The sequence below is a fragment of the Anguilla rostrata genome, chromosome 12, assembly GCF_018555375.3.
Source record: "Anguilla rostrata isolate EN2019 chromosome 12, ASM1855537v3, whole genome shotgun sequence".
NCBI classification, from domain to species: Eukaryota; Metazoa; Chordata; class Actinopteri; order Anguilliformes; family Anguillidae; genus Anguilla; species Anguilla rostrata.
The window spans coordinates 2329816-2401224 of NC_057944.1; the positions used below are offsets into that span (position 1 = coordinate 2329816).

At 44.1% G+C, this 71409-nt stretch overlaps 4 protein-coding genes across 57 annotated transcripts in view; all 4 read left to right on the plus strand.

Moving 5' to 3' along the window:
• The first annotated feature begins 1131 nt into the window (after positions 1–1131).
• LOC135235854 (elongation factor 1-gamma-like) lies at positions 1132–14258 on the plus strand. Of its 50 annotated transcripts, none has more exons than XM_064301784.1 (14): positions 1132–1239; positions 2435–2593; positions 2800–2860; positions 5601–5743; positions 8640–8783; positions 8983–9103; positions 9354–9679; positions 9710–9742; positions 9776–9808; positions 9908–9939; positions 9997–10074; positions 10426–10598; positions 12976–13100; positions 13642–14258. In XM_064301784.1, the coding sequence occupies exons 1-14, from the start codon at positions 1234–1236 to the stop codon at positions 13798–13800; spliced, it is 1593 nt and encodes a 530-aa protein (XP_064157854.1). In that variant the 5' UTR covers positions 1132–1233; the 3' UTR covers positions 13801–14258. The 50 variants fall into 50 exon arrangements, with proteins under 50 accessions (XP_064157854.1, XP_064157859.1, XP_064157863.1 ...); XM_064301789.1 differs by having other exon boundaries at positions 9914–9939; XM_064301793.1 differs by having other exon boundaries at positions 9354–9649.
• Positions 14259–16142: 1884 nt separating this feature from the next.
• Positions 16143–59954, plus strand: prx (periaxin). 5 transcript variants are annotated; one of them, XM_064303804.1, is made up of 8 exons: positions 16144–16287; positions 40753–40808; positions 41404–41505; positions 45869–45985; positions 47448–47592; positions 48135–48328; positions 49021–51106; positions 51293–59954. In XM_064303804.1, exons 1-8 carry the CDS (start codon positions 16230–16232, stop codon positions 58024–58026), a joined length of 9492 nt encoding a protein of 3163 aa, XP_064159874.1. In that variant the 5' UTR covers positions 16144–16229; the 3' UTR covers positions 58027–59954. The 5 variants fall into 5 exon arrangements, with proteins under 5 accessions (XP_064159873.1, XP_064159874.1, XP_064159872.1 ...); XM_064303806.1 differs by having other exon boundaries at positions 16145–16287; positions 49021–50548; XM_064303803.1 differs by having other exon boundaries at positions 16143–16287; positions 47451–47592; positions 49021–59954.
• A 4087-nt stretch (positions 59955–64041) lies between these two features.
• On the plus strand, positions 64042–67667 carry LOC135236717 (uncharacterized). The gene is made up of 4 exons (XM_064303214.1): positions 64042–64428; positions 65373–65436; positions 65530–67565; positions 67643–67667. Exons 3-4 carry the CDS (start codon positions 65779–65781, stop codon positions 67665–67667), a joined length of 1812 nt encoding a protein of 603 aa, XP_064159284.1. The 5' UTR covers positions 64042–64428; positions 65373–65436; positions 65530–65778.
• Positions 67591–71409, plus strand: part of LOC135236203 (uncharacterized) — a 10177-nt gene continuing 6358 nt past the window's right edge. The window contains exon 1 of the mRNA XM_064302440.1: positions 67591–67927. Coding sequence (XP_064158510.1) covers positions 67687–67927 — 241 coding nt within the window. The 5' untranslated portion in view covers positions 67591–67686. The remainder of the gene's footprint in view (positions 67928–71409) is intronic.

Genomic DNA, 71409 nt, shown 5'->3' on the forward strand with positions numbered 1-71409 from the left:
ATGTGACATAAAGTTTAAATGATCATATTCTCTTAATATGGTAAGATGAAAAATCACAGGGCAAAGTTACATTAAATAATTTAGGAAACATTGGGTAACATTGCTTTGGAATAGAGCTTGTTTGATTTGTTTGAACTAAGATAGCCAATATTGTTTATTGTGACTTTTTGCTATCAATATCTTAAATGGCAGGCCTGTGGTTTTAATTAATTACTTATACACAGTGCTTTGTATGCTTGAGTAACTAGGTACGTAGAAAATGTATTTTTGTTGAGATCTATATTACTGGCATTGGAGCGACGCTTTCATCCAGAACAACTTAAACAGATTTACGTTTGTACATTTATACATTCGTGAATACAGTATAGTTAATTTTAGGTTAAATAACTTGCTCAAGGTTACAGCGACACCGTCTTACATGGAAATCGAACTGGAAAACTTTGTGCATGTCTGTGTGCGTATATATTTTCACAGTTGGCATGGTTTGGGTGTTTATATTAGAGTAACTATAAAGGTATTAACTGGAGAACACCTATTTTGATAGCGATCCTCCTTAAGCGTGCGCCCGGAGTTAACGGAGGTAGCCATCTGAAAAGGGGCGTGTGTGTAGGCTGGGGTCGCTGACAAGCTTGCGTTGGCCAGTGATAGGAGGGAGGGAAAGTTGCAGAAATCGAGAGACACTTTTGCTTTTGGCATCTGTGAGGGGGAGTGAAATAAACATTCAAAGGTGGAAAGTCATGTCGTGTTTCCTCCGTCCAGAGTTTGCTTCGTTCCTCCAATTCAACCATCTGATTAATTAGTTCTACCTCCTGGCTGAAGAATTGTGCCAATTAGCAAATCCAGTTGCTTGGAACAAAATACTGGGGAGGACTTCCACTTTCTGAACCTGGATTTTCCACCTCTAGGCTAAAACCACGGCTACTAAAACAAGTTCGTTTAGAAACATAGTAATGTAGCTTATATATTTTTCCCCAAAAAATTTATTTATTTATGTATTTATTTATTTATTTATTTATTTATTATTTATTTATTTATTTATTTATGTATTTATTTATTTTTGTGCACAATTATTTTGTTTAATTGTCTTGGGGGGCAATTGCATGTTTGAATTAAAACCACGCCCTGAATCTCGCCACCTCTTTATTACTAGTGGTCCCTATCCATCATTAGGCCTGCTATACCCCTAAAACGAAGGAGCAGTGTTGGGCGTCTGCAGTTGTGCAAGTAGTAAAGATGGCGGTAGGCTGCTTCGGCATTTCATTTCAGGACCGTACATTTTCTTTTTCTTTTAGCCTAATTAATATGAATTTAAGGTAGGTCTGCATCTTTAGTAGACGTACTAAGGAAATGTAGTCGGGTAAATACTTTCTGAAATCAGTTTTACGGCGATATTCTGGAGTATTATACATTGCTCACTGATTCAGATGTAACTTGAACTTCAACTTTTTCGATCAGACTTAAAAGCATCTTAAGTTATTGGTATTTAAGGGAATTCAGTTGCGGCGACTCGGATGCGGGTAAAAATGTGGTAAATAACGGAAAAACCTCACTACTGCTCGCATTTTAATGATGATAAATATAAGAAATATGCTTATTACAATGCGCGTTTGAAATCTGTGCATTTCCATTTAGCAGCTTAAATCTCTGTATTTCCATGTATTTCACTGTGGTTAAATGTAGCTAGTGGGTTGAAAAATGAAAGCTTGTAGCAAAATGTCGGCCTTTCAGTCGTGTGAATAGTAGAGTGATTGCACTATTGTTGCCTTGTCCAGTGCATGTGTCCCGACATTTTTATTTCTTAAACGCTTAATCTTTAAAAAACCTCCGACAATAGAATGCGCGTGTTTCACGCTCCGCTTAATTTTTTAAAATCGATATTATTGTCAACCCGCCATGTCTCGTTAAGGTGACATTGCACTGGTGGGGGTTTGGATTCAACGCACTTGCGGTGCGCTTTTGGAATTCGAGAAATGTAACGCTGGAGTTGTTTATAAGAGCCAGTGCAGACACGTCAGCACGTAACTTAACTTTTTTCACAGCGTTGACTATGAAGACTACTCAAACCTGTTCGCCCGTGGATTTTTTTCCCTTTCTGCATAGCACGCCTAACTCGCTGTTCTAAACGCACAAAGGTCATTGTTTTTGCACATTTTCCCCTCGTTACCGCATGTTGCAGCCTATAACCGTTCTAAACGTGGCGGTGCCTTTCTTCTATACCCACTTCCAACTTTGCGTATCTGGATCTAAGGTCTAAACTTTGGAACTCTTTTGAATTGTTCAAAACAAGTTTTTTGCTGTGCTATAAAAGGGGAGAAACTAACTATGTATTGGGTGCTCCATCGCCTTGTATCGACGTAGTTTGGAAAAACATTGCTATTTCTTGTGAAATTCACACCTGTTCTGGTCTAATGTCTGTCTGTTGTCTGCCATATAGACTCTGTACACTCCCCGTGATTTCTGGAGGTCTTACCCAATCCTCATCTCGGCTCAGTATAGCGGGGCCCGGATAACGGTGGACCCTTCCTTCCCTGGCTTTAAAGGGGAGGACAGCAGGGAGACGGACTGCTTCCTGTCTGACTTCCCTCTAAGAAAGGTTAGCTTTCCATGCAATGAAAAGTTTCTAAGCATGAAATGCAATGGTGTGCTTGCATTGGGCAATTCCTCGAAGTGCAGTCTTTAAATGTTAAACTCAGCATTTTTTGTTATTGTTCAGTGTTTGATGCCAGGAAAGTATTGGACTACTGACCTGTTTGCTTCTGTAGTTGTCATGTAAAATGAGAGGTTTTTGTTTTCCTCTAGGTACCTGCTTTTGTGGAAAATGGCTTCTGGATCCAGGAGGCCAGTGCCATTGCTAATTATGGTAAATTTATCTGACATCAGAGCACGTTTAAAAGATCAGATGATAAAGAAACCATATAATCCTTCACAATCTTGTTGATTTCTTTACCGGTCTTTACTTGCCTGACAAGCCTCTGAGCACAATCTTGTAACTTGAATAACTTAATGATTTTGTTGGCATTGAGAAGCCGTGCAATTTCAGATACGCTGGTTTTCTGTATTGCAGTAGCCCATTTATAACACCAGTGGGCAGTGTTGATGCATTTAAAATCTTATTAAACTGGTTGTCCAAGCTGAGTTCTCTAGTCTGTTTTGTTTACCCAAATCAGTCCTGATCCCAAGAGCATCGAAATCAATTTTGCGTTTGTGTTTGCACACTATCTTCAGGATTTCTCAATCCATACACTTATTTCTAAAATCCTGGAAAATATAAAAAGTATATAGCTAACTTTGTGCAGCATAGGTCCATAGTTTGTTTTCCACTTCATTGGTTGTGGGAATTACACATTATGTGGTTCCCTTGGTCATGTATTACTTGTTTACTTTGTGTTGCAGACCGTCAGTATGTACTCATTTGCCTGTGAAGAGCATATAAACTGAAATTTGCCTCCTGTTGGGGACCGCGCAATTCTAATGCGTTCAGATTTTCAGATGGTTTGTCTTTACATCATGATTTCTTTATATATTTAAGTGCTTTTCATAATTTATAAATACTGTTGGGCCAAATGGAAGCATTCATTTTTTCAAATTTGCAAGATGTAAAATTCTGTTCTGCAAATGCCTCTTCTGCTTTGGATTGGTCGATTTATTAATTTTTTATTCATTGATTATTTTTTTTTTAGTTTTGTCCACTTCCTGATACTGAAGTAGATGTGATAAAACACCCAAAATATGGCCAACAAGTGTTTATTATGCACATTGTTGCTGAACGAGTCCAGACAGTCATGGTATTCTCAGTACTCGGGCTGTGATGACACCAGTCTCCTTCCTGGTCCTTGGGTTTAATTTTAACCCCACTTCTGCCCGTTTGTTGCCCTTCGTGTCATTGGCTGAGCTGCTCTGCTTCCCCCTGTGATTGGCTGCATCGCAGGGATGAGCCTGCTCTGCTCTGACCCTGTAGATCCAGGGGTCAGTGTGGTGAGCTCTGGGGATTTGTGCTTTGTGGCATTGCTGTAGAAAGTGTCTGTGCCAGTTAAAACACAGGGGAATGCTAGCTAGCATGCAAAGCTTCTCTAGGTCCCCACTTTTTGTAATTTGTATTTGTCCTAATATTGTAGCTTGTTCTTCCTTGTTTGGCTCGGCTTAAGTTAGGTCAGAATAATGTTCACCGCGTGAACTGAACTGTGTTCTTGGCTATAAATAGCTGTACGAAATGAGTACTGTAGCTTATCAAACCTGTGTTTCGTAGTTGTCCATGCTATGCACTTTTGTACGTCGCTTTGGATAAAAGCATCTGCTAAATTAATGTAATGTAGGTCTGCGCAGTGTCTTGTTATGTCTTGTAACGTAGTGCAAATGCAAATCTGCACACACTGTCCTGTTCTGTGATTGGATCATTTAACCTATGCTTCCTAGGCATAAGGTGTGGTCTCATTTAATGCAAATGAGAATTTCACCGAATGGAGCGCCAGTCAAACCTGTGTGTCTGACAGTAAATTGATGAACATGGTAGAATTTATTTGTGGCACTTTTGGGTGCGATTAATTTTGGTTCCCCCACCCCCCCCCAGCTGTCGGTGGTGCTGTTGGACCTCCGGTGGCATTGTAAATCAGTGGGCCCGTGTTGGTTACGTGCCGGGCGGCAGGGTGGGTCCCGTTTCGGTCTGTCCCACGCCAGGAAACCCCCCGCCCTTGATGAGGATGTCCTGTGTTTACAGAGCGGCCACGGCACCCTATCCACCGCGAGAACCCGCCCGAATCGCTCAGGAAATGTTCGGCAAGGCCCCCCTCCTCTGTTCACCCAGAGGTGGAAAAGCCCAAGGCCTCACGGGAAGAGCAGCTGTTATTGGGGCAAAAATCTGCTAAAGTCTCCCCCCGCCGTCGGGCCTTCCTGTGCTGCTGCTCTCTGAGGCGACGAGCCGCTCGTGTGTCCGGCAGCCTTTCGGCTGCTAAGCACGCGATCTGTCTGCAGACGTTTGTGATGTTTTCTGAGTGACAGCTCGGTGTGAGCGGCTCTTGGTGCAGATTTTTTTTACTTTTTGCTGTCCGATTGTTGTGCGAAAACGCAGCAAGCCTCATTCTCCTTGTTTAGCCGAAGATCCGATACAATGCGCTCAGTATATGTTTGTTTGGCCGGGCTTGGCCGCCTCGTCCCGCTGGGTGTGGAATAATGGCTTTCTTTGTGGTGCTAAATTCCTGTCCCGTTTGAGCGATGGGATGTGCTGTCAGGACGGAGGGTGGGCTGGGGAGTGGGCACTGCAAAACTTTCCGTTCCACCTTTCAGTCAACCCCTTTGTCTAAACTGCTTCCACAGTGGCTTTTTATTTGGATTGTTCTGGAAGGGTATTGGCAACAGAAGTAGTCTTGATCAGCTGGGGGGGGGGGGGGGGGGGTTGAGGTGGCCTGCCTGTCTGCCCCAGGTCGGCATGCGTTTCACTCTACTGGCTCTATCTCCAGACTGATCCCTGGTCAGTGTAGTGTGTGATTGTACTGGCTCTGTGTGTATCTCCAGACTGATCCAGGGTCAGTGCAGTGTGGGATTGGACTGGCTCTGTATCTCCAGGCTGATCCCAGGTCAGTCTGATTGTACTGTGTTTGTTGCAGTGGCCAGTGATGTGCTTCGCGGAAGTGGCCCTCAGGACCAGGCCTTGGTGCAGCAGTGGGTGAATCTTGCCGAGGGGGAGATTGTTCCCTCCATGGCCTCCTGGGTCTACCCTGCAATGGGCAGGGCCGCCTACAGCGAGAAGGTAAGGGTGCTCACTGTCAGTGCAAATGTCCTGTGCTGAATTTCAACTGATTAGATCTGCGATTTGGGATGTTGCTGCTTTTCTTTGAATGCCAAAGCCATATTGTGTGTGCAGGAAGGTGGTACATAGGGGTTCATCTGGCTGTGTGCTTGCCTTGAATTCCAGAAATGCTGCACAACAATCTCTTCTATCTGTACTCCTGGTTGGTGGGCATTCCAGAACTGTACCCTGAAGCGTCAGCGCTAGTCCTGAAGCCTGAGAGCCACAGCAGTGTCCACTGGCCCTTAGTTTAAATTCCTGGGCAAATTAAGATGACTAAAATAACCAGATGAGGTGGCGTCACCATGTAATCAACTTTATTCATGGAGGTACTGAGTCATGACAAATCAGCACGCCCTGTCTTTCTCCAGGCCCGGGGTTGAAGAGTGTTCTGCAGTCACCCTCCCAACTGAAAACCGTACCGTGTCTCAGTTTACTAGCCTGCCGCATGATTCCCCTTTTTACCAGCCTGCTGTATGACTCTCCCCTGGAGCACAGTCCTAGGCCTGTACATTTAAAGAATCTCACCGAAGTGTTGATCCAGCATCAGTTCTGCCTTTTCGATCATATTTGGATCCACCCATGTGGATTTAAAATTGTACTTTTGTTATATTCCAGGGATTCCTTCAGGCAATCGCATGGCAGAATCAGTTATGAAATTGTACCACAGAGTGGCTATTTGTAATATTTTACAAAGCATTGAGTTGACCAAATACTGGGAGAGTGACAAGGGAAGTGGACATGGAATGTGTCCCGTACTAGCACTTGGAAAAAAATTTTTGAGCAGATTAGGGCAACCATATCTGCTTTACACTGCACACAATTCTGCATAACTTCTGCATAACCATTTTAATAGCAAGTCATGCAATGATGCACTGACAGCTGAAAACAAATTAGTTATGGCCCGCGATCTGTTGGCCCAGAATCCACCAGTGGATTGTGAGCAACATCACCACACCCTCAAAGACTCCAATGAGGACACGGTAATATTAAAGACAACAACAAAGGGGCGTTATCTATCTAAAGATGTGAAACGGTCTTATCAGCCTGCATACCAGCACAGTGCATGTTGCACAGTCTCCCTGGCAGCCAGTGTGCAGGTCCAGAACCCACGCCCATGTGAAGTGGTGTTTGATAGTCCAGTGACCAATCCCTCGCAGATGTTCCAAAATGGGAATTTGAGTAATTATTGACCTCTTGTTGTAACCTGTAACGTTTTCCCAAATCTTCTTTAACTAAGCATAATGCTTAAAAGCAGGCGGTTTTACCAAGCTCATGGTTGAGTTATCCATATCGTTAGAATCATCAGATGAATCAACCTGCACTGGCTCCTGACAGACTATCTAATTAGGCTGCTCCGCAAGGGTCCTCTGGCACTTATTTTATACTTATTATTATTATTTATCTATTTATTTTAAAAGTGTGGTTGCTATGCGATGGTTCATGTGTCTCCTGAAGAGGGTTGCCAGGCAAGTGTGTGTTTCTCCTGAGCACCTCCTGTCCTGGATGTTGGCAGCAGGACCATGTCATCATCTCTACCTGTAGGGGAGAGGGAAGAGCGAAACCCAATGACAAATTGCAAAAACACCTGAGAACTGTTGAAAAAGTAACATTGGCTGAGGTGTTTTCACTGGTGGGAAGGCCTTGCCCCTGAAGGCAAATTCATGCTAGTGACACCCATTCTGAGGATTTTTCAGTTTGGGCAGGCCCTTCGCTCCACTGAAGGCAAATCTTCATGCTACAGCTTACAATCACATTCTAGAGGATTCTGAGCTTCCCCAACAGTGCCCGACATCACTAATGCTCTTCTGGCTGAGTGGAAGCAAATCCCTGCAGCAATGCTCCAACATCTAGTTTAAAGCTTTCCCAAGAGTGGAGGTTGTTTTGGAAGCAAAGGGTGGACCAACTCCATATTAATGCCCATAATTTTGCATGAGATGTTTGATGTCAGGGGTTCACATACTTTTTGCCAGGTAGTGTATTTTGTGTATCACTTTTTAAATGTGCTGCTGCTCTAGTCTATTGAATATCTGCTCATTTTTCCCACGCGCTCAGGGCTGCCTGCCGCGGCAGGCTATGCATGGCAAATTGTGGTCGCTCACTCACTCATGGACAACCCAACGTTGTCACTATGTCCCAACGTTTAGTAGGACACATGCGCAGGTGCATCTCCCAAAATCACCACTTCGAACGGCACAAGATTTTTAAGCATAAGCACAGCTTTATTGCCTAACGTTACTTTAGTTAACCTAGTTAGCTCGTACCACCGATACAGATGTATGGACACACGGAAGACAACAAATAACGTTACAGAGGTGAGGAAATGCCATAGTTAGCTAGCTATATAGTTTTAAAGTTTTACTCATGACACTATGTGCAGGTGCACCATGGGTCTGGACGGTTTCGTGCTTGTTAATGCAATTCCCACTTCAAATAAAAACTAACATCCCCTATTCAACATCAACATACTACTGCATGTTTGTGGTATTAAAAAACCACGCTGAGTTTAACATGGGTGTTGCTTGTATATGCTGTCAGTTATCTGCATTTAAATTGGTGGTGGTTACTTTATCAAGGTAGATGAGTTGGTTGGTGCAATCAAGTGGTTAGATGTGGCTTCATTAAAAAGGTTGTTCTCTTGCTGGTGGAGGACTACGATTGGAGAGAGCCTCAGGCACTTGGTGGCCCTACCTATAATCCATGAGGTCATGATATGGACAGGAAACCTGGATCAGCGCTCATGTGATAAGGCGCTATAAATGCTTGGCTTGGTGGTCTTTGGTAAGGGCTTGGGTCATTCGGTACTCTAGAGATTTGGTTTGTGCCCCTTCGTGACATCTTGTTTGCTCTCTGATAGGCCAGCGAGAAGGCGAAGGAGGTGCTCCTGGGACTCCTTTCTGTGCTCAACCAGCACCTCCTCCCGCGGACCTACCTGGTTGGAGATGCGGTAACGCTGGCGGACATCTCTGTGGCCTGCGCCCTCCTCCTGCTCTTCACACAGGTGCGCTGGGGCGGCTTTTATACGAGCAACCGCTGGCGTTTACGTCAACCTGCGGGGAGTTTGGCCTCAACGTGTAACAACCCTTAAGGGCCCTCCTGAACTATTGCAGTGATACCGATCGTGCTCAAGGCAAACGGATATGCGTCTGGATTGGTACACACGCACACCTATTGAGTGTTGAAATTGTGTGCGTTTGCAGGCGATGGAACCCTCGATGCGGCAGGTGTACCTGAACGTGACGCGCTGGTTCTGCACCTGTGTCCACCAGCCCCAGTTCCGCACTGTGCTTGGGGACGTGGTGCTGTGTGAGACTGCAGCAGGTAAGCCCTGCACCACCCAGAGCCTGAGGTTCCGCCTGGGAGAACGGTCGCCCGTCGGCTCGAAGTCGGTGACCAGAGCCAGTGGCGCTCGGCAGTAAAATAACCTCTATCCAATAACAGTGGGTCAAACATAGGTGTTGAAACCCACTGAAGCCCTAGAGCACATGGGTTTTTGTATTCTACAAGCTACCTTACTTTGATGGTGCTGGTTGTTTTTATATTGTCCATTTTAATGTGGGGTTTCATGCAGTCCCAGGGAAGCTCAACGTTACCCCAGCAAGCTCTGAGGAGATCCTGAAGGCCCCCCAGCAGGAGGAAGTGAGTGTGAAGCAGCACCAGCACCAGCAGCAGCAGGAGGAGGTGCCGCAGCAGGCAGAGGAGCAGAAGCAGCAACAAGTGGAGGAGCAGGAGGAGCAGAAGCAGCCGCTGGTGGAGGAGGAGCAGAAGCAGCCGCTGGTGGAGGAGGAGCAGAAGCAGCCGCCGCAGGTGGAGGAGGAGCAGAAGGAGCAGCCGCAGGTGGAGGAGGAGCAGAAGGAGCAGCCGCAGGTGGAGGAGGAGCAGAAGGAGCAGCCGCAGGTGGAGGAGCAGAAGCAGCAGCCGCCGCAGGTGGAGGAGGAGCAGAAGCAGCAGCCGCCGCAGGTGGAGGAGGACCAGAAGGAGCAGCCGCCGCAGGTGGAGGAGGAGCAGAAGCAGCAGCCGCCGCAGGTGGAGGAGGACCAGAAGGAGCAGCCGCCGCAGGTGGAGGTGGAGCAGAATCAGGAGCAGCCGCAGGTAGAGGTGGAGCAGAAGCAGGAGCAGCCACAGCTGGAGGTGGAGCAGAAGCAGCCGCAGGTGGAGCAGAGGCAGGAGCAGCCGCAGGTGGAGGTGGAGCAGAAGCAGGAGAAGCCGCAGGTGGAGGGCCTGGATGCTACTGAAGAAGCTCTAGCAGCTGAACCCAAAGCCAAAGACCCCTTTGCCTCTCTGCCCAAGAGGTACAAACCAGCCTGAGCAAACTGCCATTTTGTCTCAAGTCACATGAGCCTTTTCTGTAGGGTTTTATTTAACCTTCAAAAGAACTGGGCACAGTGGTCCATGACTGATTCGTCTTGATGTGGAAGGAGGTAATTGGGCTGCGGAGCTTGACGCAGTGGACCTTGTTTGCATACAGATTAGTCACATGACATTAGTTATGGCCCATGCATTGGCCCATGCCGTTTAGTCCCGGGGGGCCGGGGCCGTTTAGTCCCGGGGGGCCGGGGCCGTTTAGTCCCGGGGGGGCCGGGGCCGTTTAGTCCCGGGGGGGCCGGGCTGTATCTAAGGGTTTGACTGCCTCTGCTCCACAGCTCCTTTGTGCTGGACGAGTTCAAGCGGACGTACTCGAACGAGGACACCCTGAAGGTGGCGCTGCCGTACCTGTGGGAGAAACTGGACCCCAATGGCTGGTCCCTCTGGTACTGCGAGTACAAGTACCCTAGTGAACTGAGTCGGGTGTTCATGAGCTGTAACCTCATCACAGGTGTGTGTCTCCTTCCCAGAAGAACCCACAGAACATCTGAGTGATTTATCCTTTACAATAACTAACTACTGAAGCTCTTTGGAGAGTTTGAATTTGAGGATCTCTAGGGTGGTTCAGTTTTGAATGTTGCGACTGGCTATATTTCCACATACCCAGAGTGCTATTGTTTTAAAACATTGTTTCAACATTGTTTTAATGTTGACACTGCATACTTGCTTGAGAGACATTGCTGTTGAGGCTTAAAAAAATGTATTAAATTAAATTTTCTGGCTCTTTGAGTGCCATATGCATTGGTCCTGTTGATGTTTGTTGCATTAGTGAGCTGTAGTGGATATCTAGAAAATTTATCAAATCTGTTAGGCTATCTGGATGGATAGATGGCACTCTGGTAATAGAGCCATTTAATGTTTGGATGAACTGCCCCTTTAATGAATGAGCACCTGCAGTGCTGCTGCATGGTCAGCCATTCACAAGTGAAACTGGAAAGTGATGTCACTTTATAATCCACTTGTAAGCCACTGGCATAATGGTATATTGCCCAGTTTTAGTTAATAGTTGTAATACTTCTCTGTTTTTAAATGGATGCTTTTAAAGATTAGGTCTTGTTAGTGGCTATGTGGTTAATGCTAGTTGCACACTCATTGGACTTAGACACTGAAGGCAAGCCCTGTTCTAACTATACTGCATATTTTAAGTTCAGTGCCATTACTGCATTAGAGCACTAAGTTTTATGGGTTATAGGCAACCTCACTGGCTCTGATGTAGTTCTGACTGTTGGCAGTGCTGGAAGGGGACAAACTGCAATGTAACATGGTGGAAGGTTTGCCCATCAAGCTCACTGTTTGGGTGTAGCTCTCCAGGGCAGGGGAGGGTCCCCAAAGGGAAGTTATGCTCGATGACCTTGATCTTTAATTGTTGGGTCAGCCTGTTCCCGTGAGGGGGTGGTGAGTGGCTCTGAGCCCGACTGTGTGCTCCTGAGCAAGTCTGCGCAGGGTCGCCCCAGGTCCCCTGATCGCTATCAGCTCAGGGCTCATAGCAGGCTCATAATTACATGGGGTGTGTGGTCTGTGTGTGCGTGTGTGTGTGTGTTGCACTTTAATTACCAGCCTGCCGGTGTACCCATGGGCAGGCATGGTGACGAGGGTGCAGACAGCAGTTAAGGTGGGCCCCCAGGAATCCCCCGGTTGGCCCCCATTCCGTGGCGGACCCTGGGGACCCCACCACAGGGGGTTGCTTGGTGTGGATGTTTGTGTTAGGGGTTTGCTTTTTCTAATTGGAATGGGAGGGCGTTGGGTGTACATACACAGGCCTACAAACTGCACCTTTATACACTCCATGGCCAAAAGTATGCAGACACCCAAACAGCATAACCATTTAACATCTCATTCCAAAACAATGGGCATTAATATGGAGTTTGTCTGCCCCTTTGCTGCTGTAACAACCACTCTTCTACGAAGGCTTTCCAGTAGATTTTGGAACATGGCTGCAGATGGGGGGCAGGTAGGTGCTGCAAGGTGCACACCATGTTGTGATTGGCTGTAGTGTTGGTGAGGAATGATAGGGGACTGGCTTCAGGACAGTGAAAGGGTCGAGCTGCCATGTAGCCCCTGATCAGTGATTCACCGCAGTTGTTGCAGTCTGCAGAAAAACATTTGATTCTCAAACCCAGGCAGTGACAGACCGCTCATTGTGGCCTCATCCAGTAAGAGGTTCATTGACCCCGCCCCCTCCCCTGTCCGAATTACTCAACTGCAGAAAGGGCATCGGGTGTGCCCCATGTGGGTGGAGCAACAATGTGATGTCATCATAACTGATATTAGGTATTCAAGCCATATTGATCTGAACAAATCCGTTGCTAATGGGAGTGTTACCCTGTGATGGCTCTCCCTGTTTCAGGGAGGTCTTGCTTCACAGCACCCAACCAGTAGAGGAGCAGCACTGTCTGGCTCCGCCCCCATGAGTCTCTTCTGCCCCCTCCCCTCAGGAGGCAGCAATGTGCTGGCTCCGCCCCATGAGTCTCCTTCTGCCCCCTCCCTTTCCCCAGGAGACAGCACTGTCTGGCTCGCCCCCATAAGTCTCTTCCGCCCCTCCTCCCCCTCAGGAGCAGCATCGGTGTCCCTGGCTCCGCACCCATGAGTCTCATTACGTTAGTTCGCCCCTCCTCTAGGAGAGCACCTGTCTGGCTCCGCCCCATGAATTCTTCTGCCCCCCACCTCAGGAGCAGCACTGTCTGGCTCCGCCCCCATGAGTCTCTTCTGCCCCCTCCCCCTCAGGAGCAGCACTGTCTGGCTCCGCCCCCATGAGTCTCTTCTGCCCCCTCCCCCTCAGGAGCAGCACTGTCTGGCTCCGCCCCCATGAGTCTCTTCTGCCCCCTCAGGAATGTTCCAGAGGCTGGACCGCCTGCGTAAGCATGCCTTTGCCAGCGTGGCCCTGCTGGGTGCGGACGGCGATAGCTCCATCTCCGGCGTCTGGCTCCTCCGCGGGCAGCGGCTGCCCTTCGAGGTGGGTGGCACAGTCTCGTGCCCGAGCCCCGGACCCTCCCCTGCAGCTCTCTAAAGGCCGTTCGTGCCGCTGCGCCGGGTTTGTCTGCGTACTGAAGGTCCTCCGTCGTGTCAGGCAGACATTGCCCTGGGGTTTCTGTGCAGACCGGTGTTTGGCTGGCTCTGGAGTTCTTCTCCCTGTGCTTCTACTGGATGAGGGGGGAAACGTGTGTTCTGTACAGGCATTATCGACCCTGGTCCTGATGCGTACCCCTGTGTATGCTGATCTTTGGTGTTGAAAGTTCCATAATATTTTGCCCCCTTGGCACCCCAGAGAAACGCTGACTGCTGGTAGTGGTGTGAATGCTATGTTTTGGGATGGTAATGAGGAAGGGCATGCATTTTGTAGGCTTATTTAATCTGATTTAATATGAGCTCCATAACTTTCTCCAGTCAGTATCCTCGGTTCGAGCTGTCCTGTACTTGGCTGAAACCTGTCAGTGTTGTAGGACATTCAGAAGGTGTCCCAGGTACTAATGCTCTCTTGCTCTGCGCTCACACAGCTGTGTGAGGACTGGAAGGCGGACTACGAGTCCTACTCCTGGAGGAAGCTGGACCCTGGCAGCGAGGAGACCCGCACCTTGGTCAGGGAATACCTGAGCTGGCAGGGAGACTTCAAGCATGTGGGCAAGACTTTCAACCAAGCCAAGATCTTCAAGTGAAGCTCCAACGATATGCATTTCCAACCACCTGCCTCCCCCCCCCCCCAAAAAAAGCACTTTAATAATGATAATAAAATGACTCCTCTGGCATTCCATTGAAGAGAAGCAGTGCCTTTGTGTGGCGTATTGTCCGGGATTACCCAGCCTGCCCTGCTGTAATGCTTGCCTGAGCAGAATATTACACAGGTCCTTGTCATGGTATGCCACAGTGTGTGATTTGTGTCATGGATTGTAGATCTAGTCAGTTGATTTTTGCTGCTGTGTTCTCTGGTCAAGGTCAGAGCATAAACGGCAAGTGAATTCCCCCCTGATGGTCACATGACCCTCAGATTTGACACTGATGTTTTGTATGTATTAAGTGCTGAAAGACCTGAAGCAACTTCTCAGCCCTGATCGTCATGTAACTGAATGTCCTCTACCACTGCTGTGTTAATAAAGTGAAACTGCATTGGGCTGTACCCTGCGCCTCTGTTTCTACATTTTGGTGTTTTCCCCCTGCCCCTGCCAGCCCTTCTGCTACAGTCTAATTGAATTGGCCATTAATCCAAATAAATACTTGTCAAGGTTTTGCATTCCATCTGATTAACTTTGGGGTCGTTGGCCAAAATGAATACAACTTAACAACGTGGATTTGGATAAATTAGATTTTGATTCCATTATGGCAGTAAGTTTTTGGCTCTAATGAAGTTAAACAACATTTTAAATTGTCAGGGCTAGTTTTGATCTGTATCTGAAGGATTTCATTGCTTCGTAGACGACAGTGGTTACAGCCATTGGGCCAAAAGCAACCCCCCCCCCCTCAATAAAAAAGGCACGTCTGCTCATTTGTCCTTAATTTGTAGCATTTTTTTTAATTCTTGGAATCTAACCTCCCCACCAGTCCCTCCATTTAAACTGCAATTTTCTCCTCTTCCGCCCTCGTATATCCTCAGGGACCCTACAAAAGTCAAAAGTGACTGCACATCGCACACACAGCAGACACAGGTCACGCACCCACACACCACGACATCACACAGCAGACACAGGTGCACTCGCGCACACACACACAGACAGGTGCACACGCACAGGTGCACACGCACACACACGCAGACACAGGTGCACACGCAGACACAGGTGCACACACACACACACGCAGACACAAGTGCACTCGCACACACACAGGTGCAGGCGCATTGAGATGCATGATGCATCCTCGAAGCTCATCTGGCTAATGCTGCAGGGACGTTTGTCACTTCCACACATTTATCTGTGACTTCATTAGCACAAGGCGGTTTGTTAATCGATGGAGAGCGTACCCTCAAGGCTTTCAAAGTGCTCTTCTGTGGAAACCAGCGTGTGCGGAATCGATTTTCACAGGCTTTTCTGCCTGGAGGAAACTGTTTTAGCCAGGCATTAATAGAGCTGCATTTAGTCAATTGTGAAAACCAAGTGTCAGCAGATTAAGCAAAAAACAAATCAATGGAATCTTTTTCTATTGAACAGAACATTCACCGTTGTGTAATGCAACAAGTCTTGTTATGAGGGGGAGGGACGGGGGAGTAATTCTGTAAAATGAGTGTGAAACTGGAGATGTCATACAACAGAAGTGTAAAACCACAGAGCATTTTCAGCAGAAAATACCTTGTGTGGGCAGCTTTGGACCCAGTCCTGCTTTGTTTGCAATTTTTAATGCCTACGATTACTGTTATTGTTTTGAGTCCGGTCATATAAGGGCTATAGGTTCTCTTGACCTCTCCCAAGAAATAAACGTTTTTAAATGATAAAGTCTCTGGTCCTTTTGTGTGTGGAAAACACCCTAAAACTGCAGTGAAGTGTTCTGCTTGTAGTTTCCCCTCCTCTCCTTTCCTGTAAAACACTGGAGAATGGCGATGAGGTTTAATTTGTAGGTTATCTGGACGCAGTTTCACGACGCGCGCATTTGTCGGAATTGTTAGAGACGTCTCTGGTTTCCATGGCACCAGCACATTCTGCTGTGTGTGTTTTTGCGTGAGCTGAAGACCCTTGCGCTAAACGTGACAGCCTGTTTACAGTGGCCGGGCAGGGGAATGTGTTTTCCTTTCCGTAACGCTGAAACTGATTCGGGAGTCCAGTCACATGGGTCCCTGGCTAGTTTTCACTAAGCCCAGTAACAAGGCCCTCCACAGCCAGAGCTAAACCCAGCCTGTCCCAGACAAAGGGTCAGGGCTTTGTCACTGGGGTCCAAAGTGCTGACTGTGGGCTTGAGCTAATGCAGTCCTTTCTGTCCAGTCTCTCTCGTCGCCCCTCTCTCTCCTCCCTCCCGTTCGGGGCTACGTGTGTCAGCCAGAGTACCTATGGTCCTGGGGCACGGTGGCCACGCTCCCTCTCCCTCACAAACTGCCCGTTTTCTTGCATCCATCTTGTTTTTTGTGTTTTTTTTTTCCTGTTTGTGACGCGTCTCTCCTTGGACGATGTGTGAGTGTCTTCGTGGGATATTCAGAGTCACCTGGACGCCCTCTTCCAATGCCGGTGGGTCAGTGGTGGCCGAGGGGGGATTGGGGGAGGCTGGTGGTTGCCAGAATGGATGTTTATGGAAAACGTGTGGAGTTTAATATCTGATTGGCAGATTTGAATGGTTATTGTTTATTTAACTAATTGTACAGTACCCCCTCTGCTGGTCAGCTTCGGTTGTGCTCAATATGGAGTTTCATTCCTCCACCATGAGCTGCTGTCACCATCTTCTCAGACCATGTTGTGGAATTTTTTTAATGCAGTTAAAACACATGACACCAAACACACCTACAATTGGCTTATAGCATGAGTAGTTTTCCTTATCGTTTTACCCTGGGCGTTTACACTTATACATACTCTTATCCACAGCAACTTCAGTGTATTGTGCATTGCAGATGGTTTAAAAGTAGCATAACCTCCTAACTTTTCCATTTGGAGCTCAGAGGTAATGGAATGAAAGAGTTTGTGTCAATAATTACCAGGCAATTAAAACCAGAATCAATTGCATCAGATGTACCAAGATGTCTTGTGCAGGCTTGCTTCATACATTTTCAACCAAGTGATTTCCTGTTTAGCTACAGCAAATTGGTCAATTTAAAAGCAGGGCCAATCCCAACACCCATAAAAAACTCCTGTAGTGATGGCTGTGTGCTTTAGGGATGGAGCAAGCTGAACTTCAAGTTACTGCAACGTACATTCAGTACAGGCTTAAGATTTGTGGTTCACTTCCTGCCTTGCTTTGCCGTCACTTCCTGTCCTTTCAACTTCCTGTCCAAATCACATCGCAGCCAAGGTTGTGCCCTCTCCTTATTTAGGTTCATGGGCAGTTTAGCTTCTGCTTCCTGTTCTATTAATAATCCCAAAGTTAACTGTCTCTCTGTGAAACTTGTGTAATGGAGAATTTGAGCCTAATATAATGGATGTGGTTATTATAAGAGAAAGTCATGGGACTATGCAAAGTGAATAAGCAAATAGTTTGATTTGCAATTAAGTTCAGGTAGCCATGAGCTTTGACATCCATTGGAGCAAATCCCCATGTCCGTGTTAAACCTGAGCATTTGCCAAAGAGCTAATATTTGGGGTCTACTTCTTCTGTGGACTTATTTTTAAAATCTGGTGTGCAGTACTGTGGTTGTTTTATGGTTGTTTGGTTGGCTCAAGGTTTTTTCAGCAAATACACATAAGGATGCTGGATGTGCTTGTTAGAAAATTATGTGTGGCCTTTGGAATCATTTATTGTTTTACTCCAACTTGAAGCATGATTAAGGTTGGATTTTGATTTCAGTTTTACCAGAGAAGTTCACATCCAGAGCAGTACTTTTATGCCCTGCAGTTCTTCACAAAATAAAGTGATCAGTCTATAATTTTCCCATTGTCAACCTAATCACATATTTTTGTGGTGGCCAAATTTTGTATTTTAGCAATCATGATTCATATCATGAATCATGATATGAAATTTGACAAACGGTTTCAAACAGATGGCTCATGCTACATCTGAGCAGCAACTCCCAATTTGTAAACATCAAGACTACTTTGAAACCATCAGCAGGAGCTTCTACATCAGAGCTGCCCAACTGTGTTCCTGAAGATCTACCATCCTTTAAGTTTTCATTTCAATCTTAGCTTGGCACACTTGATTCTACTAATTAGCAGCTCTCTGGTTGAATGAGGTGTACTTTGTTAGTGTTGTAGCGAACAAGGTTGAGTAAGCCTGTTCTACACATTAGAAAATCTTGAACTTTTCTTTCAAAAGAGAAATCACATTGGTCTTCACCAATTGTTCATCTTGGTATCTGAATGCAGAATGTTTATATCTTTGTTATTTCTTTTGATTCATTTGAATTGCTGATTCAATCGACTGCATGGTTTGCACAGTGATTTCAGTGAGGCTGGTTTGTTCTGTGATTGCAAAAAAGGCTGGTTTGTGCTGTGATTTCAGTGAGGCTGGTTTGCTCTGTGATTTCAGTGAGGCTGGTTTGCTCTGTGATTTCAGTGAGGCTGGATTGTTCTGTGATTGAAAAAAAGGCTGGTTTGCTCTGTGATTTCAGTGAGGCTGGATTGCTCTTTGATTTCAGTGAGGCTGGTTTGCAATGTGATTTCAGTGAGGCTGGTTTGCTCTGTGATTTCAGTGAGGCTGGTTTGCTTTGTAATTTCAGTGAGGCTGGTCTGCAATGTGATTCCAGTGAGGCTGGTTTGCAATGTGATTTCAGTGAGGCTGATTTGCTCTGTGATTTCAGTGAGGCTGGTTTGCAATGTGATTTCAGTGAGGCTGGTTTGCTCTGTGATTTCAGTGAGGCTGGTTTGCTTTGTAATTTCAGTGAGGCTGTTATGCTTTGTAATTTCAGTGAGGCTGGTATGCTCTGTGATTTCAGTGAGGCTGGTTTGCTTTGTAATTTCAGTGAGGCTGGTATGCTTTGTAATTTCAGTGAGGCTGGTATGCTTTGTGATTTCAGTGAGACTGGTTTGCAGTGTGATTTCAGTGAGGCTGGTTTGTGCTGTGATTTCAGTGTGGCTGGGTTGCTCTGCGATTTCAGTGAGGCTTGTTTGCAGTGTGATTTCAGTGAGGCTGGTTTGTGCTGTGATTTCAGTGAGGCTGGTTTGCAATGTGATTTCAGTGAGGCTGGTTTGCTCTGTGGTTTCAGTGAGACTGGTTTTCTCTATGAGTTCTGTGAGGCTGGTTTGCTCTGTGATTTCAGTGAAGCTTGTTTGCTTTGTGATTTCAGTGAGACTGGTTTGTGCTGTGATTTCAGTGGGGCTGGGTTGCTCTGTAATTTCAGTGAGGCTGGTTTTCTGTGTGATTTCAGTGAGGCTGGATTGCTCTGTAATTTCAGTGAGGTTGGTATGCTTTGTAATTTCAGTGAGGCTGGTTTGTTCTGTGATTGCAAGAAATGCTGGTTTGTGCTGTGATTTCAGTGAGGCTGGTTTGCTCTGTGATTTCAGTGAGGCTGGTTTGTGCTGTGATTTTAGTGAGGCTGGTTTGCAGTGTGATTTCAGTGAGGCTGGATTGCTCTGTGATTTCAGTGAGGCTGGTTTGCTCTGTGATTTCAGTGAGGCTGGTTTGTGCTGTGATTTTAGTGAGGCTGGTTTGCTCTGTGATTTCAGTGAGGCTGGTTTGCAGTGTGATTTCAGTGAGGCTGGTTTGCTCTGTGATTTTAGTGAGGCTGGTTTGCTCTGTGATTTCAGTGAGGCTGGTTTGCTTTGTAATTTCAGTGAGGCTGGTATGCTTTGTAATTTCAGTGAGGCTGGTTTGTGCTGTGATTTCAGTGAGGCTGGTTTGCTTTGTAATTTCATTGAGGCTGTTATGCTTTGTGATTTCAATGAGGCTGGTTTGTGCTGTGATTTCAGTGGGGCTGGGTTGGTCTGTGATTTCAGTGAGGCTGGTTTGCAGTGTGATTTCAGTGAGGCTGGATTGCAGTGTGATTTCAGTGAGGTTGGATTACTCTGTGATTTCTGTGCAGGTAGTTTGTTCTGTGATTTCTGTGCAGGTAGTTTGCGCTGTGATTTCAGGATGTAGAGATGTTCTATGAAGGTGGCTTCCTGGTGACCACATGACCTGATGGAGTCATCATTTCACCACATGATGCCTCTTTGAAATGGTTCTCTGCTGCCCCCCCCCCACCCCCCGCCCCCCCACAGCCAGCATCCACCTCCCATCGGCTTTGGTTTCCTGGCACCGTGATTCGCTGACAAGGTATTTGAGGCACTATCAGAATGCCACACTTATGCCAAGGGATCCGCCCGTCCAGGTTCGCCACCCCCCGAGCCAGCTAAATCCCAGTTTTGTTTTCCAATAGACGGCAACAATGGTGGAGTTAGTTCAGTTCAAATAGCCTGATCCACTGGCAGGCTTCATTGGCATGCCTGTTCCTCTGTATGGCGACTGTGAGTGGTATGCCACCTGCTAGTCACACGTCAGGGCCCCCCATGGGTGGGGATGCCAGCGGCCACTCCTGATGGCTCTGGGGCACCGTGGGCAGCTCCCTGCCCGTTTTGGCACTGGCACGGAGTCAAAGTGCTCTAAAAACAAATGGTCGACATGCATCCAATGCACCGTCAAAACAACAGCTGCTACATCTCAAGAAAACAGAAGAACACTTTCCCTGCAGGGAGAGGAGCTCTGCTGGGCTTTGATCTCTGTGTGTTTGTGTGTGTATATATATAGGCTCTGAGGCCACCCTTCTGTTTCCTGTTTTTGAAGTTGCTTTTTGTGTTTTTGTTGATGTTATTCCTGTTTTAAAATTGGACACTGCAGGGACATCAATGTCCAAATGCCTTCAGCCTGGCTGCTTGTATCTGCTCGTATGTCAAGCAAAGCATGCAGGTTTTTTTCAGCAACCGTGTTACCGCTGCTGGGCCCAAGCCCCGCCCCTCCCCTCTGCCGTCCTCCCTCCTAATTTGGGGGCATCCCAGCTTGCCAATCGGCTCGCAGGCTGCCTCCCCTTGCAGCGGCTGGAGGGCGTGGCCAGCTCTCCGCACGGAGGGTACAGTCCGGGATTAGGCTGCTGGAGACAGGGGGTCAAGGAGTGAGTGAGTGAGAGAGCGCGAGCAAGCCAGTGAGAGAGGGCGGGAAAGAGCGGTCTGGGTCTCGCTTCTCATCTCCACCAGGGAAAGAAAGAACAGAGGGGGAAGAAGGTAAGGGCTGTCTCTCGCTCAATCCCATCTGTCACTGGAACTCAGGGTGCTGACCACTCAGGTGGAACAGCTCAGGGTGTTGACCACACAGGTGGAGCAGCTCAGGGTGTTGACCACATAGGTGGAGCAGCTCAGAGTGCTGACCACACAGGTGGAGGAGCTCAGGGTGCTGACCACACAGGTGGAGCAGCTCAGGGTGCTGACCACTCAGGTGGAGCAGCTCAGGGTCTGACCACTCAGGTGGAGCAGCTCAGGGTGTTGACCACACAGGTGGACCAGCTCAGGGTGTTGACCACATAGGTGGAGCAGCTCAGGGTGTTATCTACACAGGTGGAGCTTGTGCAGAGGCAGGTCAGGGAACATCCCTCTGGAACATGAGCCTGGGTGTTTTTGCATAGCCACACGAAAGCGCTCCGCGGTGTGTGCCGGTATCAAAAGCGGAGGAAACTGTCCAATAAAAGGCAGGTAATGAAGGGTGAATGGATTTGATTGGCTGAATGGGGGCAGGAGAGAAAAGCTTTGTTGCATATCTGTGCAAGGATGCGCAGTCGTTCAAGCTTGCACACTGAAGGTTGAAGCATTTTGACATGTTTGATGAAAGAACCGCATTTCTAAGAATGGCTGTAGAGGTCTAAACTCACAAACGGTGAGCACATTGTATCCCACTACCTTTTGCGAGCAGCTGATTAAGAACGATGAGCGAATCACTGACGAGGCATCCCAAACCTGCACAGTTTGTGAATTTTCTGCTCTTTTTTGCTGCTCTTTTGCTCAGTTTCAGAGCAGCGTGCTCGGAGCTGGCAGTGTGGATTACACGGGTCGCCCTGGCGTGCGGCGGGCGCAGGAGGCGCGACACGTTTATTTTAAACCCCCTCTCGGTTTTACGTGGCAGCGACAGCTGCGGCTCGCGGGTCATGGGACCTTGCCCGCCGAGCGCCGCTCATTCCAGGGCCGCCGTGCCACGCCCGGGCGGCCTGGCATGAGCGGGGCTGACGAAACAGCCACAGAGGTGGGCACGGCCCGGGCACGGCGGCGAGCTGCTCCGCTCGGCCGGAGAACGGGCACGCCGAGGGCAAATACGAGGGGGTCATTCATCATGCTGTTCTTTTAAAACGGCGAAGAAAAGCCAACTTCTGGTCCCGTGTCAGCTTTTTATTGTAAGGGAGTGGAGAGACAATATTTGTCAATGTTTGCTTTCTAGCGCTATGCTGAATGGAAATGGGGTTTTTAACCCGCCGCGATGCCTCTGAGCTGCACAAAAGTTTGGATGTGTTGAAAGGCTGGGCTCTGACACAGCGCCGTGGATTTGCTGGAGAATGTGTGCGTGACGTGGGAGCTGGTTGTGATGCAGCACACAGTGCGTACTGTTTGTTTCTGTGAGAGCGGGTAACGCACTGGGTTAAATGAGTTTGCTCTTATCTGGACCACGGAAGAAAACAATTATGGAATTCTGTGGAGGATTGCGGAATGTTTCTGGTGGGCTGCCAGTTTAGGGAGAGCAGAACTCTGAGCTGAAGGGTGGACATGTTCTTATCCAAACTTTTCAATGCGATTTATTTGAAAGCTGTGTCCCAGACACTTATTCTATCATTACTAGGTTTTAAACACTGAAAACAGTATTTATTATTTAGAATGAGGATTGTGTGAATAACTACGAACTGCATTTCTGTCATTTAAATAGAGGATCAGGTTAATTGCTTGTAGTTTAGATATGAGACATACAGCTATCCCTTTCTTCAGATCACAGCAACACATGGTGTTTTGTTTAAAACAGTTTTAGAACATTCTGAAATCCATTTACTTGTGTTTGATCTAAGAAATGTGATCTCATCCACTAGTCTTGTGTCACCATAGATGTTTTCCCACTGCCCACAAACCCAGTATTGCTAGGGTACCGTGTGTATGTTCCCGTGAGATGAGCTCCTCTCACTCCAGGAGCAAGTGGCTTTCACCTTCTGCGTGTCTTATTAAAGCAAGGCAGTCCTCCTTCATATCATAACTGACCAGCATGTGTGTCCAAGACTAGTTTACACCAACTCAAGCTGGTTTTTGCTGCAGAAGTTGAATGCAGTGTATTTGTGCAAGCTTTCTGATGAGGAAACAGCAGGTTTTATTGGACTCTGTGGGGTGTTGCGCTCTGCATGGACGTGTGCGTGACACTGCTCTGCTTGCAGGGCCCTGCTGGGTTCCTTTGGACGTGTGCGTGACACTGCTCTGCTTGAAGGCCCTGCTGGGTTCCTTTGGACGCGTGCGTGACACTGCTCTGCTTGCAGGGCCCTGCTGGGTTCCTTTGGACGTGTGCGTGACACTGCTCTGCTTGCAGGGCCCTGTTGGGTTCCTGTGAGTACTTGTACGTGTTCCTGGGAGGAGAGGCAAACTGTGGCGATGGAAGGGAGGCGATCTGCACCGCAGTCCCTTATGACAGCGGCCGCACGCAAGGAGACATGCTGTGTCTATAGATAGCACTGACCCTGTAGTAATGTCCTCTGCCTGAGCTTCCCCAAAGCCGGCCCTGCAGCTGCAAATAGGAGACCAGTCGCTGAGCCCCGCACTGCTGTGTATTCGGGCTGACAGGAGCCAGAGGATTATGGGTACAAATAAGGGACCAGCACTGAAGCACATAGCGTTCTAATGTTGTCAAATGTGCAATAATGATGAAAGCCAATATGTCGTCTGTAAAATTCAATCTGTTCTTTCCCCTGAAATGGCTGTTAGGTTTGTTTTAGGCTGCACTGAGTGAAAACGCTCTATAAATCCAAATCCATGAACTCAGTGCACAGAGTATTCATGTTTCTTCCTAAGTTGGATACAAAGCCATCTCTAAATTCAGAAAAGAAAGACAAGCCAAAGGCCATAGTCATCAATAAGATAACATTGCAACCATGTACAACATGTGATTTCTCAGTCTCAAAGACTGATAAGTGCTATCATTTAGGGAGCAGTTCTTCTGCATTACTTTAAATGGCAAGAGGTGTGTGACACTTTCAACAGGAAGTGGAAATGGACAGCCCAAAGGAAGCCTGGAAAATGGTACGGAAACAGACACTGAGAAGGAGTAGATGGATGGTTTTGTTTGTCTCCTGCAAACTGTCCCTGTAAACAATGAGCCATGAGGACATTCCTTTGTTGTCATCCATCCTCCAGGAGCTCACTTCCTGCTCAGAGAGGAAGTCTCTTTACAAGCTGTCCACAGAGGTATCCAGGTAGGCCAGAGCCCAAAAGGACCTGACCCTAGGTCAGCACTAGTAGTTTGCACATGGTTTTGGATGAGGTTAGGTCTGTGTTAGCTGACCCTGGATCAGCGCTGAATCACCTCTTTTACAAGTGATGAGTACTTGCTGTACCACAGGGTTTAAAACCCTGATCATTTTAGTACAGCCGTAAATAAAGGGTTTGAGCCAGAGGAGGAATTATGGTGTAATTCCCTCATTATGCAAACATAATGTCACTGTATATATGGACATTACACTGACATGTAAAAAAGATACAGTATCACATATGCATCATAAATTGGAAATGTGTACGTGCGTAGTGTGCGCTCATTAACCACTGCTGCATTACTCCAGCCAGCACTGAAGCAGGACCTCCTTTCATTATTCTAACGCACGCTCAGTAGGAATGATCTTTGGAAACGTGTGCAGCGGTTTTGGCTCCATTCACTTGGAATAAAAGAAAACAGCAATGCACAAGGCTGGCCTAAGATTTGGTGGTGGAAGTGACCTCAGGCAAGGATGTAGATAAAAAAATAAAAAATAAAAAACATTTTTTTGGGGGGGCGGGCACTAACAGTACCACCAATACAAAATAAGACTTCAACATGCTTATGAATTTAATTTATTAGCTGCATGATGTCAGAAGGAGCAATAAAAGCTGTCCATTGAATTAATTCAGATCATTTTTAATTGGCAGAATTTAAAGTATTTCCCGGTTTTATCTAATATATACCGACATTAAATAGTCGAATTCAGCAGCAAACAAAGGTGCTCTTTAATAGGCTGACATAACAGAGGTCAGTTTAAGTTACTTGGAAGCGTTATTTGTGTCTTTTCTGTGCATTACATTTATCCTTTTAAATTTTTTTACTGCTTTTGAAATTTTCTTATCACTTCCTGATTTTTCATTCATGTCTGGTAGTGCGGCCGGTTTTTCTGTAGCTAAATGAGCTTTCCCAGGAGGGGCAGGTTTTACAAGCAACTTACTTTAGGCTACAGTAGGCCAAAAGGACCATAACAATAGGCTAGACTACAGTACCTTATATAACATTTTCGTTGTTGTCCATGTTAATTTATTATTGGCCAAAGATAGATTTCCTTGTTTTTAATTGTGTTCGTTTTTTAATTCAGTGACACTACGACTGAAAAACCTAAACATCTCAATGTTTTTATTTTTATTTTTTTAATTTACTTATTTTGCATTACCCACATCCTTACGGCCAAATGTCTCTTTGGGAGGAGTGTTGTATTCGAGTAGCCCCAGGAAAGACCAGCTACGGATTACTGGAGAACCAAGTAGAATGTGCGCAATTTAAGTCAAACTTATCACACGGAACATGATGTCAGAACTGTAATCGGGGACATCTCTCACGATCTAACGAGCAAGCAATCGCCAACAGAAAAGTAAAGCTAAAAGTTGTTGCTGGCAATATCACATACGTGATTGAAATGGAGGAGTCGGATGCTTACAGAGAAAAATCACCCGTGAAAAGCCGCGTGAAAGGAACCGTCTTCATTTGAGACGGTTGCGGTGTTAGCTCTCGCTGTTACGCGTTGGCGATCGAATGTCAGCCAGCTGCTAGACTTGTACGGAGGTAAACACGATATGCGCGCAGGCAAGGTCTACCCACGGGGCATTACGGAATCGCAGACCTTTTCTGGGAATGTTAGCAATGCGAGAGGGCTTTCCCTGCATTGTTTTCTAATAAACAAGGGATTGACAACATCCAGCGTTGACCTTTACTGAGCTACTCGTGGGTTGATTTTATACTGTGGCGTGGGAATTAGTTATTTTTTATGCCGTTAAAAGCTGTTCTCTTTTTTTCAACAATGCGTGATTCAGGGTATTTTGTTATTTGGATGGGATTCAGTCTTGTTGCGAAATATCTTTTTGCGGCAACATTGAGCAGACAACACTTAAGCAGATTAAGGTTATGGACAGTTAAGGGCAGACTGCTTAATAGAAGGGTTGAAATTCTCCTTCAGTGGAAAAACGTGTAGGGGCATTCCTGTATCACAGTTTTCTAGAGGTTTGCGATGACTTTCTGAATGCCTTACTGTTAAAGAACCTTGTTAATATTTTATGGGTTGTATTGTATAAATCTTCTCAAATATTTAATGGTCCATAGTGCTGTACAAAACAAATGTGCCACCAGAAAGGTGTAGAGTGAGAAAAGAAAGAAAGTAACATTTTGGTAAGATACCTTCTTCCGCCTGCCATAAAGAGGGCAGGCCACACACTGAGGCAGTATCTGGTGATTGTTAACCCTGCCCGTTTTCTCACCCTACACCTTTTTGGTGGCACATTGGTTTTGTACAGCACTATGGACCATTAAATATTTGAGAAGATTTTTGCATCCTTAAACCTCAGTGTGGACATTTCTTTGTTTAATATCAATATGCGAGCATTGATCAAAAGACTTAGTTTTTTTGGACTGTTCGACAAGAGCGCAAACTATTTTCTATTTTTTGTATTGTATAAAAACATATATGTCTGAAAGCCCTATATTAATTCACTTTCTAGTTTGTTAAAAGATTATTTCAGTTTTAGTGTATGTTTTTGATACATTTTATTATTTATTATTTTAGATACATAGCCTACAGAGGTAGGCCTACATGACAACCAGCAGCCAACTTTACAGTGGCTAGGGATATTTGAGGGTTTGTGGTCTAAAACAAGACAATGCACTTCAAGTACCTCCAAAGCAGCTTGTACAGCAACTTTATGTTTCCAGAGGCTATGCAAATGAACCGATTATTTTTATAACATTCATTCACAACTGTACATGAATATTAATTTTCATATCCTGCTGGTACTTCTCTCTCAGGTTGCATGTCCCTTTGGAAATCTGAAGAATTATAATAATCTCAGGAAGTATATGCACATACATTACAGCCCCTGGAGTCAGAAATAGGTTGTACCAGCTGCTTTGGAGTTATTTGAAATGCTTTAAGGCACAAACCATATTATTCAGCCAGCATGTTGTCACAAACTTATGCAATCTAAAATATCCTTCACCCCACACATAGAGTGTCTGGGCCAATCAAAACACACAGTAAAACTGAAATAATGATTAAAACCCCCCAGAAAATATCCCATTAATTCTTGCATTATCCTTTGAAGCAACAGCTTTATAATAACCAGCATAATGCAGTCATTTTTACACGGTCAGTATTTTTCTATGAATACATGGATATTGAATGGCGCATTACAGTAAATTAATGCCTGAAAAAAAAATTATATATATATATATATAGGAGAGTTTTTGAAGCCAGGATTGGGTGGCCTGCAGTGGGAGAGATAAATGTGAGGTCTCTTCATGGGGCCCAAAATCCCTATTGGTGCCCACGCTCATACTGTTCCTTTCACTGTAATCATATGCATGTACATGTTCTGTGCGATACTTGAAAAATATATAATTGGGTATGAATATTATAGTTCCAATTATTCAAATAATTAAAACCAATGTTAACTAGGACATCTTATTTTATCATTTTTTCAGGGTGCTAATTTCTTTGCGGATTCAATTTCTTTAACTCTTTTTTTTTGTTGTTGGCTTTGTTGGTTTAGTTGTCCTGTTTATGGTATGCTGCAGTTGCCCCACGCACCATGCCGTTCTCTGCTCTCTGATTGAGCAGACACGCGGTCGGTGAGCTGTCTCGGCACTGCGATGCAGAGTGTTTCCCGTGGGCTGGAGTTCTGCGGCACTGCGATGCAGAGTGTTTCCCGTGGGCTGGAGTTCTGCACGGGTTTCCCGTGGGCTGGAGTTCTGCACGGGTTTCCCGTGGGCTGGAGTTCTGCACGGGTTTCCACAGCAAAACTCCGCCAAACGAGGAACGAAACCCCCCTCCCTACAAAACGCTAAACTGCGCTGACCTCGTAAACATTCAAATCCAACACAATTATGAATATTTGTGAGCTAAACCTTGGTCTGTTTTTTTCACTACCGTTGTACTTTTGACTTTACCATAGACCATGGTAGGAGTAGCATAGGAGTGCCATAGGAGTAACAAAAATGATCCTTCTTTTAGCACAGAATGTGCTTCACAAATGGTTAATTCTAACATCCATCAATGATTAATTATTGCACCCGTCTATGGATATGTTTGTTTGAAAGTAAATTGAAATGCATTTTTGATCTGACTTTCACTTTCAGCCTAGTGTGGTGACAGTCTACAATCAACACTGCATTGTTCCAAATCTTCCATCACAATTTTTCAGAGAACATATGGCATACTATTTCTACCTAGGCCAAATGGAGTCACTTGGTTTTCTTATACAAAACTCCAACCACACAGTGAGGTTGTGAATGGATAGCTAGCCATAAAAGCACATCTGATCTGAAACAAGCAGATTGAGCTGGGACTGAGTTATGTAGTAGCACTCTTGCAACCCCCTGCAACAAATTAAAATGAGCCCTGATTAGTGCCCAGATTAGTAGTTAGAGATGAGTGGGCATGTAACAGCCCTGACCAAATTCCAGCTCTTGGGGATACACTCTTCTGCTGGATCCAGCCCGAAAGCCCAGGCCTTATAGGCCAGTGAGTGGGCAGATGTGGGTCAAGGCTGGGTCTATATAAAGAAAGGACGCTCAGATATGTGGAACATCCAGCCCCCCAACCCCCCCCCCCCCACCTCTGGGTGTAGCATAGCGGAGGCCAGCTGTCCCGCTCACTCACGCCAGGGCAGCAGTGTGGGGGGGTGGCCCGACGGCTAGACTTGCACCAGAAGGCTGTTGGCATGGGGACTTGTTGTTGTGCTCTTCAGGTGTAAAGCTTACTCTACCGCACATGCTCTGCATCATTAACCGTTTGTGATGGAAAAACAGGAGTGAGCTTAATCTGTGCTGGTCAAGGCTTACTGCTTGAGGTGCAGAGCAAGAGCACTTGGGATGAAGGAGTTTTAGAGGCTGAAGTGGAAAGGACTGAGGCCAGTGTATGAGATTACGTTTTCCTGTCTGAGGTTTGATTGCCAGGATTTTGTCTTCCTGTCTGAGGTTTGAATGCCAAGACCTGGGGCCTCATTTATAAAACTTTGTGGAGGTTCAACACCAAAAGGTTACATACACAGAAAAGTGCATAAAGTCAAAAATGTCCTGATTTATAAAGCCCTCTGTACACTCAACTGCACGCAATATTTATAAATTACAATCAACCTGATATTGTGTGTATGTGCACCAGCCGAGTGTCCTGCCCCATTAACTTCTGCAGTTATCCATAAATGCTTATGGAATGCCCCCTGTGAATATCGACAGACAGATAAAGCAGCTTGTAATTCCCGTCCACATAGCTAGTTTGGTCTGGCCCAGTGACGGCCCACATAACTCACGTTCCCTCGGCTCGCTTACAGACATGAATGGCGGTCTATGGGTGGCCCAGATCCGGACCAATTTTTGGGCCATTTTCATTCAAAGCCATGGCCCAAAAAATGGTCCCAAAAAAGGCTTGACTGCAAAGCGGTAGGACACACACGCTCACAGAATGGGACCACCAAGTGCTGAAGCACGTAGCATGTAAAAATCACCTGTCCTTGGTGTTAACCCTAACACTCACTACCGAATTCCAGACTGTCTCTAGAAGCAACGTCAACACAAGAAGCGTTTGTCGGGAGCTTCATGAAATGGGTTTCCATGGCCAAGCAGCCGTACACAAGCCTAAGATCTCCATGCGCAAGTGGAAACATTCATGAATCACGCTTAACTATCTAGCAGTCTGATGGAAAAATCTGGGTTTGGCGAATGCCAGGAGAACGCTATCTACCCGAATGCATAGTGCCAACTGTAAAGGAGGACTGTAATGGACTGGTGCTGTTTTTCATGGTTTGGGCTAGGCCCCTTAGTTACAGTGAAGGGAAATCTTCATGGTACAGCATACAATGACATTCTAGAGAATTTTGTACTTCCAGCTTTGTGGCAACAGTTTGGGGAAGGTCTTTTTCTGTTTCAGCATGACAATGCCACCGTGCACAAAGCAAGGTCCATATAGAAATGGTTTGCCGAGTTTAGTGTGGAAGAACTTGACTGGCCTGCACAGGGCCCTGTCCTGTACCACACCGAACACCTGTTGAACACCTTTGGGATGAATTGGAACACCGACTGCGAGCCAGGCCTTACGCCTAACATCAGTGCCCAACCTCACCAATGATCTTGTGGCTGAATGGAAGCAAATACCTGCAGCTGCTGTAATAGCAGCAAAGGGGGGACCAACTCCATTTTAATGTCCGTGGTTTTGGAATGAGATGTTGAACAAGCACATAAGGGTGTGATGTTTGAGTGTCCAAACACCTTTGGCCATGTAGTGTAAGTTATGTAGGCCATCGCTTGGCAAGACCAAACTTGCTATGTGGGAATGAATTGTCAGGGAAAATGGAGAAGGGGTGGCATGGTGGTGCAGTGGGTAGCACTGTCGCCTCACAGCTAGAAGGTTCTAGGTTTGAATCCAGCGTGGGCCTTTCTGTGTGGAGTTTGCATGTTCTCTTCATGTCTTAGTGGGTTTCTCCGGATACTCCGGTTTCTAACCCAAATACATGCAGGTAGGCTAATTTGGACACTCTTAATTGCCCATAGGTATGAGTGTGTGAGAGAATGATGTGTGTACATAGGAAATATGTGTGTGTGTGTGTGCGTGCGTGCGTGTGTGTGTGTATGTGTGTGTGAACTTCATCCTAACTAAAATCCTTGGAGCTTGCAGCACAGGATGAAAAAAAACTTTTAATGTAAAACCTTTAAAATGATTGTAAAGGATAATCCATGAATGGCTTCAGACTATTTGTATGGTATGTATTAAGCATCAGCAACAGTATGAGAAATCAATTGCATTGTAATTTTGATTTATATCAGTATAAACATTTCCATGTATTTCTATGTGGAGATTAAATTGTTAGAGTTCAATTTATCACCAGGCTCTGGGCTATTTGGTCCAGGTCCTTCCTGACATCATGATGTCAATAAATGTTTAGTCTCATTGCATATCTCCTTCCATACTTTGAGGCAAATTATAGTATTCTGTGCTACTTAAACAGTCTCTTTGAGTCTGAATGAAACACTCCTTTTTACAATCAATAGTTTTGAAATTGAGATATAGTTATTTTGCTATTATTCCGCTCTTAATGCCTCTACCAATCTTGTCCCTCCCCCATTCTCCCTCCTTCTCCAACCCGCTTTGTATGCTACTTGTATTACCTCTAGAGCTACATAGCTATAGTTTTCTTTTTGTTATTGTTATTATTTTGTTTCATTATCATTCAAGGCTCTATTTGTATTGCCAGCATGCTGAATTTACCCCGTGTATGTGCCCTCACTGGTCGCATAAACACAGAGGATGAGGTCAAGGGTAATGTTATGGTGTGATTTTTTCAGTTGCATAAGAATGACGCAGTTCAGAAGAAATGGGTGCTGTTTTTGAAACGCTATGGCTACACTAGCACAACAGTTCAAGCACCCGCTTGTGCAGTAGCAATTCCACAAAACCAGACAGCTTTCAAAATAATATCCAGAGACCTCTTGGCTTGGCCAAATCCCTGAAACATTTTGCACTTGCAGCCCTGAAGCTGTTTACTTACTTGTGGGGTGGTACGTTTTGGAAGAGTTAGGGGGCGGGGGGGGGGGGACTTAGGCGGTCCACACCACGCCCATACAATCATAAGGTTTTTTTTCAATAAAGATTTTATGTCTAACTTGAAAGGTGTGTTATTATAGTTGTTGACATTAATAGATATTTGGTCAAGGTATAGTGGATACATCCTTCTCTGATAATTTATGGTTATTTTAACTGATAATTTATGGTTTTATGTTAATCATGATTATGTTTCAGCCCCTTTACACTCACTTTAATGCCATTTTTAGCTTTTTTCCTTTTAATGTGGGAGCTGCAGTCTGGATTGTGCTTTCCTCAGCCCTGACTGTGTTTCACAGTAGAATGTGGATGTGACATTAGCACAGAAAGAGCAGCCCAGTGCACTTTGTAATGCTGGCAAAAGCCCTGCATGTATGTGGTGTGTGTCTCTGCTGGTCTCTGGCTGAGTAGTGTCCTGATATTCATTACCCAGGAGACATCATGTGACTCTCATGCAGAATCACCCTTGTGCTCTCAACCCCCCCCCCCTCCTTCATAAGCACTAGAATGCATTCTTCAAAATACCACACAGACTACAATTAAGCCTTTTTCAAAAGTGTGCTACTCCGTAAGCGAGGTTTTAGCTGGAGCAAATGAAAACTCAAAAAATAAAAGAAAGGAGGAGGAACACATTTCTTTCTGTTTTTATAATTTTTTGGTGTTTCAGTGCAATTACCATAATAGTTACCACTGTGAACATATATCTGACTGGAATCTCAACATAAACAACTTTGGGTTTTTTGGGTTTTATATACCCACAGAACTGCTATGAGATTTTGAGCATTGCTGAAGATACAGTATGTGAAATCTGCACGTGTAGATGGCTGTCTACAAGAGACAAGAACACAGAAAAAAATGAAGCAGACAAACTCTTTCAGTTCAGTTCAGTTCAGTTCAGTTAGCCCCTTTGTGCAAGCCCCCTATTGGTCGGCATGCCGGCGTGCCGAGATTACTGAACTCAGACATTCAGTGCTCCTGCAATCAAACTATGAGTTGAAAAAACAAACTCTGTGTTCTAGTTTTATTAGTAGATAATACACGACAACTATGCCGAATACAGAGTTTCGCAGCACACCATTGTTGCACTGGTCGTTCATTTAACAAGCACCCCCTCCCTGCAGTCTCATCTGCGACTACACCCGCCCCCACCCTCCACCCATGATGACACACTGGACAATAGTGTCTATTTGAGCATTCATAAAAATATTCTTAGAGATATGCCAATACAGCAGTGAAAACACTGCTCACTGAATAACAAAATAAACAAGACAAATTTTTCTAAAATTATACCATGTCATTCTATTGTCAATATCTGGAACTAAATGAGGAATCAATATACAACCTTACCTTATTTTTCTTTTTATGCGTATGTCCCTTTTGAGACTGTGTGGTCATATAGTGTCTTGGACAATCCATTTGTGAAATATACGCACATTTGTGATGCCTGGGTACCTTCTGTAATAGCACACGTTGTTTACGGCGTTGTCGCCCTTTTTAATAGTCTGGCTTGACTGACAGTTTATTCAGTAGGTGACAGTACACTCTCAGAAATAAAGGTACACAGGGGTACAAGGAGTACAAATTCTGTACAAGTACAAAACTGTACCTCTAAAGGTACTAGTGACAAGCGATTGTACCTTTCTAGGTACTGAATGGTACCTTTTTTATGAGTGCATAAGCTTTCTAACAATGTATAACATGCTATAACATTTTGCTTTCAGAATAGTGTTTTATAGGTCAGCATAACCAAAAATTTTCTATCATCATCACCGCCTTACACATGGTAGCAGTGCTGGCGCTGCACCCAGCAAAACGTTATCAATGATTTTCGTAATTTCTTGAAAAATATTATTATTATTGAGGACTTCTGAGCATGACTAAGCCATATGTTTGCTGATAGACATAGCTGACATTGTTTTCTGGAGTGAGTCGGAAGAGGAGAATGACAGCATTGATTCTCTGTCTCTATCTACTGAACACATAACATTTCATCATCGCTATGTAAGTATTACTGCTCAAAATATTTTGGTTATATACATTATTTTTGAAATTTAATGTCTTTAAATAGGTGGTATTTTATGAGGAGAATATTTCACACTCTAACGTAAGTGTTCATTGGTAGCTCACTAGTGTTTGTGTTTCATGCACCGGACATTATGACCTAAAAGCTGGAACATTGCCAAAACGTGGTGGACGGTTGAATATTGTTTTAATGTCGGCCCATCCCCATACAAGAAAACATTACATACTGTAGAGTACAGAAAAAAACATACGAGAGTTAATGAAAATGATACAACAGTGAGTTTCTTGAGTCAAACAGTTGATTTGTAGTGAAATACATGATTATGTTGTGAATTACAGCAATGCATAATTTAGAATAGATTTTGGATAGATTTGGAGACACTGCTTACCTTTTGCTTCATAGATCTTTAGTAGTTCTGCATATCCACCATTAGATTTTATGCAATTGTGTTCAACAAGCTTTTGATCCAGGACATGTCTAGTTTAACCTGTTTTATATATGGAATCTCTCAGTATTTCATTGCAAACCAAAAAAGAGCAAATTCATTTTTGCTTTTTTGCCTAGACAATTGCATTTGTGGCACTTTAGTTTTATATTCATAATTTAGGAAGAAATAATCTAAGTTAGTATTGTACGTGGTACAAATGTCCTGCTTCATTTAAGCCATTTTTCAAGTCTCTGTGATGCTCACACCTGGAGTTATAAAGCTTTATATGGAGTACCTCCTAAATGGACAACGATTGGCCAGATTCGGCACGTGTGTGAAGGGGTTAGGTCAAATACCACCTTTCACAGAGAACCGTTATAAACAACATTTTACAGACAGGAGGATAATTAGGCAGAAACCCGGCCTAAACCCACAAATAGCAAGCAGGTGAGGTCAAAACTCTCCAATGTGGAGAAAACACTCAAATGGTGCTGAGATAAACTCCCAAAGGGAAGAAATCTAGGGAGGAACCTGACTACAGAGAGGGAGCCCATTCTCCACTGGCCAGCCCGGTGTAAAATAAGGGATGGTAAGAAATGTAATGAGGCATCTATCACAGCAAATAATTAAAAGGTTTGGGCAGGTTACAGTCTGAAGCCCCAAGGAAAAGGAAAAGGGGGAGACGTTTCAGGACTGAACTGGTGCATACATTAAAGCATGACAGTAGTCCAGCTGGGAGGTCACAAACGTATGAACCGTTTTTTCAGCATCCAACTTCTTCCTTAAATTAGATATATTCTAAATATTATGAATGTGGCACTGAAGGGAGAAATCTGAATCAATAGTTACACCAAGACAGAAAAGCAACCTAGATTTAATAGGCTGTAAGAATTTTACCCTGCTTGGGATGCGGGTCTTTTCAATGTTGCCATTCGATCACAGCCAAGCACTGGTGTCTGTTTCTGAGAGAGAAAATATGGATGAAAGAGCATATAGATTCTCCAGAGTTGATTGAGGCCAGGATTAAATATACATTTCATTTTCTATTAAAAATTAATGCAAATTTTTCCCCACACAGGAAATATGATGGGCTCAGCAAACACCAAATTCAACTTACCAAACTGTCCTTGGAAAGAAAAAAACTTGCATTTAATTTTGAGTTAAAGTTAAGGATACATGTTGCATAAATCCAGGCTAGTTATGTCTCATCGTGCTTAAGTCAACAGACAGTTTGGATTACAGTACAAGGACTTCCTTATAAGTGCTGTGGAGTACCCGAGCAAGCAACCTTATCAGAACTGCTGAGGTAAAACCTACACAAAACCAGTGACTTTGCCAGACTTTACGCTTGTTACTCAACTGTATGATAGCGGTACCAAAACTGGGATTTGACCTCATAACCTTCTGATGAGTTTCCTTAACCATTGCATTGAATGAATGAATAAATGAATAAATAAATAGATAAATAAATAAATATTAAGAAATATTTAGAAATTATTGGATGATGAATATAACGCCTAATTGCCTTTTTGCATATATTCTGTAGAAATACTTGGTGCACAGCCAGTGTTATGTGGGGGTATGAGCTCACAAATTGACTTTAAACTTTTTGGCTGGACATTTTTAAAGTAAATTGGGTCCTTTAATGCCGTATTGGGCTGTTGTCTGGTAGTCACCAGATGTGACACTCAATACGTCCACCAGAATGGAAAGTATGCTGATACAGAATACCGCGAGGTCCCCTCGTGCCTGATCAAAACTCGATCGCCAGCCAGCAGGGTGTGGATCTGCGTGCCTCAGAGAGTTTTAGGGACATGTGACATGGCACTGAGTAGTCTTGCCTACTGGCCATGAGTGTTGGGCCTTGCATGCATCCAGTGACAACCACGCACGCAGCTGAAATTAGGACAGACGAGTGCTGCTGGCCACCTCCCAGTGCCTAACACAAAGGGAAACGCCCACCGAGCGCTGATTGAGTGGGAAGAAGACTGCTCCTCATTGGCCAGCCTTTGTCCAAACATTATTGCACTATAGGGCATGATTATAGTCAGTGTTGGGGAAACTACTCTGAAAGTGTAGTAGTACAAACTACCAATTACTTCACACTGAGAATAGTTGAACTACAGCCAAGCTACCCTAAAGTGACTTACGAAAACCCAATAATTGACTAAAAGTAGTTCAAACTACTTTGTGAAAACATCATAAAAAAAAGATCATTATCATGTTCCCCGGATATCATGCACATGTCAGCAATGCCTTCTTTTTGCACAGGGGAGAATCAGCAATGGGTGTTTCATGGGCAGTTGACCATTGGCAAGTACTATATAGTAAAGTGGAGTGCTTCCCACCAGTCAGGATTAGAGGGAGAATAGCAGTAATTGGTCAAAAGGGTTTGGAAAAATATTGTATTTAGTAGTTCCTATTGCTACCCCTCAAAATGACAAAAAAGGAATTTACTTCAGCTGCAACACAAATTTGAATGTAGTTGAACTACCAGCAAACTGCTTCATAATGTAATGAAAGTACTAGTTTAGCTACTTGCAGTTAAACTACTCCCTAACACTGGTTATAGTCTACTGTCCCGCTGGTTGCAGGACTGGTAAGGGGCCATGGTCATTGGCTATGGTCATTGTGACAGCCTCTGTTATTTTCAATAGGACGCTTGCAGCAAAACGTTTTGAAACAAACCGCAACATGTCATGGTCAGCACGTGGTCGCTGCAAACCCCTTGGCTTGCTGCTGGTGTTATCTTGCTGGTGATGTCACCATGGAAATGATTAGTCCAGGCTGAGCAGCTGCCTAGGACAAAAGCTAACTGCTGTCTGAAGCAGAAGACCGCAGGCTGTAAGAGCAGCCCCAAAGTGAGTCAAGGGACTCATTCCATTCGCTTATTTAATCCGTCCGCCTCAACACGGTTCTCGTCTGACCCGAAAATTGATTGAGGCCCTCCGTCTTTAATCCATTAAATTCTCCCAGAGGAGGCTCCCAGAGGAGGTTCCCAGAGGAGGCTCCCAGAGGAGGCTCCCAGAGGAGGCTCCCAGAGGAGGCTCCCAGAGGAGGTTCCCAGAGGAGGCTCCCAGAGGAGGCTCCCAGAGGAGGTTCCCAGAGGAGGGTCCCAGAGGATGCTTCAGTGAGGATCGACAAGTGCATCCTTTGCGAAAGTACTTTTTCAGATTGCGTGACGTATAAAGGATCGACCTGTGGAATCACTTCTTCCTATCTGCCACGTCTGTAACTGACATGGCTTAAAACTGATGGTTGACTGAACAGTGATGTTCCATTTACCTAATAGATGTTGCCTTGATTCCTCCATCCTTGTATCTTTTCCCAGCATTCTTTGCTACTGTTCTCCTTTGGGTGGAGCTAAAGGATGCGGTGAAGAGATGCAAGGAGTGAAAATGAGCGATTGGAATGAGCCCAATCCGCTGAGCTGCACTAGACCGAGGCCACACCCCATTCCCTCTTGTGCTGGAGTGATGCAGTCTAGGGTTTGACACAAGTGTGACTTTTGAGCACTGATCGACCTGCTTCTGGGATTAGAAGTTTCACTGCGATCCAGTTTTCATTTGCTTTGCTTTGCAACTCCAAGCTGTCTTTTAAAATTTAATTTGCTCCCTGTGAGAAATCATCAGAGAGCTACCTCAGTTAAAGGTTAACATGGAATGTTGCTGTGGAAACTTTCCTCAAAACTATAGGTTCTCATTCTCCCCTCATGTCCTTACAATGAAATTTCATTCAACCTACATTGTTTACCCCATTTCTTTGACTAAATAATGACTAATACCAAATCATTGGATGAGACTATTTCTAGTGGTTCCCAAAATCTCAAAAAACAAAACACAAAAGACCGCAGACCAGCAATGTGAGATCAGACTGTGACAAATTAAACATTTGAATAACCTGTCTTATCTACCCGACAAAATACCAGATAAATCACAAATCCACCACCCATGCAGTTTAAGAGTGCATTACTGTTGGTCTTTGCAAAATAATACAGGAATAAAACAGTACCATTAATTTAATAATAATCCAACCACTCAGAGGCCTCCGAGTGGTTCCCATAAAGAGTATTGCAGTAGTTGTGAAGTCATGATTTTACGCTCCTGAAATGATGCCAAAACAGATACAGTTAAAGCAGACTGGTCAGGCTAGCATTAGCCATCATGCTTGTGGAAATTAATGGCAGCAACAATTAGCAAATATTCCATTCATTGCCAATGGCCACACTATGGACAGTGGGTATTGTGCTCAGCCTGTCACCAGCCGAAATGGGTGTTTTTGATATGGGGCAGCACATTTTCATGTTCTCCCCGTGTCTGCGTGGGTCTCCTCTGTGCACTCCGGTTTCATGCCACAGTCCAAAGGCATGCAGGGTAGACTGGTTGGAGAGTCTAAAAATTACAGTTAGGTATGGGTGTGTGAGTGAATGGCCTGTGGCCCTGCGATGGATCTGTGACCTTTCCAGGGTGTACTCCTGACTCTCCCCCAATGCATGCTGGGATAAGCTCCAGCTCCCCCACAACCCTGACCACGAATATGTGCATTATATAATGGATGGATAGATGCTCCACTTTTGGCATGGAAACATTTTTACCACAGAAGACCCCAACACACGGAATTTCATTTTATCAGTTCACTGAGTATCTGTGAGTTAGGATCTGTATCCTAACATGTCGTAAAATGATAAGCTAGCACCACTGAATAGCATTATGCCATATGTGCTCCTGTTTTCCTTCAAGCGCAACAACTAGCATGTCCTTCAAGCTAACAACATAAGAATTTGCCAGAGATACTAACTAATGTTTAAAATTGAAGTTGGTGATTTAGATGACTTTGTGAAAAATGTTATATTTTGTTAAGATGCCATTTGAGCAACAATTACAGTTAAACCAATGAGAGGCTACAGGCTGCTGAACGTTGACACTGTGCAGATAAGAGATTGACACAATCTTTCTCAGCTACAGAAGAACTGAATGGCTTACACTGAGTGCAAAACTGCACAAACTATTTTTATTTCGTTTTTGTATCTGTTGTCATCTTCATAGTGAAAGGACCATGGCCTTCTTAATTATTATGTGGACGGTGGACTGATTCTATTTCATATTCTGGATTATTCTTGTGTAGGCCTACTGTGAGGAAGAGTGTGGAGATTGCACACTGTATACTTTTAACCAAGTTCAAGTTAGCTTCAGCTAGAAAATGACGTTAGGAAGCTAGCAAGCATAAATTGACAAACCTAATATTAGCTAACTCCTTAAGTGGACAGCAGGTTATGGTGATGTGTTTTGGGAGGTTTTTACTAATGTTTCTCATCGCATGATTAATATTACAAAATTGGTGAACTTCCATTACTGGTAGCCCATCCTTCTTTGGTAAAGGTTCATTATGCAAGATGAACCCAAGGGGTATAACGTTAGGTATGCATTGATAATTGAATCTAATGATCAAAACATTACGGACATAATATATTTATGGAAACATTTATGCAAAAAAAATTATTTAATACATTCTAAATGACTTTTTATTGTACATATGTATTAAAATGAACACTGTGGAAACATAAATGTAATGCTCACCTGTCTAGGGATTATGACTGTGCTTCTGGAAGCAGCTGCAAGATAGAAATCACCCAAGCAAATAGACTGGGGCACTTACTACCATACGCCACCTGCCCGGTCTCGATCAACCCCAGCACCGGCTCAGTAGCGAACAGCCCAGTCGTGTCGCTATATAGTTCAGTTTGGTTAAAATCAGTGCTTCAAGTACGGTTTGGTGCAAAATTGAGAAAGCTGGAAAGCAAAATGGTGGACGCAACGAGATAGGGCGTGCGGATTAGGCCCAAGAAAGGTGCAACGCAGCAGTGTGAACCTTCTTAACCGTTTTGGAGACACCGCCATCTCCTTCTGTGCTTCTTTAGTCTCTCCACCCAGTGGTCATTCCCCAATCAAACGTAAGGGCATGTTCCCAATTCCATTTCACGTAACTGCACCACTCAAATAGGTGTTATCCTAACTACTACTGAAAATAACAAATAAAGAAAATAACCAAGAGGGAAACTAATATGCACAGGCACAACATACGGTATAATATATATTTTTATTTAAATTGTGCTCCTTATTCCGTGCAAGTGCACATTCCAACCCACTTTTGATGGAATACAAACAAACATGTTGTTGAATTTATTTCACCACACGTAAATTTTCCTTTTTTGGGTCGACGTGAGTGAAACAGCGTGCAGTCAGCCTTATGGTAATTAAGGTGCGCATGCATGCATTTCTGACAATGTGAAGAGCGAACATATGCAGTTAAAATATACTGTAGCATTCTTTGGTGCCATTTTCCCCCAAATGGTTTGGGGGAAAATTGGTGCCATTTGTCAAATGGTTTCCCCCCCACACACCACTACAGCCATTGATAAACACATATGGATTATATACAGCAGAAATTTAAGATGAAAAGCGCGGTGTTCACCTGTGATTCTTCTCTCCGTGCCAGTCACGCTCCACCACTGAATCTGTCCTGTCTTCTGTCCTGGTGTTAGAACAGCTGCTGATGCAGGTCCTCTCTCTCCACAGGCTCTGACTGGGAACCGGAGGAAAGTCATGTGTTTTCCCATAGAAGAGAACCACCCGTGAGTGAACACAAACTGTTTACTTTTCACCACATCACTGCCATTCTGCAGACAGTTAGGACCTGTAATTACTTACTCTTGTCATATATACAGTATAATCAGAATTTCATTTTAGGCATGGCCAGAAATCAATAGGCAGTGCGATTGAGAAGTTAGTTAGCTCTCATTGACAGAAAGACATAAATTGACTGATTATGTTCTTCAGAGATGTGCTTCAGTGAGCAGCACAGTTAAGGCCATTTTCCCAGTGTGAGTAATGTGTCAGCCATTTTACCCAGTGTGAGTAATGTGTCAGCCATTTTCCCAGTGTGAGTAAAGTGTCAGCCATTTTCCCAGTGTGAGTAATGTGTCAGCCATTTTACCCAGTGTGAGTAATGTGTCAGCCATTTTACCCAGTGTGAGTAATGTGTCAGCCATTTTCCCAGTGTGAGTAATGTGTCAGCCATTTTACCCAGTGTGAGTAATGTGTCAGCCATTTTCCCAGTGTGAGTAATGTGTCAGCCATTTTACCCAGTTTGAGTAATGTGTCAGCCATTTTCCCAAACATTTCAATCTGTATCTGTCCCACTGGGCCAATCAAACCATGACCAATCAGCTAAAGGACAAAAAGCGATCCCCGCCTTCGGACAGTCCCCCGGCCGCCCCACACCCTACTCACAGAGCCACAGCGGAGGAGCAGGAGAGCCCGGAACGAATAGTGAGTGTGTTCACCCTGTTCCAGTGTGTGTATGAGCCCCGCAGTCTGGTATCTGTTAAGGCACTGTTCCAGTGTGTGGATGGGCCCCATAGTCTGTTATCTGTTAAGGCACTGTTTAGGTGTGCGGGTGGGCCCCACAGGCTGGTATCTGCCAATGCTCTGTTCCAGTATGTAGATGGATCCCATGGTCTGGCATGGTCATTTCCCCCCCTTTTAAAAATGATTTGGTGGCTGATAAAGTGTGATACTGCCATCTACAGGGCATTGTATTAGTATACAATAAGTAGTGCCAGTAGGACTTAATTTACCCCTTTTCCACCAAGGCATTTCGAGGGCTGGTTCGGAGTCGGTGCCTAATCTCGAACCAGTTCTTCGCATTTCGACAGCAAAAGAACCGGCTCTCGACCAGGAAATCTGGTTCTAAAGTGGCACCAACACTTGGCTGGTCTAGAACCAAGAACTGCTTACATAAGGGGTTGGGGGCGGGATTATCCAACTAAAATTGTGACCGGCAGGTAGAGTAAGAACACCTATTATCGACCACCTTCGTTCGACAGACAGGAAAACATAAACTAATTTGCAACTGTATATGAAATAGGCGAAATATCGGTAACAACCTGTACCTACTTATGTAAGAAAAAAATGTCCTTGTTATCCTCCAGTGGTTATTTTTTCAGTAGTTTCACAATTTTTTTATGTGCAGGCAAATGAGTCAGTGGTGGTCCAGCGCTAGTTTTTGGTTGCTAAGGGAACGTGTATCGACCACCCTATATTTAATGAATGGAAAATTGACATAAATTTGCTAGCATACTGTTTAAGTGTCCTTAACGTATTTGTCTTGCGTATTTGAGGGTAATATGAGAAAGGGTGGTCGCTATCAGCACGTCTAGGAATCCGTACATGTTCACTGTTGTAACCCAAGTTGCAGGATGCAAAATAGCCATTAGGAAAGCAGTTTGAAATTATGAAGCAATGTCTGCGCCATTGGATTTAATGGGTCGCGATGAGATAATTCCGAGCGTGTTTCTTGTCTTAAGTTGATATAGTAAATAAGGCTGTAATAATATAACTAAATCTATATGTATGAAGTCGTTTTTTTTACATAGACAGTTTATTATGTGTATTTTTACAGGACATAGCCTACATTTTAATAGGTAACAATGTTGCTGGGAAAGCGGAGACGTATACAGGCATATCAGTGATGTAATAACGTGGCTCTCTAGCCCGTGGAAAAGCAAATCCGTTCTTAGAAGGTTCGCAAGAACCAGCACTAGCACCAGCCCAGAACGCTAGGTTCGCGTTGGTGGAAAGGGGGTAAATTGAGGTTGTGCGCCATCATGTACACCAATTGTAAATGGTGTACACTGATTTCACTTTCAGTGGCATACGCTGCACAGCGCCAACGTGAGCTAGTACACACAGCACCAACGTTGGCTAGCAAATCTCATTGTGTGTCGGTTTAGCAGCTAGAAGTCACTGATTGTAGCTATACGCTAAAGTCAGTAGTCAGGGACTTCGAAAAGGCAGAAGTGGAGATGGCTGCAGAGAGCGACGATGAACCCACCATTTCCAGTGCCAGTGCACTGACGACCATCCATGGCCTTATTTAAAAGAAACGTTTACCTTTTGTGGTGTACAAAACGACTCAAGCAAGATGAAGTATCTACTTTGTTTGCCACAACCCAGGGAAATAAGTGCCATCAAATTTGAGGAAGCACACCGAGGTAAGCTAAATAACGTTAGCTACAGCAACTGCTAATTCAACCCAAGATTAACTAAGCTAGCTAGCTAGTCTAACGTTAGATTGCTGTTATTAGCCAAGCAGGAACGTGTTTGCTGCTGCTATCTATAACCATGAAAATATTTGCTACAAAACATTAAGCTGATTAGAATTAAAGTTAGTCTGGTGATTGCCTTTAACGTACAGCACATCCATTGATGACCGTACGTTTTTTTAACTTACAGTAGTGCAAACATTAACTTGCTAAGGTTGTGGTGACACCAGGCAATCTCAACTAACATTAGCTAGCTAACATTAGGCTAACGTTACGTTTGTGTAGACTTAATGAAGGAATGAAACATAATGTTGTCACAACCCGCCTTACCTTGTTGGGGGCACATGAAGTGTGAATGTGCAGTCAGTGGCTTGGCTCGCACCCGCATATGACAGTCATTCCAGTTCATTTGGCTATGATGAGTTTGTCTTGTTAAATTATTTATCATTGAGTTTAGATTATTTCCTTTTTGAAATAAGAATCCCCTTACAAAAAAGCTAGGAAACTGAGTTTACTTTTATTAGGAATACTTACGTTTACAATCTATTTGTATTGGTGTATTTGTTACTCGCATGCAGCTATAGAGAGCAGAGCCTGGGGCATTACCTACTACAGTAAGTGAAGGCACTTATTTCCCATCTCAGGGTAAACAAAGAAGGCACTAGAGAATTCAAACATGCCTGCCCCTTTTTTCAACTGGCAATGTGACACCTTGCCTCTTTACATTATACAGAGATGTTAGAATGGTATAAAATGGCTGGTTTTGTTTTATTGCAAAATGTTTTTTCAAATTGTACTTTTGAAAATGTGAGTACATTAAAACCCAGATACTTGGAGACTTTGACTCAGGTATTTGTTAAAATAGGTGACTTGCACTATTAGTTGTATCTTTACTTTTAGTCAAGTATGATATTTGAGTACTTTTACCACCACTGCTGACATCACATGCTTTCGAGGACAGCACAAGCACAGGTCTGAATACTGATGAATGAATACTGTAGGAATTTCTTAACAAAAATGATGGGGTTGAAGATGAAGATAACAAACGACAGAGTCAGGAGCTCCTTTTATAATTTAATAATATGACCGGTAGGGAAGAGGCAAAAGTACAGTCTTCAAAAATATAAAGTCCAATACATGAGTTTATATAGTTTTCAGAGACGAAGAACTGTTGTTCCAGCCTATGAGATTCATTTAATCACCATATGCAAAGATTTCATTTACTAGCCAATCATAAGTTAGGATCAGGAAGTCCATACCAAGACTGACCATGCGGGCCTAGAGGTCCTTTAATCCCCTTAAGCGCTTTTATTTAGGCTATACACGGCTGGAGTCTATCTCCTCTAGCTTACATTACAACAGGGACATGGCATGGGGTGAAACAGCGTACACTTAAGATAATATATGCTTTTAAAAGTACACCTTCAGAAAGGGCCAGTGTGGGTGTTGGCTTTTGTTTCAGCCAAGCAGTAACACACCTGATTCTACCAATCAAGGTGCTTAGCAAAGACTCTAGTTGTTGAGTAGTAGAATCAGGTGTCTTACTGCTTGGTTGAAACAAAAGACACCCACAATTAACAGCTTGTTAAAATTCTGGGATTGCAATTGTGGTTTAGCACAAAGACCAGAATACACAGGGACGCCCAGGGCTATCATCTGTCCTCGGTTGCAACACTCACTACAGAGTTCAAAACTACCTCTGGAAACAACGTCAGAACACAATAAATTTTTGTCAAGAGCTTAATGAAATGGGTTTTCATACCTGAGCAGTTGTAGACAAGCCTAATATCACCATGCACAATGCCAACGTTGGCTGGAGTGGTGTAAAGCACACTGCCATTGATCTATTCAGCAGTGGACACGCCTTCTCGAGTAATGAATCACGCTTCACTATTTGCCATTCTGATGGACGAATCTGAGTTTGGCGGAATTGATAGTGCCAACTGTAAAGTTTGATGGCGTTTGGGGGCTGTTTTTCATGGTTTGGGCTAGGCCTCTTAGTTCCAGTCAAGGGAAATCTTAATGCTACAGAATACAGTGAAATTCTAGAGCATTATGCGTTTCCAACTTTGTGGCAACAGTTTTGGGAAGGTCCTTTCCTGTTTCAGCATGACAGTGCCCCCATGGACAAAGCAAGGTCCATAAAGAAATGGTCTGTTGTGTTTGGTGGGGAAGAACTTGACTGGCCTTTACAGATCCCTGAACTCTGAAACATGAAATACATCCCAAAGGTGTTTCATCCCATGAATGAATTGGAATGCCGACTGCTAGCCAGGCCTTACACCTAACATCAGTGCCCAACCTCACTAATGCTCTTGTGGCCGAATGGAAGTGAATCCCAGCAGCCATGTTCCAAAATCTACTGGGAAGCCTTCCCGTAAGAGTGGAAGCTGTTACAGCCACAGAGGGGGGTCCAACTCCATATTAATGGCTATGGTTTCGGAATGGGATGTTCAACAGGTATATATGGGTGTGATGTTCAGGTGTCCACATACTTCTAGCAATGTAGTGTATGTCAGGTAGTTAGTTACAGTGAGTCATCAGTGCGCTCACAGTGCTAACCGCTGTGCTGCTCACCTGCATGACAGGTGCAGAAGGAGAAGCTGCATGCTGAGCTGAAGCAGGTTCTGCGCCTGAAACGAAACCAGCTAAGAGAGGCGTCTGAAGGCAGCATGGATCCACCAACGCAGGGCACTGGATCCCAGGTAAGACCAGGGAATGGTCCCAGAATATAAACCTCCACACTGCAAATCATGTATGAAGCACTGGCAGCCATTCTATAAACACCAACACAAAAATGTGTTTTATTGTGGATCACATTTTCTTTTGCACATTGCTCACATATTTTTCTCAGCCTGAAACCCTCTTCCATTAGTGCTTTCACGCTGGTTTTCAGCAGTGTGTCAGTTTACCTTGCCACTTAGAATTTAGGATCAGAACAACACCCCATAAAGTCCCAGAAACCAGGTCCCCACATAGTGAATTTAATATTCTCCAATCAACACAATGTGACTTTTCAGTGTTGTCAACCTATCGAATTAGTCACCAGATCTGATGAGGTTTAGAGGGAGCCATGTATATTTCTATTCAGGAGCGTTGTTCATATTAGACATCAATAAAAATATTTATTTACCATCCAAAAACTAAAATGCACTTTACATATCTACAATATTAATGCCAAACACTGTAGGGAACACAAAGAAAGGGTTGGGCTGCATTTGGATCTGAGTTTTATCTTTTCTTCCTGAAATTCCCTTCCCTTGCTTCAAGGAGGGAATCCCCAAAATGGCAGGATGAAATATGGCAGCCACTCCAAGTGGTGTTCAGTTCCAATTTATGAAAGACGAGGGAGCAATTACATTCCCTCAATCCTTCATTTTTCCTCCCTCCCACCAAAGGTATAAAATGCAAGGTTCCAGCGAAGAAGGGAATCCCACAATGCAATGCTCCACACATGAAAAGGAGGGGATGAGTCAGTGTGCATGGAGGAGGTGATTTTTTTTAGGATGAGTTTGGAAGGTTTGTGAATAATTAATGAGCTCATGTTGGGGGAGGGGAGGGAGGATTAAGAATTGTGAATTGAACCTTGTCAGATCTTTTAGCATACATGTTTTGGTGTTTATGTTTTTGAGTGAGGTTTTCTAAATCACTGCAGGCACCACAAAGACAGGTGATAGCATTTTTATAAGACCATCTGGTGCGTTTAATCATCGCTCAACATAAATTAGGGTAAGGTTGCTATGAATTATTCATAAACGTTCCTACGAATAAAAGTAATCATATAAGAAAATTATTTTCCCTTGGCACAGATTTTGCTATGGGGTAGCACTTATAGGTTGCGAGGGCCATTCAGTTCCATTTTGGTTTGTCCCTCCTCTATCCTCCCTTGCAGTGCATCTGTTTTACTCACTTGTTGCAAATCACAAATGTACTCAGAAAATAGCTCACTGGAGGGAAGAGAGCAAGGGAAGAGAATGTGTGACAGTGGAACCGAACGCAGGCCAGTTTCCATCTGATAATTCCCATGATCCCAGCAATTTCTGCTCTGAAGGACTGTGAACACAGCGCCCCCTACTGACTGCTTGAGCTGCTGGCACACGGAGTGACACCACACATGGCAGTCCACTGGTCAGGTCCACTGCCTCTTACTAACAGCCATGTCTTCAGCAGGAACTGGTGGAGGTTGTCGTGGAGACGGAGGCGGAGGCTGGGGCCAGTGGCTACAGCGTGACAGGAGGGGGGCAGAGGGGCATTTTTGTGAAAGAAGTGCTGAAAGACTCACTTGCAGCCAAACACCTGAGTCTGCAGAAAGGTACGAGAGCAGTGGAACTGCAGTGATGGACTAGCTGTGAGAGAAAGCTGCTAGAGATGAGCAGGGGGTGAATAGTACATTCACTTCATATTGGAAACAACAAAGATAATAGCAAATGCGCACATGGACTTCTGTACACATACAAAAGATACAATATACCCTATTTGTGCAAGGCAAACTCTCACAAACAGTTTGAGTAAATATTTTTAACAAACATTTCAAACGTTTTGTACAGGGTTTTTTTTTCATTTACTTCTCAAGGCCCACATGTTCTACATTATGCCTCGTGAATGGAATTTTGTTCCAGCAAACAACAAAGCTTGCATGGCAGACTTACCTTGAACTACAGGTCCTGATCCAGGGGATGTGGTAGCAGTCCCATGGACCAATCACTGTTGATCCGGAAATAACAGTGAAATTAGCTTATTGGTGCATTTTTGGTACAAATATAATGCATGTTTGCATCCACATGTTTGTGACATGCCTCTGACACATGAAGTAGGAACCTTTGACTCTTTGTAATGATGTGCGTATGTTTTCAGGGGATCAGTTACTGAGTGCCAGAGTGTACTTTGACAACGTGAAGTACGAGGATGCTCTGAAGATCCTACAATGTGCGGAACCATACAAGGTTTCCTTCTTACTGAAGAGGACAGTAGCAGGCACTGATGTTGCTGTATCTCCGGGCACTGCCAACCTTGAGCTGAAAGGACCCAAACCCAAGATGCCTAAAATGGTAAGAATAATTTTAAGTCCACTGTTTAATACATTTGAATTATTTCACATGAACTTTCAGTGAAGATAAAATAAAATGAAAGATTAAGCACACACACACACACACACACATACACACATAGTACTAGCACAGAATATGGAAACACTGTGTTTGAAGACGTTCAGTACTCTTAATGTTTATCTGAGCCTTGTCTACTGTTATTTCTTCCACTAATAACAAACTCCAAAGGCAATCAAAAGCCTAGAATCAAGACTAGATACTGAAAGCTCTCTTAAACTTGCACTACGAAGCAATTGAACACATCTGACTTACCAGAAACACCTGTGAAGCCATTTGTCCCAAATATTATGGCATGATGAAATGGGAAGGGGGGGGGGGGGGCTATGTATAACATGTGCTGTTATTTTGACCTGGTGAAACCAAAATGTATTAAAATACCTGATAATAAAAGCTATGAATCTGTACTTTACCATAGGTGCATTGTGTGATCACAGTATATGTTGTGTGTGTACGTACATATATATATATATATATATATATATATATATATATATATATATATATAATCAGGTTTTATTATGCTGTATATTAGCAGAGTTTTACAGTGATAAAAATGGGGGGTATCATCAAAGTTCTTGCAATCCATGATTCAGGTAGTATAAGTTTTACACATACTGAAATTTGTCTTGCAGAGCGTCAAGAGCATCAAGCCCTTCAAGGTGAAGAAAAAAAGAGGTGGTAGATTTGGCTTGAAGAGACTGAAAGAAAACAAGAAAGCAAGCGCTGGATCAGAGTTGGAGGCAGAGGGTTCCCCAGCTAAGACAGAGCTCAGTCCTGTGGATGTGGAGTTTGCCTTCCCCAAATTCAACAAGTTGAAGAAGGGTGGGAAGGCCTCAGCAGAAGGAGGGCTGAAACTGTCCGAGCCAGAGTTGTCAGGAGGATTGTTAACTGCAGGCAGGAAGAAGAGGAAGATTAGGTTCCCCAGAATGAGGATGAAGGATAGTGCTGGTGTGGATGCCTCAGAGGGGCAGGTGGATGTTACAGTACCAGAGGGCGGGATTAGGCTGGAAGAGCCTATAAGCAATGTCAAAGCCAGAGGGAAGGCCCCAAAGTTTGGGATCACCTTTCCAAAAACCAAGAAAACCAAAGTGGACTTAATTTCACCAGAGGGGAACATAGAGCCACCCGAAGGTAAATTTAGGCCACCGTCAGTAGAATTTGGTTTTCCATCTGGAAGAAAGGACGCAGACTTGCCTGATAAGGAAGTGAAGGAAAAAGAAGGGTTGAGGTTCAAACCTCCTGAAGTTGAATTTTCTTTAGGGCTGCCCACTGGAAAAGGAGAAGCAAGCTTACCTCACTCTAAAATGGAAGGCAAGGGCAAAGGAGAGATCAAAGGACCTAAAGTGGACATCAAGGGAGACAAATTTCACATGCCGAGTGTTGATATTACACTTCCAAAAGGAAAAACTTCAGAGACAGAATTTGATGTTGAAGGCCGTGGTGGCAAAGGGGGTACATTTCAGATGCCCACGTTTGATATTTCTCTTCCCAAAATCACGGCACCAGATGCAGACATTGGCTTTGAGGGGCCTGACATCAAAGGTGGCAAGATGCACATGCCCAAAATTGATATTTCACTTCCAAAAGGAAAACCGCCAGGAGCCGAAATTGATGTTGAAGGACATGGGGGCAAAGGAGGCAAAATTCAAATGCCCACACTTGATATTTCTCTTCCCAAAATCAAAGCACCAGATGCAGACATTGGCTTTGAGGGCCCTGACATCAAAGGTGGCAAAATGCACATGCCCAAAATTGATATTTCACTTCCAAAAGGAAAAATGCCAGGAGCCGAAATTGATGTTGAAGGACATGGGGGCAAAGGAGGCAAAATTCAAATGCCCACACTTGATATTTCCCTTCCCAAAATCAAGGCACCAGATGCAGACATTGGCTTTGAGGGCCCTGACATAAAAGGTGGCAAGATGCACATGCCCAAAATTGATATTTCACTTCCAAAAGTAAAAATGCCAGAAGGTGAAGTTGATGTTGAAGGACTTGAGGGCAAAGGAGGCAAATTTCAAATGCCCACATTTGATGTTTCTCTTCCCAAAATCAAAGCACCAGATGCAGACATTGGCTTTGAGGGCCCTGACATCAAAGGTGGCAAAATGCACATGCCCAAAATTGATATTTCACTTCCAAAAGGAAAAATGCCAGGAGGTGAAGTTGATGTTGAAGGACTTGGGGGCAAAGAAGGCAAATTTCAAATGCCCACATTTGATATTTCCCTTCCAAAAATCAAGGCACCAGATGTAGACATTGACATGAAAGGGCCTGACATCAAAGGTGGCAAGATGCACATGCCCAAAATTGACCTTTCACTTCCAAAAGGAAAAATGCCAGGAGCCGAAATTGATGTTGAAGGACATGGGGGCAAAGGAGGCAAATTTCAAATGCCCACAATTGATATTTCTCTTCCAAAAATCAAGGCACCAGATGCAGACATTGGTTTTGAGGGCCCTGACATCAAAGGTGGCAAGATGCACATGCCCAAAATTGACCTTTCACTTCCAAAAGGAAAAATGCCAGGAGCTGAAATTGATGTTGAAGGACATGGGGGCAAAGGAGGCAAATTTCAAATGCCCACAATTGATATTTCTCTTCCAAAAATCAAGGCACCAGATGCAGACATTGGTTTTGAGGGCCCTGACATCAAAGGTGGCAAGATGCACATGCCCAAAATTGACCTTTCACTTCCAAAAGGAAAAATGCCAGAAGGTGAAGTTGATGTTGAAGGACTTGGGGGCAAAGGAGGCAAATTTCAAATGCCCACATTTGATATTTCCCTTCCGAAAATCAAGTCACCAGATGTAGACCTTGATGTCCAAGCACCTGACATCAAAGGTGGTAAGATCCACATGCCCAAAATTGACCTTTCGCTTCCAAAAGCAAAAATGCCAGAAGGTGAAGTTGATATTGAAGGTCATGGTGGTAAAGGGGGTAAATTTCAAATGCCCACATTTGATATTTCCCTTCCCAAAATGAAGGCACCAGATGTAGACATTGACATGAAAGGACCTGACATCAAAGGTGGCAAGATGCACATGCCCAAAGTTGATATTTCACTCCCAAAAGGAAAAACACCAGAAGCCGAAATTGATGTTGAAGGACTTGGGGGCAAAGGAGGCAAATTTCAGATGCCCACATTTGATATTTCCCTTCCCAAAATCAAGGCACCAGATGTAGACATTGACATGAAAAGACCTGACATCAAAGGTGGCAAGATGCACATGCCCAAAATTGACCTTTCACTTCCAAAAGGAAAAATGCCAGAAGGTGAAGTTGATGTTGAAGGTCATGGTGGTAAAGGGGGTAAATTTCAAATGCCCACATTTGATGTTTCCCTTCCCAAAATCAAGGCACCAGACGTAGACATTGACATGAAAGGACCTGACATCAAAGGTGGCAAGATGCACATGCCCAAAGTTGATATTTCACTTCCAAAAGGAAAAATGCCAGAAGGTGAAGTTGATATTGAAGGCCATGGCGGTAAAGGGGGTACATTTCAAATGCCCACATTTGATATTTCCCTTCCCAAAATCAAGGCACCAGATGTAGACATTGGCATGAAAGGACCTGACATCAAAGGTGGCAAGATGCACATGCCCGAAATTGATATTTCACTTCCAAAAGGAAAAACGCCAGGAGCCAAAATTGATGTTGAAGGACATGGGGGCAAAGGAGGCAAATTTCAAATGCCCACATTTGATATTTCCCTTCCCAAAATCAAGGCACCAGATGTAGACATTGGCATGAAAGGACCTGACTTCAAAGGTGGCAAGATGCACATGCCCGAAGTTGATATTTCACTTCCAAAAGGAAAAACACCAGAAGCCGAAATTGATGTTGAAGGACTTGGGGGCAAAGGAGGCAAATTTCAGATGCCCACATTTGATATTTCTCTTCCCAAAATCAAGGCACCAGATGCAGACATTGACATGAAAGGACCTGACATCAAAGGTGGCAAGATGCACATGCCCAAAATTGACCTTTCACTTCCAAAAGGAAAAATGCCAGAAGGTGAAGTTGATGTTGAAGGTCATGGTGGTAAAGGAGGTAAATTTCAAATGCCCACATTTGATATTTCCCTTCCCAAAATGAAGGCACCAGATGTAGACATTGACATGAAAGGACCTGACATCAAAGGTGGCAAGATGCACATGCCCAAAGTTGATATTTCACTTCCAAAAGGAAAAATGCCAGAAGGTGAAGTTGATATTGAAGGCCATGGCGGTAAAGGGGGTACATTTCAAATGCCCACATTTGATATCTCCCTTCCCAAAATGAAGGCACCAGATGTAGACATTGACATGAAAGGACCTGACATCAAAGGTGGCAAGATGCACATGCCCGAAGTTGATATTTCACTTCCAAAAGGAAAAACGCCAGGAGCCAAAATTGATGTTGAAGGACATGGGGGCAAAGGAGGCAAATTTCAAATGCCCACATTTGATATTTCCCTTCCCAAATTCAAGGCACCAGATGTAGACATTGGCATGAAAGGACCTGACATCAAAGGTGGCAAGATGCACATGCCCGAAGTTGATATTTCACTTCCAAAAGGAAAAACACCAGAAGCCGAAATTGATGTTGAAGGACTTGGGGGCAAAGGAGGCAAATTTCAGATGCCCACATTTGATATTTCCCTTCCCAAAATCAAGGCACCAGATGTAGACATTGACATGAAAAGACCTGACATCAAAGGTGGCAAGATGCACATGCCCAAAATTGACCTTTCACTTCCAAAAGGAAAAATGCCAGAAGGTGAAGTTGATGTTGAAGGTCATGGTGGTAAAGGGGGTAAATTTCAAATGCCCACATTTGATGTTTCCCTTCCCAAAATCAAGGCACCAGATGTAGACATTGACATGAAAGGACCTGACATCAAAGGTGGCAAGATGCACATGCCCAAAGTTGATATTTCACTTCCAAAAGGAAAAACGCCAGGAGCCGAAATTGATGTTGAAGGACATGTGGGCAAAGGAGGCAAATTTCAAATGCCCACATTTGATATTTCCCTTCCCAAAATCAAGGCACCAGATGTAGACATTGGCATGAAAGGACCTGACTTCAAAGGTGGCAAGATGCACATGCCCGAAGTTGATATTTCACTTCCAAAAGGAAAAATGCCAGAAGGTGAAGTTGATTTTGAAGGCCATGGTGGTAAAGGGGGTAAATTTCAAATGCCCACATTTGATATCTCCCTTCCCAAAATCAAGGCACCAGATGTAGACATTGACATGAAAGGACCTGACATCAAAGGTGGCAAGATGCACATGCCCAAAGTTGATATTTCACTTCCAAAAGGAAAAATGCCAGAAGGTGAAGTTGATTTTGAAGGCCATGGTGGTAAAGGGGGTAAATTTCAAATGCCCACATTTGATGTTTCTCTTCCCAAAATCAAGGCACCAGATGTAGACATTGACATGAAAGGACCTGACATCAAAGGTGGCAAGATGCACATGCCCAAAATTGACCTTTCACTTCCAAAAGGAAAAATGCCAGAAGGTGAAGTTGATGTTGAAGGTCATGGTGGTAAAGGGGGTAAATTTCAAATGCCCACATTTGATATTTCTCTTCCCAAAATCAAGTCACCAGATTTAGACATTGACTTGGAGCGACCTGACATCAAAGGCGTCAAGATTCACATGGGGGATAAGGACACAACTGATGCAAGACTTAGCGTTCCATCTGTTAAGATGCCGACGATTGATATTGATATGCCAAAGTTCAACCTTGATTTAAGCCTGCCAAAAGGCAAACAAGATGCAAGCCTGGACAAGGGATTGAGTGCCTCCCAACCATTGGGTCATTTTGACATTCCTGACATTGATCTAAAAATGCCTCATATCTCCATGCCAGACTTTGGATTTAAAGGCAAAGACACGCAGGTGGAAGATGACCTCAAGCTCAAAGGAGATTTGAAATTTCCAAAAGGCCCAAGTCTTGAAATTAACATGCCAAAACTTCCCAAATTTGGAAATGAAAATGAAATTAGGCTCAGATCTCCAGAACTTGACATTGAAAGTCCAGACTTGGATTTAAAGGATTCTCACAAAGGGAAGATCACATTACAAGGACCTAATGTAGACATTGATGGTGCTGGTAGAAATTTCAAGATACCCACTGTGAAACTTCCAACAGTAGACATAACTGCCCCTAAAGTTAACCTGGATTTTGGATTATCTAAATCTAAAGGTGATGACAGGGAAGAGATAGAATTGCTAAAAGCTGAAGGCAGCAGGCCCTCTTCTGGAGCAAGTTTTGAAGTTCCAGATGTCTCCCTAAAAATGCCAAAGTTTTCTCTTCCCAAATTTGGAGGCAAATTGAAGAAAGGAGATTTAGACATAGAAGGTCAAGGTCCCAGAGCAGACATTAGAATTAGCCCTCCGCGGCTAGAAAGTGAAGTCAGAGAACCATCAGCTGAAATAGGGTCTGACGGAAAGGTAAAAGGTAGAGTTAAGATGCCTAAAATGAAAATTCCAGGTTTTGGGATATTGAAGAAAGAGGGAGAAGCCACAATTAGTGTACCAGAAGCTAAGCTCAATGAAAAGGTGAAAATTAAAAAGCCAGAGATAGATTTTGAATTACCAGAGGATAAAACAAAATACAAATTTAAAAGTAGCCTTCAAGCTCCAGATGTCACGATCAAAATGCCGAAGTTCTCTATGCCTAAATCTGGAAATAAGGAAGGTGGCCTTGATATATGTGCACCTGATGCAGAATTGGACACCAAAGGGAAGGTAAAAATGCCATCTGTTGAGATTTCCCTGCCAACAACAAAGCTACCCGAGGGTGAGGTTTTACTCCCGAAAGCTGAAGTAGATGTGTCTGAAGCTGATATTAAAGGTTATGAAGGTCATCTGAAAATCCCCAAAATGCCCACTATTGACATATCAGTCCCAAAAATTGACCTTGATGTAGCCCTTCCCAAAACACATGGCACTGAAGCTGAAAGAGGATTTAATGAACCTGACTTCAAGCTGAAGATGCCCAAAGTCACTTTACCTACAGTCAGCATCTCTGGATCCAAAGAAAATAATTTTGAAAAGGATATCAAAATAAAAGGTCCAAAAATAGATGTCTCAAAACCAAAGGTTTCAACTGATGTGCTAAATGTAAATATTGAGGGCAATGAAAGTAAACTCAAGATGCCTAAAATTAAACTGCCAACAATAGACATATCAGTTCCAAAAGGACAAGCTGGAGATATTAATGTTCCAGATGTTGATGCTGAGAGTGATGGGGGTAAATTTAAGATGCCAAAAATTAAAATGCCAGTGGTGGACATATCAGTTCCCAAAAGACAATCTGGAGATATTGATGTTCCAGGCATTGACATTGAGGGAGATGATGGTAAATTTAAGATGCCAAAAATGAAAATACCAGAGGTAGATATATCAGTTCCAAAAAGACTATCTGGAGATATTGATGCTCCAAGCATGGATGCTGAGGCAGATGGCGGCAAATTTAAGATGCCAAAAATTAAAATGCCAGATGTAGATATATCAGTCCCAAAAAGACACTCTGGAAATATTGATTTTCCAAGCATTGAAGGTGGTGGAGATGGTGGCAAATTTAAGATGCCAAAAATTAAAATGCCAGAGGTAGATATATCAGTTCCAAAAAGACAATCTGGACATATTAATGTTCCAGACATGGAAGTTGAGGGAGATGGAGGCAAATTTACAATGCCTACATTTAAAACGCCAAAGGTAGATATATCCGTTCCAAAAGGAAAGCTTCTTGATGCTGATGGATCGGGTGAACTTCAGATTGACTTAGCAAAAGGGAAGGCAGAACATCAAGGCATAAAAATGCCATTGATAGACATAAAGGGTCCAAAAGGCAATCTAGAGTTAGACATAAACTTACCAAAAGCTGATGGAGGAAAACAAAGGAAAAAGATTGAACTGCCTGATTTAGACATGGACACATCTACCAGCCATGGTAAAATAAAAGGTCCAAAGATTAAAGGTACGAAGTTTAAAATTGGAATGCCAAAGATGAAGGCTGCTGAGAGTCCTGGAGAAGATTTTGATAAGGAAGGCAGGGAAGCTAAATTCCAAATGCCACAAATTAATCTTCCAGATGTGGGTTTTTCTACACCTAAAGCTGAAATACATGGTCCAGAAATAAGCGGGAAATTGCCCAAATTCAAAGTACCTGATTTGGAGATCTCAGGTCCTAAGATAAAAGGAGAGACTGACATGAAAGGTACAGATATTGACCTGGGCCCTCTAGAGGATAAAGAACGGATTAGGCTTCAAATGCCCAAAATCTCCTTGCCAACTGTGGGGTTCAAAGATAAATCTGGCTCAACTGAATTGATAGCCCCTAATTCTGATTCAGAGGATGGGATTTCATTTCCAAAACTTGAAATTATGACCCCAAAGATTTTAGACTTTGACATCAGGCCCTCACAAGTTGAAGATGAAGATACAGATGGTGATGCAGACAAGAAAAATAAAATTAAAATACCAAAGTTTGGGGTTGCTCTGCCTACCATCACAGGACCTGAGGCAACAGCAAATATCAAAGTGCCAGATACAAAAGTAAAAGGACCTGTTGTTAAAATGAAAGTACCTGAAAATGAAAATGAATATGAAGGTCCTAAAATGCCAAAAGTGAAGAAAGCAGTATTTGTTTTGGTAAACCCAAACACAGATGAGTCTGATATATCTGTAAGCTTTCCAGAAGAAATGAGAGTGCCAAAGATCAAAATGAAGCCAAGTTTTGAAAAATCACGCTCAAAGGACAAAGCCATGAATGGAGAGGAAGATGAGGATGGGAAGTCAAAGGGAGGCAAAATAAAAATGCCAAAAGTAACCTTCTCTTCAGGAAAGACTGGCTCTTTTGATGTGGCTGCTGGACCCAGTGTCAATGGTGAGAAAGATGTTGCATTCCAGAATGGATCCAAGGAAGACAAAACCAAATTTGGGAAGCTCAAGCTCCCCAAGATTGAGTTCACCTCCCCGTACTCCAGAAACAGCGGGGCAGAAGACGACACTGAGATGAACATGAAGCTAGTCAAAAAGGATGATTCCTTGGGAACTGATGAGGAACAAAATGGAAGCAAGAACAAATCATCCACAATTGCTTTACCCGGGTTCAAGAAAAAGGCAGGGAAAAATGAGGAGGAGGAACCAGATCAAGTGGTGTCCTCCAAAGCCAGGATGGAGATGCTCCGAGACCGAGAAGGTTCAGAGTCACCTGTTCCCAAGATCTCCATTGGCTTTGTCTCTGGGAGACTAAAAGGGCAGGCGAAGGCTGAGCGCGCTGACGCGGATGGAACGAGTGGAAGCAGGAGGGAGACTGATAGCAAAAAGTCACCGCAGTTTAAGGTCCCCAAGTTCAGCTTGAGCCCTCTGTCCACAGGAATCCTGCACATCACTCCAGAAAGCTCACCCCAGGGGAGCAAATCCTCCCTCCAGTGCCCTGGGGAAGATGAAGCCTCCACAGGAATCAGGATACAGTTGCCCAGTGTGGGGTTCTCCTCCCCCCACACCTCTGAGGAACAGGCTGCCCCCACATCTAAGAAAGGCACTGTGGCGGTGCTAACAAAATCGTCCAAACACACAAAAAAGGAACCTGGGACTAGCCAAGCTGAAAGTTCACCTTCACGTTGGCATTTCTGAAAAGAGAATATGAAGAAATGAGCAATAACATGCTCTCATTTTCTGAAAAAAAATAATAAGCGACCACTTTATTTTGTTCTTTTTCCTCATGTTTTTTCTATTTTAATTTGTATTGTTTTGCTGCCGTTTGCTCGCTCTTGCCAATGTCAATCTTACAAAAAAAAAACTGTACGGAGCCTGTGGCACACTAACACACTCATGCATACATATATGTATGCACACACACAAACATACACACACACACACACTAACACACTCATGCATACATATATGTATGCACACACACACACACACACACACACACACTAACACACTCATGCATACATATATGTATGCACACACACACACTAACACACTCATGCATACATATATGTATGCACACACACACACTAACACACTCATGCATACATATGTGTATGCACACACACACACTAACACACTCATGTATACATATATGTATGCACACACACACACTAACACGCTCATGCATACATATATGTATGCACACACACACACTAACACGCTCATGCATACATATATGTATGCACACACACACACACTAACACGCTCATGCATACATATATGTATGCACACACACACACACTAACACGCTCATGCATACATATATGTATGCACACATACACACACTCATGCATACATGTATGCACACACAAACACACACACACACGCTCATGCATACATACACGTGTGTACACACACATATACTTTTATACAGACATGTATGCACACACACGTATACGTGCACGCATGTACACACATACACACACACCTATTATGACCGCTACTGATCTTTACTATATGTGCTTCTTTGGAAACATGAATTTGATGATGATTTATACATTAAATTGTAAATATAAATAAGCAGAATAAACTCCAAACTCAAATGCAGTGATTAAGTGATGAGTAGATGAGTTTTGAAGGAGTGTTATGTTGTGGCATTAACCAATAGTGGTGTGTGCTTTAATTTAATATACTAGGAAAATCCATAGAGACCTATAAACAGTGTGTCTTCATGGTCATTGCTCTGAAAATAGACAATGATGTGAGCTTTATCATGTAATTTTGATAAGATTTTGATTTATTTGATGTCTCTTAAATTCTGTTCTATTTTAGTAGTCCTTTTAAGGTTCCATGTGATTATATCATGAGGTGAGCCACAACTTCAGTTTTCATGCAGTTTCGAGGCTTTGTACTGTGATACCCCTGGTGTGATTTGTTTTGGAATTAACATCAATCTATAAGCCATCATGGACACAGTGAGTCTTGGAACATATTTGTTATTGTAAAAATGCAACTGGTCTTTTCTCTATGGTAAAGTGTGGTTTAAAAATGTTTGCTTAAATACAGTATTGTGCCTTCTTAATGTCTCATATAAAAGGCTAATTTGCCAAATATGAAAGATTTCTTGAGTCTTGTAGGACATGTTTGGGGCTGCAGGATGAACTTAAAAAGAAAGTTTGCACACTTTGTTTACTCAAATGCAGTTTGTATCACGCCGCAAGCTGCCTTCTTTTCCTTTTTCACTTGGAGACTGCAGGATAATCAGTATATTTACTGAGTGGAACCGTGCAAGAGAAAGCTCTGTAATCCTGTTTCATCTTCCAGTCAGCAAACGCTCTTAACCTTGTTGAACACTTACACTGAAACTGAACATCAGCGTTGACTTAGTAAATAGTATGATCAACTGTGGGAATGGATTTCATGCAGTTCAGTAACACAGTTTAACAGTATGTGTATGTATAGAGAGATTATTACAAGTGCTTTCATGCTCAGTAGCATGTTTCTGAAAGCGTTTTTGTGTACTGGCTTTTCATGGAAGGCACTTTTTGAAGCAATATGTAATTTAAGTGGCATTTTGAAATAACATTTAAAAAAGAATACAAAGTATTAAAACTTAATATTCTTAATGTATTGTGTCCTTTCTTTGCTTATGAACTATGAAATATTTTTTCAGGTGGAGACCATTTTTATGCAGGTTTTTTCTAGTCAAAGCATACATACTCTATCAGCCTCTCTCAAAAAGAGAACACAAGGGATTACTTCTGCTCCCAGCGATGTCCCAAAGTCCACCTATATTAACCTGGGGAACAATGGTTTAGACATAACAAAGTCCCATGTGCCCAAAACGAAAGAAGTTGTTAGGGCCTTGAATACCCCCAGTGTTTCTGCCTCCACTACATGTCCAGGCAAGCTATTCCACACATTGACCACTCTCTGTGTGAAAAAATATTTCCTAATGTCTGTGTGAAATTTACCCTTTGCCAGTTTCCATTTATGCCCCCTCGTTCTGCTAACCGAACTCAACTTGAATAATTTCCTGTAGTTCACTTTGTTAATCCCTTTAATAAATTTAAATGCCTCAATCAAATCTCTCCTAAGTCTCCTCTTACTAAGCTTGAAAAGTCCAAGCATCTCAAGCCTTTCCTCATAAGACATATCTGTTACACCCGGAATCAATCTGGTTGCCCGTCTTTGGACCTTTTCCAGCGCCTCTATATCTTTCTTGTAGTATGGTCCCCAAAACTGCACACAATACTCTAAGTGTGGTCTGACAAGGGTATTGTATAAGGTGAGTATGATCTCCTTAGAATTATATTCAATACTCCTGGCTATGTATCCCAGCATCCTGTAGGCTTTTTTTTACTGCTACAGCACATTGACCAGACCTTGATAGGCTTTGATCAACTATTACTCCAAAGTCTTTTTCTACATATGCACATTCTAATTTTGTACCACCCATAAAGTAATCCTGCCCTATGTTTTTATTCCCCACATGTAGAACATTACATTTAGTTATATTTCATTTCATTTGCCAGGTTTCTGCCCACTTCTGGATTCTGTTTAAATCTTCTGTCTAAATCTTTGTCTTGAATACTAATAACACTGAATAGAATGTAGCGTGCTTAGGAGACATTACATATTTTGAGGACACAGATTTGGACAGCCCTTATCTATCATCAGTAGTCTGTAATCTTCCTCCCAAGGAAAAACAAAATGGTGAACCTTTCGCAGACTTCCTACTCTGACCAAAAACAAAAAATGTGCACAGAAATGAGAAGCAAACACTACCTGACCAAGCAAAGCAACAAGGAACCCTAAACAACCCGCATTAACTGGTAGGATTCAGCCACAAAAGCCTGTTCAACAGATTAAACTTCCCTTCTTCCGCTGCAATGGGGCTCACAGTATGTAGGGTCACAGACAAGAGGAGGCAATCCAGCCATCAGCAGCTCATCAAGTTGGGGCTCCAAATCACCTGGGAGAGAAAGAGGCACTCGAACCCCAGCAGGAGCCACTGGTACATAACATTCTTCTGAAAGAAAATCTGCCAAATTAAACTTGATCTTGGTTACTCTGCAGCTGGGTCTGTGAACCACGTTTGTGTCACAGCTTTTGTTGCACCTTTCATTCTCACCTAATGGCCAACCAAGCATTCATTCTAAAAACGACACCCTCGCATTTTGCAGAGGGCTTCAGAGGTATTTACAGTGAGTGACATCATGTTTGGGACAAAGACAAACTCCATAATTTTAGATTTGTAATCATACAAGTGCACGTCCTCTGTTTTTATTCAAGGGTATTTCACCATGTAGAAATGACAGCACTTTTTATACATAGCCCCTTTATTTTAGGTCAAGGAAAGGAAAATAGTCATGTTTAGTACTTTGCTATATATCCTTTGCATGCAATGACTGCCTGGAAGTCTGAGACCCATAGACATCACCAGCTGCTGAGTATCTTCTCTGCCAGGGCTGTACTGCAGCCATCTTCAGCTCTTGCTTATTTCGGGGGCTGGTTGCCATAAGTTTTCTCTTCGGCATATGAAACGCATGTTGATTTGGATGTGGATTGTGTGAATGACTTGGCCAGTCAACTATTTTCCAGTTTTTGGCTTTGAAAAACTCCTGTTGCTTTAGCAGTTGCTTTGAGGATCTTTGTCTTGCTGTAGGATGAAGCGTGTCGCATGTGTGGGAAGGCATTTGTTTGAACACAAGCAGATAAGATGATTCACTTAACATGTTCCACAGATGAGGGGGTGTTTTGGAGCTTGGGCAGTTGCTTTTGACATCCGTACTTTGCTCTTGCCATTACTCTGATACATGTGAACCTTGGTCTCATTTATCCACAAGACTTTTTTCAGAACTCTGCAGGCTCTTTTAGGTACTTCTTGGCAAATCCTGTTTTTGCAGTTAACTAGTGGTTTGCATCTTACAGTCTAGCCTCTGTAGTTCTGTTCGTGAAGTCTTCTGCGGACAGTAGTCACTGACACAGCCTGACTACTGAAGAGTGTTTCTGATCTGTCAGACAGGTGTTTTGAGGGTTTTCCTTCATTATGGTGAGAATTCTTCAGTCATCAACCATAGAGGTCTTCTTTGGCCTACCAGGCCGTTTGTGATTACGGAGTTCACCAGTGCTCTCTTTCTTCTTAATGATGCTCCAAACAGTTGATTTTGGGAAGCCTGAGGTTTGGCCTGTCTCTGACTGTTTTTTTCTTATTTCTCAGCCTCATAATGGCCTCCTTGCATTTCTTTGACACAGCACTGGTCCTCATGGTGACATACACTAATAACAGACTACAAATCAGGTCAAAAGTCTAGAATAAAGAATAGATACTGAAATCTCTCTAAGGAAGCTAATTAGAAACACCTGTGAAGCCATTTGTCCCAAACAATATGGTGCCCTGAATATTGGGGGGAGAGACTATGTATAAAAAGTGTGGTAATTTCCACATGATGAAACCAAAATGAATAAAAATACCCTTTAATAAAAGCTCAGAATTTTAATTATTTGATATGAATTGAAAATTGTAGAGAACAGAGCCAAATCAAAAATAACAAGACCAGGTCAAAACCTAGTGTATGGCTGGACCGTGTATGGGTGTGTGATAACTCGGCTATCCAATGGTGTAACTTCATCACTCAGTCATCCAGTCACAGACATTCGTGTTTATAGGGCTGGCCCCGCTGTTGCGGTCCAGCCAAAAATATGTAATTGTCTCAAATGTTATGGAGTATATATGATCTGGACATGTGGTCTGAAAAGTTTTGCTAAATGTACATGTTCTTTAGAAGCCAGGAACATCCAACGGCCACATTGTTTTTTCTTGTCTTTATAGAGAAATACACTTCAGACATTTTGTTGGTAGTCTCAAAACATTATGCTTCTATGCTGTTGTTTGGTATGTTCTTAAATGCAATGGAATAGTCCTGACAACAGAAAGATATTCATTTAAAGCCATGCAGGGGTAATGGCTTTGTACTTTTTAGTTTTGTGAGTTTCATTATTCAAGAACACCAAGGGGGAATACGTGAAAGTGAACTACAAGAGACTCTTCAGGTTGAGTTTTGTCAGTAGAACAAGGAGGCATAGATGGAAATTAGCTACAGGTAAATTCCACACATACATCGGGAAGTAGTTCCTCACACAACAAGCGGAATATCTTGCCTGGCCATCTAGTAGAGGCAGAAACTGGGTGTTTCAAGACCAGGTCTGAAACGGTGCTAAATTCTATCTAGTTTGTAGGTAAATGGTGAGCACTAGTAGGTACTCTTTAGTGGTAGGAAATAGCAAGCATTCTTGGGAGGAATGGCCTGTTCTCGTCATTACATTATGTTATGCTATGTAATATGGCGCCAGGTGTAAACTATGGACTGTCATTTTACCAGTCACGACTCATGAGATTTTGGCATTCCTCACGTGTGTACCTATCCATCAGACAGTGATTCATATTTCATCAGATGTAGTTAATAGTCAGCCAGACCCCCCCCCCCCCCCCCCCCCCTTCATATATATATATATATATATATATATATATATAGAGAGAGAGAGAGAGAGAGAGAGAGAGGTCCAAAGTATTTTAAACAACATGCTGAAAATATGAAAGCACATCAAAAATAACAATCAAAAACTATTTTCGGTAACTGTCAATGTCAATTAAACAGAAATTCACCAACATGACGCCAGCGAGTTTTCCAAACAGAACGTGTTCACTCGTACAGTAATGCTGAGTGTGTGGGATGAAAGTCAAATAGGCAGCCTGTATCCCGGCTGTTGAACGCACGCACGCTATTGCAGCAGTTATGCGTCTGCTCACGGCTTTGGAGGTCTTTCCAAGCGCGCCGCCCAAGGCTGAGAGAACGGGGGAATAAGACAGTTCAATGACAACGTCTAAATAGCATGCGACCATTCAGCACCATTCTCGACGAACAAAAAACATTTAGGATGTCGTCTATGAGAATCAGTCATCGTGTTCATCAGTGGTCAACAAAACGAGTCGAGCATCAGTACAGGAAGGAAAGGGGAATTTAAGCAAGGTTAAAGCAAAACGGTACATACAAATTTAACATAGTTAAATAAATTTCTGCTGGAGAATTTGCTGAGGTAAGTGAAAATAAATAGAAATCGATCGATTATGGCAGTTACATTTTTAAAATACAGCACATTATCTTTCAATGCGTAGCACATTTTGTATGCTTGAGGAACGTGCTGCGGGGTCTAACGGAAAAGAAGCGAGGAGATATGTAAGCTATATTGTCCTTTGTATTGTCCTTTCAAACGCCAGTAAAATACGTGCAGTGGACACTATAAACTGTATAGACGGTATATTTCGTAATATACAGATACTGTTGTTCCTATCGTGGATTCACAGCAACCGTGTATTTGCAAAACACATGGCTGGCTATCATAATTGGACTCTAATGATGATAAATATTTCCAGATCATCGCCATTATTTTGGTCACCCTATCATAAACCAAATGCCTACTGTATGCTATTACAGACGGAATAATGGACTCCATGTATATGGCTAAGTATCTAAGTAGCTTGGCCTACTCGATGTTCGGGAGTACAGTTAAAATTCAGCGTGCAATTGACTTCCCAAACGAGCCGTTCTAACCGAAAACGTGTCATTTTGGGTCAGTTTTCAGCGTTTTCAGAGTTCTGCGTATTTTACTAGTTCACGAATTAGTTAAGCCCAATACCGTACAATCTGTCATGTTTCTGAGTTAATATTAATATGAATAATCACATGTTTTATGGTTGTTGTTATTATTCGATGGTGAAAAACTGGTAATATTCAGAACAAATGATTATGTTGGAAAATAACAATGATGGAGATCAAACGTATTTCCCTATATGTAAGAAATATAATTTGGTCCTACAGAACATAAGTTGAACAACTAGTGCAACTACTGCAAATGAAGTTTAATTTATACAATTGAGTATAGTGGTTATTAATATTAATGCATTCTCTCACTTAATTGATTTGATTTATTTAAATCCAACTTTATTCGTATAGCGCTTTTTACACAAGCTTGTTTTACAGTGGAAATACAAAAGAAAATTGGGCAAAAATCTGGGCCTGAACCTTCAAAAAGTGAGCAACCGAGGTAAAAAAAAGATAAAATAAAAATAAAAAAAACTCCCCAGTGGGAAGAAAAACACTCAAACTCACTTAAACTATCCCCTTTGTTTGTTTCCAGGTGAATGGCTGTGGCATAATCCTTAATGTGCAGCAGTGATGACCCATGGCATTGGACTAACGGGGTGGCATTATAGCTCACAGAAACCTCATTTGCAAGGAGGATGAGATCAAATCTACTGAGAAGCATCACAGAAGAAACGGGGTGTGGTCGTTGAGGGAAAGTAGTAGTTCTGCTTGTATTATCTCTCTTTTCTCTGTTTTGGACCACGGAGAGCATGGGCTGCACTTTGGGCCGGACGCGGGACTGATGTCGTCTCTTCGCTGTGCTGAGCCCATAGAGGCAACAGCAATGCTCCAGGAAAACAACAACAACAACTACTCGTGCCTGGAGAGGGCGATCCAGAGCAGGGAGGCCCTTCAGGAGCAGGAAAGGGGCGTTCTGCCCTTCGCCAGGCTCCTGGAGATGGGCTCGTTCCCTGAGCTGGGGGACGTCAGCCGCCGGGCCCCCGTCAGAGGCTTCAGGGCCTGGGCGATGAGCGGCGTGTGCGCCAGGAGCCGGAGGTGGGCTGCTCTGCCCCCCGCCAACCCAGCGCCTTTCTTTAAGAGGCCCGACGCCACAGCGGCCCCCGTGGCCGGAGTCCTGCCCCCGCAGACGGGCCGGCCGGCCCACGGGCGGCCCGCCATCGGCCTGGGGCTCCAGCTTGACGCCAGGTCCTGGAACAGACGCTGCGGGAGCAGGCAAGGCACCCTGGGCGCCCTGGTCACCGTGGCAACGCTGAAGGCCTCGGAGAGGGGCGGGCAGACGCAGACGCAGTGCCTCCTCCTGCAGGCGAAGGGGCAGAGCTACCTCTGCGCGGCCAGGGGGCGCAGGGCCGCTGTCCCGGGACCCTTCACCGAGGCGGCCCCCGCTCCAGCGGTACACGGGCCAGGGGGTGCCGCTTCCTCTGAGAAGCGTCCCGAAAGCGGAAAGAGTAGCAAACAAAGGGAGGGGAAGGACAAGCCAAAGCCTGTCCGAAAATGGCGGACATCCTGCGAGGTGGCTCTCTCCGTCAAGGAGGGAGTCCCCTGGGACTGCGAGGACCGGGAGTTCCCAGTGCCGGGGCCAAGCCAGGAAAACGGATCCCAGCTCGCTTCCCAGACCCCAGCACAGGATGCCCAGACAAGCAGACAGCAGAGCCCAGCTGCAGAGACGGATGGGACCGCCCAGGTCTGCACACAATGCAGAGGGGAGAGGGACAGACCAGCGATTGGCCTCAGGGGGATGCTGGGAGATAGCGGCCGGTCGAGCGGCGGGGTGGAAGAGCAGGAGACGACCTCGCCCGTATCAGGCTCCTTTGTCTGCCGCCTGGATCCAGATCCCAACGACCCAGAAACAGGCTGCGGCCCAGCGAGCCAGGAGGGGCCCATCAGTGCAGAAATGCAGGATGGTCTGCGGCCCAAATCGTCCCCGCAGAAGATCGGCCGCTTTCAGGACCTGCTGGGGGACAAAAGCCCCCGTCTGGGTGCCGGCAGTAAAAGCGAGGTCATCGGAGCCGTGAGGAACGTCGGAAACTCAGAGGCAGACCTCACAGTGGGTGCCAAAGCACTGAAGGAGGCAGGAAGTCCTCCTGATAAGGACCCCGGAGGGGACAGTGTGTGGTGCGTGGGGGGGGTGAGGGGAGTGAGAGGTGGGGTGCCACGTGCACACATAGCTACCGAGGGTCCACAGAGTCTCAATTATGAAGAGGATGGACTGGCCAGTTCCACGGTCCCATGTACACACCTTTCTGCTGGCTCCAAGGGGAACCCTGGTTCCCTTGCCGAGGTTGAGGACATCCCAGAGCAGATGAGGCAGTCTGTGCTGTCTGATGCTGGTCCTGGTGAGGTGGGGGGTCAGAAAGACAGGCCCCTGGATGGCACAGGGATTGGGGAGGGGGTGCGGATCACCAGGGCATCGGTGGAGTCACCTGACAGAGCAGGCGCCCAAACTGTTGCCAGCGTTCACCCTCCCGAGTATGTGGAGCACTCCTGTGAAAGCTGGCCTGGGGCGAGCTTAATGGAGGAGTCCGGGCTCTCAGATGTCTGGGGTGGGGGGCATCACGGGGGTCGGGACGGGCCCGTGGTGGGGGGACGGAGGAGGGGGGCCGAGAGCAGGGACTCGATCTGGCAGCTGGATAATTCCCTCTCACGAGGCCTGGACACTCACGCGCCGCCTAATCCAGCTCCCCCAGGAGCCATGGCAACAGCCCTTTCACCCCTGGACGGGCGTCAGGATGGGGCGTCCTCGCCATCGCTGGGGGAGCAGAAGCACCGGGACGAGCAGGGTGGCACGGTGGCCAGCGGGCAGAGGTTCCTCGATGTGGAGCTGGAAGGGGACGATGACTTTGGGCTTTTCGTACAGGCAGGGGATCAGCCGTCCTGGGACGACGGCTTCACTGATTTCCAACAAGTGCCTTATGGGACACGTGAGAGCGCGGGTAAGCCTTGAGAACCTTACTGTTTGTTTCTCATGATTTTTCAGTATTTTAAAATAACATATAGCCTGGGAGCTTAACAGACTGATGGCTTCACAAATACAGTAAATCTTACCCACAAATTCTACATACCTCAAGCATATACACACACGCACACACACACACGCATACACACGCATATACAAGCATACACACGCGCACACACACAGATACACACACGCACACACACACACACACACAGATACAACACACACACGCACACACATACACACGCACGCACAGGCACACACACACATGCACACACACTCACGCACAGACACATACAGACACACACACACACACACACACACAAACAGACAGACACACACACACACACACACACACACACACACATTAGGAATTCACAGTAGCAAACAGCTACTGGATATATGAAATTCTGTTTGTACTTAACTAACATTTTGACAGCATTTTTCAATAAATCAGATAAATTTTAACTGACTGAGTTGGAGCTAAGAAATTCCTCAATTCAGCAGAAGGCAAAATAAAGAGGACACACTATCAAAACATTACCCAGTAGATTAAATCTATTTGAACCACATATCCACTGGCTCATTTTAAGTCAAATGAACAATGACTCCCTTGAAAATCAAGTTTTTATGCCTATTATTGGGATTATCTACTTATTTCTGATGCAGAGGATTACGGGACACATTAAATCCTTTATGTCCTCCAGGAAGGAAGTTTAAAGTTGGGTAGAGCTACATGCATTGCAACATAAAATTAACTTGATGGATTGACATCATTGCCTATCTACATGAAAGATAAATATGTTTAAATGGCAGTATATTTCTTTATTTTGAGATTATGACATGCACACATCTTGATTCCCCATTACATGAATTTAATATTACACTGAGTGCACTTTAAATTTAATTGATATGTGACCTGAATTTGAAACAATTTACACATAGAGTACACTTTCATCTAGGTACATTAAGATGTGGAGGAGACAGTCATACTGCCCCTTTTATTAATAAGCCTCATCAAATCTGCCTGGCCTGATATTAAAGTGCTTCTTAGTGACCATGGGGTGCTATTAATTATTGAAAAAGCTTCTGGGCACATTGCTTGTATTCAGCCTGCTTGCACAGTAAGCCTAGGGCATATGACATCAAAGAGACAGGGATTCTAACAGGGCAGTGCTAATGCTAACAGGGTAGTGCTAATGCTAACAGACCAGTGCTAATGCTAACAGACCAGTGCTAATGTTAACAGGGCAGTGCTAATGCTAACAGGCCAATGATAATACTAACAGGGCAGTGCTAATGCTAACAGGGCAGTGCTAATACTAACAGACCAGTGCTAATGCTAACAGGACAGTGCTAATGCTAACAGGGCAATGCTAATGCTAACAGGACAGTGCTAATGCTAACAGGTAGGTGCTAATGCTAACAGGGCAGTGCTAACGCTAACAGGGCAGGGAAGGGAGGGCTAGTCTAAGGATGGGCGATAAGCAGACGGGTGACAAATTAAAGGAAAAACCTGAATAAATGAGTGGTGAAACATAACGAATGCAGATGCTTCCCTACAGGTGTACTGCATGATACAATTAAGCAATTAACATGCTGTCAAGCTCTGTGGCATGTATAAAAATTCTGAGCAGACCCAGCTTACATCGATTTTAGATCAAGATAGCAAGAGGAAAAGATCTAAATGACTTTGAAAGAGGGTTCATTATTGGGGCACAAATGGCAGGAGCTTCAGTCACAAAAACTGCTCAACTGGCTAGTGTTTCAATAGGAACACTGACTAAAGTTGCATCTGCATTTAGATCTATGGGAAATACATCAGTAAATAGGGTCGGAAATTGTGATGGAAAGCACACATTCAGTGACCGTAACGCATACGCATTACTGCGATATGTAAGGAAAAACTCAGGTGACTGAGAATGTCAATGCAGGACTGAGCAAAATGTGTCAGCAAGAACAGTTTGCCAGCAACTACATAGAGAGGGATATTATAGTAGGATTGCAGTGCATGAACCCCTTATTACAAAGACAAATGCACATTTGAGAGTTCAGTGGTGCAAAAAGCCATAGGCACTGGTCTACAGAGATGTGGAAAAAAGTGATATGGTCAGATGAGTCACCTTCACCATATTCTCGACATGTGGGTGAGTGAATGTGTGGCGTACAGCAAGAGAATGGTACAGGCCTGAATGCTTGACCCCTACAGTGAGGGTGTCTGGTGGTTCTGTTATGCTGCGGGGGGCATTTTCCTGGCATGGTTTGGGTCCATTTGTCTCCTTAGAGGGAAGGGTCACTGCAAATCAATACAAAGTTATTCTGAGTAATCACTTTTATCCTATAATGAAACATTTCTATCCTGATGGTAGCGGTCTCTTCCAGGATGACAATACCCCCATCCACAGGGCACGAGGGGTCACTGAATGGTTTGATGAGTATGAAAAGGATGTGAATCATATGCTATGGCCTTCACAGTCACCAGATCTCAACCCAACTGAACACCTATGGGAGATTTTGTATATATATATATATATATACTGGATATATGGTCTGGGAAGTGTTACGGTTTGGGCACGTGTGGCTGTCACAGGTACTCGCTCACTTCTCTTCCTTGATGTTGTAATTGCTAGTAGCACCATCAAATTAATTCTGAAGTGTACAGAAGCATCTTATTTGCTCAAGGTCAACCAAATGCCCCCAAACGCATTGGACAGTGCTTCATCCTACAGCAAGATAGTGATCCCAAACAGGATTTTTTAAATGAGGAGAAAACTTAAGGGAACTAGCACTCAGAACAAGAGAATGCTGAAGATGGCTGCAGTATAAGCCTGGCAGAGCATCACCAGAGAAGATACTCAGCACCTGGTGATGTCTATGGGTCACAAACTTAAAGTAGTAATTTCATGCAAAGGATATGCAACAAAGTACTAAACATGTCTACTTTCATTTATAAGTTGCAAACATTATGGTGGCATGAAATAGGAGATATGTATAACAAGTAAATGGACTGCATTTATACAGCGCTTTACAATTGATGCCTCTCATTCACCAGAGCAATTAAGGGTTAGGCGTCTTGCTGAGGGACACTTTGACATGCCCAGGGCAGGGACAGAACCGGCAACCCTCCGACTGCCAGACAACCGCTCTTACCTACTGAGCTATATATCCCAGCATTCCTTGTCTACCACATCAGATTGAATTGAAAGTACCTGCATAATATTGTTTGCCAAAATGCACCATTTCATTTGAATTAAGGTCTGAAATCCTAATCCTCAGTCTCTCATCCTAATCCTTTGCTAACGCACTCCACGTAGGGAGTAGGCCTATGTTAGAAAGGCCTTTCAACTGTTATTTTAATTGTAAAAGGACATGGTGTACTTGGGGCTACCAACTAAACATGTTCCCTGGAGTTCATTTTTTAAAGTATTTACAACTTCCCCCTCAAGCCAAATTGAAATA

Bases quoted from the DNA above. Each gene is read 5' to 3' on its own strand.
- LOC135236717 (XM_064303214.1), top strand. From the start codon at position 65,779: ATGTCGTCTCTTCGCTGTGCTGAGCCCATAGAGGCAACAGCAATGCTC. The intron at 67,566-67,642 runs GCCCGTGGTGGG...CCCTCTCACGAG, and splicing joins CATCACGGGGGTCGGGACGG to GCCTGGACACTCACGCGCCG.
- prx (XM_064303802.1), top strand. From the start codon at position 16,230: ATGTGTGAGTGTCTTCGTGGGATATTCAGAGTCACCTGGACGCCCTCT. The intron at 40,809-41,403 runs GTGAGTGAACAC...ATGACCAATCAG, and splicing joins CCCATAGAAGAGAACCACCC to CTAAAGGACAAAAAGCGATC. The intron at 41,506-45,868 runs GTGAGTGTGTTC...CCTGCATGACAG, and splicing joins AGGAGAGCCCGGAACGAATA to GTGCAGAAGGAGAAGCTGCA.
- LOC135235854 (XM_064301749.1), top strand. The intron at 9,104-9,353 runs GTAAGCCCTGCA...GGTTTCATGCAG, and splicing joins GCTGTGTGAGACTGCAGCAG to TCCCAGGGAAGCTCAACGTT. The intron at 10,075-10,425 runs GTACAAACCAGC...TCTGCTCCACAG, and splicing joins TTTGCCTCTCTGCCCAAGAG to CTCCTTTGTGCTGGACGAGT.